Source organism: Stomoxys calcitrans, chromosome 1, assembly GCF_963082655.1.
Source record: "Stomoxys calcitrans chromosome 1, idStoCalc2.1, whole genome shotgun sequence".
NCBI classification, from domain to species: domain Eukaryota; kingdom Metazoa; phylum Arthropoda; class Insecta; order Diptera; family Muscidae; genus Stomoxys; species Stomoxys calcitrans.
This window is the reverse complement of record NC_081552.1, coordinates 235351793-235412740: the sequence shown is the minus strand read 5'-3', so window position 1 is coordinate 235412740 and position 60948 is coordinate 235351793. Positions and strand designations below refer to the sequence as shown.

At 38.8% G+C, this 60948-nt stretch overlaps 1 protein-coding gene across 2 annotated transcripts; it reads right to left on the bottom strand.

Moving 5' to 3' along the window:
• Window positions 1–6228: 6228 nt before the first annotated feature.
• LOC106090461 (isocitrate dehydrogenase [NADP] cytoplasmic) lies at window positions 6229–32150 on the bottom strand. Of its 2 annotated transcripts, none has more exons than XM_013256643.2 (2): window positions 31997–32150; window positions 6229–7700 (listed from the first exon to the last, which is right to left on the bottom strand). In XM_013256643.2, the coding sequence occupies exon 2, from the start codon at window positions 7698–7700 to the stop codon at window positions 6471–6473; it is 1230 nt and encodes a 409-aa protein (XP_013112097.1). In that variant the 5' UTR covers window positions 31997–32150; the 3' UTR covers window positions 6229–6470. The 2 variants fall into 2 exon arrangements, with proteins under 2 accessions (XP_013112097.1, XP_013112096.1); XM_013256642.2 differs by lacking the exon at window positions 31997–32150 and adding an exon at window positions 14986–15385.
• Between the last annotated feature and the right edge of the window lie 28798 nt (window positions 32151–60948).

Here is a 60948-nt window from a genome sequence, read left to right as displayed (position 1 = left end):
GTTGACAAATTTTTTCAGCGGCTTGTGACTCTGTAATTGCATTCTTTCTTCTGTCAGTTATCAGCTGTTACTTTTAGCTTGCTTTAGAAAAAAAGTGTAAAAAAAGTATATTTGATTAAAGTTCATTCTAAGTTTTATTAAAAATGCATTTACTTTCTTTTAAAAAATCCGCAATTACTTTTTGGGCAACCCAATAGTTCTTTCCTTAATGTAACTAGGTATGTATAATGAAAGTGCGATGGATTTGATTAAGCTCTTGTACAGTAAGCTGGGTCGGGGTGGGCAGAGGTTTTACAAATGGCAATAAAAAATAGAAGCGCATTAAGTTAGATCGAATCTTATATGCCAACCACAATAGATCGCATTTGACAATTTCTTTGAAGGACGTTTTAATAAGAACAAGTGAAAGCGTGCTAAATTCGGCCGGGCCGAATCTTATATACTCTCCACCATGGAACGCATTTGTCAAGTTCTTTGAATGACTTTTTCAGGTAGAAAAACACCACCTCCAAAATTTCAGGCAAATCGAGGAATAATAGCTCTCTCCAGAGGCTCAAAAGGTCAAACTGGGAAGTCGGTTTATATGGCAGCTATATCAGGTTATATACCGATTTAGACCAAACTTGAAACCGTTGTTGGAAGTCATACCATATTGGATAATATTTGCGTCCTCTAGAAGCTCAAGAAGTCTAATCTGGAGTCGGTTTGCATTGCGGCTATATCAGAATATCGACTTATTTACACCATACTCGACACAGTTGCCGGAAATCAAAATAAAACATTTCAAAGTAAATTCGGCCAAATCGGATAAGAATTGCGCCCTCTAGAAGCTCAAGAAGTCAAGACCCAAGATCAATTTATATAGCAGCTATATCAGGTTATCAACCGATTTCAACCATACTTGGCACAGTTGTTAGAAGTCATAACGAAACAAATCATGGGAAATTTCAGCCAAATCCGATAGGAATTACGCCCTCTAGAGGCTCAACAAGTCTTATCGGGAGATCGGTTTCTATGGTGGCTATATCATGTAATGGACCGTATTGGATAATAATTGCGCCCTCTAGAAGCTCAAGAAGTCTAATCTGGAGTCGGTGGCTATATCAGAATATCGACTGATTTACACCATACTCGACACAGTTGCCGGAAATAAAAAAAAAAACACTTCATGCTAAATTCGGCCAAATCGGATAAGAATTGCGCCCTCTAGAAGCTCAAGAAGTCAAGACCCAAGATCGATTTATATGGCGGCTACATCAGATTATCAACCGATTTCAACCATACTTAGCACAGTTGTTAGAAGTCATAACGAAATAAATCCTGGGAAATTTCAGCCAAATCCGGTAGGAATTACGCCCTCTAGAGGCTCAGCAAGTCTTATCGGGATATCGGTTTCTATGGTCGCTATATCATGTAATGGACCGTATTGGATAATAATTGCGCCCTCTAGAAGCTCAAGAAGTCTAATCTGGGATCGGTTTGCATGCCGGCTATATCAGAATATCGACTGATTTACACCATACTCGACACAGTTGCCGGAAATAAAAAAAAACACTTCATGCAAAATTTCGACCAAATCGGATAAGAATTGCGCCAGCTCAAGAAGTCAAGATCCAAGATCGATTTATATGGCGGCTACATCAGGTTATCAATCGATTTCAACCATACTTAGCACAGTTGTTAGAAGTCATAACGAAACAAATCCTGGGAAATTTCAGCCAAATTCGGTAGGAATTACGCCCTCTAGAGGCTCAAAAAGTCTTATCGGGAGATTGGTTTCTATGGTGGCTATATCATGTTATGGACTGATTCAGACTATACTTGGCACAGTCGTTGGGAGTCATACTAGAACACTTCATACAAAATTGAAGCCAATTCGAATAATAATTGCGCCCTCTAGAAGCTCTAGAGGTCAAGACCCAAGGTCGGTTTATATGGCAGCTGTATCAACCTGATCAACCGATTTGGACCATACAGTTGTCGGAAGTGATACCAAAACATTGCTTGCAAAATTTCAGCCAAATCGGATAAGAATTATGCCCTCAAGTGACTCAAGAAGTTAAGATCCCAGATCGGTTTATAGGGCAGCTATATTAAAACATGGACCGATATGGCCCATTTACAATCCCAACCGACCTACACTAATAAGAAGTATTCGTGCCAGATTTCAAGCGGCTAGCTTTACTCGTTCGAAAGTAAGCGTGCTTTCGATAGACAGACGGACGGACATCGCTAGATCAACTTAAAATGACATGACGATCAAGAATGTATATACGTTATGGGGTCTTAGAGGAATATTTCGAGGAGTTACAAACAGAATGACGAAATTAGTATACCTCCATCCATTGGTGGAGGGTATAAAAATAGTTTATATAGGAGCTATATCAAGTTATATATCGGTGTATGGATAGTAACCTAACCACCTTAGATTGGAGGGTACACTTTCTCGGTTACTAACCACTTCAATCGGAGACCTTAGGTCCATCCCGGCATGGGATGACTAGGAGTAACACACGGGTTGGCATCGTCAATATGAGAAGCTCACCTGGTAGCTACCGTGCGCGTGTTACGGAGTAGCTGCAATTGGAGTTGCGAACCATAAGTCATATCGAGTGGGGAGTCTCAGTGCGAAGCCGGGCGGCACCGACTCTTACTCAAATACTGGGTACCTATGATATTCGATATGACAAGGCGAGTTATTGGCGTCTTTAAATAACCAACGCCGCCAAGATGAAAAAGTTTCTCTCAAGAACCCATGCCCAAACTGGAACGTTAGTAGACGACAAGGGAGTGAGAGCAGAAACAACAGAGGACAGGTTGAGGCTTTTGATGAAAACGCATTTTCCACATGATACGATGGCACTAACGAAGGCACCGGAATCTTGGAATAGTGAGGTTGATCGAAAGTTTATCATAACGGAATTTATGGTCAAGGAAGCCTTGAGAAGCTTCAAACCATTTAAGTCACCCGGACCTGATGGAATATTTCCGGCGCTACTACTAAAGGAGGCCGACTATCTGGCGCCTCGTCTGGCCAAAATTTTCAGAGCGTGCCTGGGACTTGCATATACTTCGAAAGCCTGGCAGAAGGCAAGGGTGGTGTTTATAACCAAGCCCGGCAAGGCAAGTTATGCGACACCAAAGGCCTACAGGTCTATAAACCTTTCTATTCAAAACCATGGAACGCATTGAGGATACCATGATAAAGAGTATGACATCCAGCGAACTATAATGTGCGGACCGAAACATTGATCCAATCCTTAGACCAGCACCGAGTGGACCGGGTGCTTAGAGACTGGATAAACACATAATTTGTGGGTCCCATGACATAAATATAAGGGAGAAGATGGCATAGGGCACGTCACAGTGGGGCATTTTATCGCCACTCCTTTGGGTGACCACCATAAATAATCTATTACAGATGCTGACTGAGGAAGGATTTGAACCCGCTGCCATGCAGACGATGTTATAGTACTTCTTAGGGGTAAGGATCTGAACCAGTTATGCAGAAGGGCCGAAAGGGTCTTGCACATGGCATATGACTGGGCTAAACCCAGAGGTCTCAATGTTAACCCAGAGAAGGGTGAAATATGCCTGTTTACGAGGAAGACGACGCGCCACGTTTCCTCAATAAAACGATTTCGATATCTGACAAGGTCAAATACTTAGGAGTGATCTTGGAAAGGAAACTGAATTGGAAGTGTCACATTCAGGAACGTACTGAGAAGGCTCACAGATGTTGGGCACTATGTAGACGGACCTTAGGCTCGAAATAGGGCCTGAAGCCGAGGATAGTCCACTGACTCTACAGAAGCGTGATCAGATCAATACTTACTTACGCCTCAGTAGTTTGGTTAACTGCTATAGAGAAAAAGTGCAACGTTAGGACCATACAACAGGTTCAGAGAACATCTTGGCATAGGCGATGAGGACCACGCGCTCTAGGGCACGAGAGACTATTCTAGATATCCGACCCATTGACCTACAGATTAAATGTGAGGCAGCCACCGCGGCTATAAGACTTAAGGCGATGGGAGAATGGATTGAGGATGGGAGCAGCTCATACCATCGCGGTATAATCGAGACGACGATAGGAAAACTGGAAGGAAGGGATCGGATACCTGAGACGACACTTGAAGTCGAGTGCGAGGTACTGTCTTTGACTGACGGAACCCTTGTACTGCCGTCTGATCGGATACCGGCACTTGAGGTCGAGTGCGAGGCACTGCTGCCTGCGACACAGTCTTTGACTGACGGAACCCTAGTACTGTCGACTGCATGATCATGTTACACGGATGGATCAAAGCTAGGGGTCAGAGTGGGTCTGGAAGTTTACATTGAGAACCCAGGGATTGAGATCTGCTTTAGACTGCGTGACCACAATACGGTCCTGCAGAAAGAGATCCGGCGATGACGGAATGCGTGAGGTGGTGTGGTACTTACGCGAGGACGTCGAGGGGTGAACTTCTTAACGGACAGTAAAATGGCCATAACAACCAGGACGGTAAGGTCACGAACTGTCTTGGAGTATTAAAATCAGATTAATGCCTTCTCTGAGGATGGCACAATCCGCATCGTTTGGGTGCCGGGCCACAACGGAGTAAGGGGGAATGAACGATTTGGCAATAAATTTGGTCAGAGAACTGCTGTCGATAAACTTGGTTAACCCGAAGCCTTTCGGGTCGACGCAATCCGATTTAAGGGCGTGGGCGACATGTAACACTGTGGAACAGCGTCGGTAGGACGGCGAAAATCCTATGGGGAGTTCCGGATCCTGAGAGGACGAGGCTATTACTGAAAGCAAGTAAGAAGGAGGTCAGTATAGCTTTTGATGTCATGGCGGGACACACAGGACTGCGAGCTCACTTATGCAAAATCGGAGCGGCAAGTGATGGCATGTGTAGGGCATGTGGGAAAGATGATGAGACGTTGGAGCATTTTCTATGTCATTGCCCGGCTAACGATCCTATGGACCGGAACGAGCTTACTCTCCTAGTGGAGCAGTGGCAATACATGGAAAATGACTCGAAATCCGTACTTGGGTACCAGAAGCCTCCGCCAAGAAACACATCGTACGACCAGGTGTGTCGAGATGCTACTAAAGCCAAAAATGCGGCAAACAGAACAATCATGCTTCGTATGCCTGCGCAGAAAGAAGAAGGAACTCAAAAGACGTGAGTGTGAGCGAATTGAGATGTTCAGGAATCAAAATGAAGTCCGGAAATTCTGTCAAAGAATCAAACCGATGGCTTTGCTACAGGCAAATCCTCCTACAGAGACAAAGAAGGAAATCTGGTAACTGATACTGGTAGTGTGTTGAGGATATCGAAAGAACATTTTAACAATCTGCTAGTGTCCAACGATGGCGGCGAAGAGGATAGCGCAGAACCCATCCCTGATAATGGTATAGAATGTTTACCTCCTAGTCAGAATGAGGTCCAAGTAGCAGTAACCCGACTAAAGAACAACAAGGCAGTAGAAGCCGATGGGTTGCCTGCTGAACTATTTAAGGCCGAAGGCGACACGCTTATAAAGCATTTGCATCAGCTTGTATGCGCGATCTGGCTAGAAGAACGCATATTGGACACTAGGGGCCACATCTTTTTGGGATTTTGTTTTACTAACCTAGTACTTTCAACCTCATTTCGAATCTCCCACCCCCTCACATCATGACCTTACAATTCTTCCACAGTGTATGCAGCATAACCTTTGACAAATATCTTCGGCCGGAAATTCTGTCAAAGAATCAAACCTCCTGCAGAGACAAAGAAGGAAATCTGGTAATTGATACAGGTAGTGTGTTGAGGATATGGAAAGGTCATTTTACCAATTTGCTAGTGTCCCACGATGGCGGCGAAGAGGATAGCGCAGACCCCATCCCTGATGATGGTATAGAATGTTAACCTACTAGTCAGAATGAGGTCTAAGTAACTGTGACCCGACTGAAGAACAACAAGGCAGTAGAAGCCGATGGGTTGCCTGCTGAACTATTTAAGACTGAAGGCGATACGCTTATAAAGCGTTTGCATCAGCTGGTCTGCGCGATCTGGCTAGAAGAACACATATTGGCCACTAGGGGCCACATTTTTGGGATTTGGGATTTTGCTTTACTGTCCTAGTACTTTCAACCCAATTTCGAATCTCCCACCCCTCGAATCATGACCTTACAATTCTTCCACAGTGTATGCAGCACAACCTTTGAAAAATATCTTAAAAATACACACTGTATATATTTTTTAAAGGTATAAAAAATGAATTTATTTTCTTTATTCTTGTTTTTTTCGGTATCGGCTCGTTCCTTTTTCTTTGTTACCGCCAATATGGTGTAAAAGAAAAATGATTGGTGTCGAACAAATGCGCAGCAATGTGGTTGTTTTAAATAATAAATTTAATTTATGTATGTATGCGTAGATGGAAAACCAGCTAGACCATACCATCTAGAGATGAGACTTCTTATCTTCGCCATCTAGTCAGGCAAGGGCTTTCTTCAAGTTATCGGCTAATTTGTCCATGAACTCAAAGGTTTCCATGTAGTCGGTGCGCTTTACGTTGTTCATGCCCTTGATGCAAATGGCCAAATCCTTGGTCATGGAACCCGATTCGATGGTGTCAATGCAAACCTTCTCCAAGGTTTCGGCGAATTTCTGCAAATCAGCATTGTTGTCGAGCTTGGCACGGTGCAACAAACCACGGGTCCAGGCAAAGATCGAGGCAATGGGATTGGTGGAGGTTTCTTTGCCTTGTTGGTGCATGCGATAATGGCGGGTTACGGTGCCGTGGGCAGCTTCGGACTCAACGGTTTTGCCATCGGGACACAGCAATACAGAGGTCATAAGGCCCAAAGAGCCATAACCTTGAGCTACGGAATCGGACTGCACATCACCATCGTAGTTCTTGCAAGCCCAGACAAAACCACCTTCGGATTTCATGGCATAGGCAACCATATCGTCGATCAAGCGATGTTCGTACCAGATACCGGCAGCCTCGTAGTCCTTCTTGTATTCCTTTTGGTAGATTTCCTCAAAGATATCCTTGAAGCGACCATCGTACTTCTTCAAGATGGTGTTCTTGGTACTCAAATACAAAGGCATTTTGCGGGAGAGGGCAAATTTGAAAGAGGCATGGGCGAAGTCAACAATTGAGGCATCAGTGTTGAACATGCCCATGGCTACACCAGCACCCTTGTATTGATAGACTTCATGGGTGATGGGTTCACCGCCAGCGGCAGGCTTGAAGGTCATTGTCAAGGTACCAGCACCAGGAACAACGAAATCCGTTGCCTTATATTGATCGGCATGGGCATGACGGCCAATGACAATGGGCTTATCCCAGCCGCTCACCAAACGAGGAATGTTTTTGCAGATAATAGCTTCACGGAATACAGTACCGCCGAGAATGTTACGAATGGTACCATTGGGACTCTTCCACATCTTCTTCAGCTTGAATTCTTCGACGCGCTTCTCATCGGGAGTGATGGTGGCACACTTAATGCCAACATTGTACTTCTTAATGGCCTCAGCACAATCGATGGTGACTTGATCGTCGGTCTGGTCACGATATTCCATGCCCAAATCATAGGTGTGCAATTCAATGTCCAAGAAGGGCAAAATCAATTTGTCCTTAATGGATGACCAGATAATGCGGGTCATTTCATCGCCCAAAATGTCAACGACGGGACCAGCTTTGATTTTAGTAGCCATCTGAAATGAGACATGAAGGATAAGGAAATTAATTAAAAATTTGGAATAATAAAAAATGGAATAACTCAATCAATAATCTTTTAAATTTGGCCTCTACAAAAGTAGGGTATAATTCGAAATAAGTTATTTTCCGATTCGAAACATAATTGAACTGAATGTTGGAGAAGTCGTTGTGCCCCTAAAGGGGCTCAAAAAGAAGAAAAAGGCAGATCGGTTTATAGGGGAGCTGTATCAGGGTAAAGACCGATTCATACCACATTTGACAAGTATGTTGGAGGTCATGGAAGAAGCCGTTGTACAAAATTTCAAATCGGATAATAATTAGGCCTTTTTAAGGCTCAAGAAGTCAAAATCCCAGATCGGTTTAAATGGCACCTATAACAGGTTATAGACTGATTTGAACCATATTTGGCATAGCTGTTGGAAGTCATAACAAAACAACGCATGTAAAATTTCAGCCAAATCGGATAGGAATTGCGACCTCTAGTGGGTAAAGAAGTCAAAACCCCAGATCGGTTTATATGAAAGCTATATCAGGTTATGGCCGATTTGAACCATACTCAGCACAGTTATTGGAAGTCATAACGAAACAGGTCATGCAAAATTTCAGCCAAATCGGATAGGAATTGCGCCCCCTAGAGGCTCAAGAAGTCAAGACCCCAAATCGGTTTATATGACAGCTATATCAGGTTATGGACCGATTTGAACCATACTCAACACAGATGTTGGAAATCATAACAAAACAACTCATCCAAAATTTCAGCCAAATCGGATAGGAATTGCGCCCTCTAAAGGCTCAAGAAGTCAAGACCCCAAATCGGTTTATATGACAGCTATATCAGGTTATGGACCGATTTGAACCATACTCAAAACAGATGTTGGAAATCATAACAAAACACCTCGTGCAAAATTTCAGCCAAATCGGATAGGAATTGCGCCCTCTAGAGGCTCAAGAAGTCAAGACCCCAGATCGGTTTATATGACAGCTATATCAGGTTATGGACCGATTTGAACCATACTCAACACACTAATGAGAAGTATTTGAGAGTTAGCGTGCTTTCGACAGACAGACGGACGGACATGGCAAGATCGGTTTATATGGCAGCTATGTTTAAACATGGACCGATTTGGTCCATTTACAATCCCAACCGACCTGCTAACACGACGATCAAGAATATATATACTTTATGGGGTCTCAGAGAAATATTTCGAGGAGTTACAAACAGAAAGACGAAATTAGTGTTCCCCCATCCTGAATGAAACTCCTATCTACAAATTAAATCGCACTGCTACGAAGAAGCCCAAATCTCCGGTTCTTATCCTCAATATTCGATAGGAAATAGGGAGTTAAACAATTATAAGACCAATACTGACATATGGGACAGTGGGTAAGACTAGCCCCTTGTTCATGGAATCATGCAGTCGTGATTGCAGGCCATGTTGAATATAAGGCCATTAGTAGAGATGGACGATGGATAAATGTCCAAAAGGTATTTACCCGGTAAATTGGGTAAATACCCCGGTATTTACCCATTTATACCCAAAAGTTGGGTATTTGTAATTTTGCAGATATCATGGGTATAAAAAAATTTTCCCCTGTGAAGTGCGATTCAGATCGGACTATATGTGGATATGGCTGCTCTATATACCGACCACTCGATCTCCCGATATAGGATATTAAGGCCATAATAGATCCATTTATTACCCGAATTCGATGAAATTTGGCACAGTGTGTTCTGTTAGACCCCTATCTATTCCTGTTACATGTGGTACAGATCGGACCATATTTGGATATAGCTGCCATATATACTGATCACCCGATATTGTTGTTGTTGTTGTTGTAGTAGCAGTGTGTGGTACACTGAGGTGGCAACCGTTGCCGATGAAGGAATTCGTCGGGTCAATCCGGTACGTACAACCGGCTGCCATGGGATTGTCCCGATATTGTGTAATGAGTGAGTGGGTAAAAGGAGCATTTTTTTACCCACCACCGTAGGATAGGGGATATATTCATTTAGTCATTCCGTTTGCAACACATCGAAATATCATTTTCCGACCCTACAAAGTATATATATTTCGGATCGTCGTAAAATTCTAAGACGATTTAACGATGTCCGTGTGTCTGTTCGTATATCCGTCTGTCCGTCCTTCCATCTGTCCGTCCGTCTGTTGTTATCACTCGTAAAGCCGTCAAAAATTGAGATATTGAGCTGAAATTTGGCACAGCTACGTCTTTTTGATGAACGCTAGTTAAGTTCTTGAACGGGTCAAATCGGACCATATTTGGACATAGCTGCTATATAGACCGATCTGCCGATAAAGGGTGTAATGGCCCTAAATACTTTATTTTTCATCCGATTTCGCTGAAATTTGAAACAGTGAGTAGTTTTAGGCTTCTCGAGAACTGACCCAAATATTATTCAGATTGGACTATATTTAGATATAGATTCCATACAGATCGATCGTCCGATAAAGGGTCTGAAGACCACGAAAGCTTTTTTTGTTAACCGATTTCGCTGAAATTTAAAACAGTAAGTAGTTTTACGTCTCTCAAAATAGAACCCAAAAATGGTTCAGATCGGACTATATTTAGATACAGCTGCCATATAGACCGATCTCTCGAATAAGGGTCTGAAGCCCATAAAAGCTTTATTTTTGAATCGATTTCGCTGAAATTTGAAACAGTTAGTAGTTTTACACCTGCCAACACAGGACCCAAATATGGTTCAGATCGAACTATATTTAGATATAGCTGCCATATAGACCGATCTCCCGATTAAGGGTCTGAAGCCCATAAAAGCTTTATTTTTAAACCCATTTCGCTGAAATTTGAAACAGAGAGTTATCTTAAGCCTCCTGATATCTGACCTAAATGTGGATCAAATCGGACTATATGTAGGTATAGCTGCCATATAGACCGATCTCCTGATAGAGGGTCTGGAGCCCATAAAAGCTGTATTTTTGAATCGATTTCGCTGAAATTTGAAACCTTGAGTAGTTTTGCGCCTCCTAACATAGGACCCAAATGTGGTTCAGATCGGACTATATTTAGATATAGCTGCCATAATGGCCGATCTGCTGATAAAGGGCCTGAAGCCCATAAAAGTTCTATTTATTACCCGATTTCGCTGAAGTTTGAAACAGTGTGTAGTCTAAGTTCTCCCGACATCCGTCCCAAATATGGGTGCATAAGTTATCCAATTTTCGCCGGATTGTGACGAAAGGGGTTTTTCATATATACCCTAGGTGGTGGGTATCCAAAGTTCGACCCGGCCGAACTTAATGCCTTTTTACCTGTTCGTCCTATTTCGATGAAATTTGGCACAGCGAGTTTCGACCTCACTGTGCCCCTCTAAACCTTTTTTTTGAATATCGTCCAGATCGGACCATATTTGGATATAGCTGCCATATAGGCCGATCTCTCAATATAGAGTATTGAGCACATAAATGGAGCTTTTTTCATCCGATTGTGATGAAATTTGATCTGAACCGCACTTCACAGAAATGCATAGGGGTCTACCAGAACTCACTGTGCCAAATTTCATCGAAATCGGATGAAAAATTACCAATTTATTGCCTCAAGACATTAAGTCTGGAGGTCGGTCTATGCCGTCTGGGTATTTACCCATCGCCCATCTCTTCACGGGTTATGTGGCTTTTCATGTGGCGTTTTGGATATATGTATGATTTGAGAAAAAAATAAAAAACATACATTTTTTCCACAAATATAATTTATAAGTGATTTGTGGGTGACCTTTTCTATTTTACCCATTAATAGGCAAAAGCTCATTCATTCGTGCAACAGGAAATAATTTTAGAAAATAAAAATCAAATAGTTAGCACCCTTATACATACAAACATAATATTTAATTCTAATCTCATTACAAGCAATATAACCGAATGACTGGCTATAAGTGGACAGACAACTTGAGTCTTCCTGAAGAGATAGCGTTTGTTTTTATTAAAATCTACCTTTGCCTTTCCATTTTTAAATGTTATAAAATATGTTTACTAATTCAGTAAACATATTTTCAAAGTAAAAACAAGCCAATAGGCTTCAACTATGGACGAACTGAATTTTATAGGATCACGTTTGGCAATTTGGACGTAGAAATTCGTTCTGCATTAACTTATTAATGACGACATTATTGGAACAAACCAAACTTCTGAGCCTTCTTTAACTCTCTAATATCTTTTTAGGGTGGAGACACTTCGCCCTGAATGCGGATATCGAATTCGTGCTTTTGTAGCCCATGACGCTGAAAGCGTTCGAATCCTGGCGAGAATATCGGACAAAGCGGTGCTTATCCCCTCTTAATGTTGGCGACATTTGAGAGGTGCAATGCCATGCATGGTCATTTAAAAAATTTTCCCCTAAGATGTATCACACTGCGGGATGACGTTCGGACTCGGCTATAAAAAAGGTACCTTATCATTGAGTTTAAACTTGAATCGGAAAGCGCTCATTGATGTGTGAGAATTTGCCCCTTGGTTCCTGGCGGTAATGTTCTTCCTTAAGGTAATGTTCTCATTAGGGGAGGGATGACACCTCAGACCTTTCGACTCAAATATGGATATTAAATTCGTGCTGCACTTCCAAATCCCTTTAATTTCAATCCCATATTGCCATGACCGGTAAATATGAACCGTTTGGAGGGTGTTTTGGGGTTGGAGCGGCCACCAGCACTTTGCACTGAATTAAGATATCAAATTCGTTCTTTATTCCCAACGGAAATGAAGTTCAGTTTAGGGGGTGCTTTAGGGCGTACCCGAAGACACTTGGCTCCAAAATTGGATATCAAACTCGTTTTCTACTCTCAAATACCTTTTATTTGAGTCCCATATTGTCATAATGGGTTAAATACTCCATGTGACGTATGTGACGTTGAACGCAAATTTTAATGTCATATTCGTAATCTACTCCCTAATACTTTTCATTAGAGTCCCATATACCCATGGTCGGCTAATATGCCCATTGGGGGGTAGGCAACCTCCCATTACTTGGACCTACTGTTTTATGCCATATTCGTAATCTTCTCCCGAATACCTTTCATTTGAGTCCCATATTGACATGAACTTCGTATATAAAGGGTGATTTTTTTGAGGTTAGGATTTTCATGCATTAGTATTTGACAGATCACGTGGGATTTCAGACATGGTGTCAAAGAGAAAGATGCTCAGTATGCTTTGACATTTCATCATGAATAGACTTACTAACGAGCAACGCTTGCAAATCATTGAATTTTATTACCAAAATCAGTGTTCGGTTCGAAATGTGTTCATTCACCGTAACGTTGCGTCCAACAGCATCTTTGAAAAAATACGGTCCAATGATTCCACCAGCGTACAAACCACACCAAACAGTGCATTTTTCGGGATGCATGGGCAGTTCTTGAACGGCTTCTGGTTGCTCTTCACTCCAAATGCGGCAATTTTGCTTATTTACGTAGCCATTCAACCAGAAATGAGCTTCATCGCTGAACAAAATTTGTCAAAATTTGAACACATTTCGAACCGAACACTGATTTTGGTAATAAAATTCAATGATTTGCAAGCGTTGCTCGTTAGTAAGTCTATTCATGATGAAATGTCAAAGCATACTGAGCATCTTTCTCTTTGACACCATGTCTGAAATCCCACGTGATCTGTCAAATACTAATGCATGAAAATCCTAACCTCAAAAAAATCACCCTTTATCTGTTTAGAGGAGTTATGGGGTTGGGGGACCTTTATTAAATTTTAATACCATATTCGTTTTTTGGTCTCCAATACCTTTCATTTGATACCCTTATTGTGCCCATCGGACCACTTTCGGATATGGGTGGCGCTTTTTGGGTAAGGGGGAGGGTCCGCCTCCAACCGATATCTAAAAATTATATGGCCTATGTTTCCTTCCAGACAAAGGTACACAATCTATGAAAGTTTTAAGAAAATCGTGACCCCCTATACTTCGATCTGATTTTGTATGCCAGATTCGAAATCTACTCCCGAATACCATTAATTTGGGCCCCATATTGAAATTAACGTCTGTTTGGGGGAGTTTTGGGACTGGGGCGGCCCGATGGGTACATAGACTCAAATTTAAATACTAAATTCATATTCTACTCTCCAATACTTTTCATTTGATACCTATATTGTCCCAATCGGTCCACTTTTGAATTTGGGTTGTGTTTTTGGCAAAGGGGGAGGGTCCGCCCCCTTCCGATACCGAAAAATTATATAACCTATGTTTCCTTCCAGACCAACCTACACAATATGCCAACTTTTCGAAAAAATCGGTTCTGCCGTTTTTCAGTCTATACGGAACAAACAAACCGAGTCCCATATATGCGTGGTAGACTAATGTGTCCATTTTGGCCGTTTTTGTGGGGGTGAGGTAACCCCCTATACTTCACATGAATTTGCATGCTATATTCGTTATATACTCCCGCATACTTTTCATTTTATACACATATTGTCCTTATTGGTCCACTTTTAATTCTGGGTGGTGTTTTTTAGGTAACAGTGGAGGGTTCGCCTCATTCCGTTATCATTAAATTATAAAGCCTACTCCTACTTCCTGACCATATTCGTAATCTACTCCCGAATACCTTTCATTTGGGTCCCATATTGTCATGATAGTCAAATAAACCTATTTTAAGGGTTTTTGGGGCTGGGGCGGCCCCCCAGGTACTTGGACTCTACTTTTATTATGAAATTCGTATTCTACTTTTGAATACCTTTCATTTGAATCCCATATTGTCCCTATCGGTCCATTTTTACTTTTGGGGTAAGGGGAAGGGTCTATCCCCTTCCGATATCAAAAAATTATAAAACCTTTGTTTCCTTCCAGACCAACCTACACAATCTGTGAAAATTTCAAGGTAATCGGTTCAGCCGTTTTTGAGTCTATACGGAACAAACTAGCACAAATTGAATTTTATATATAAGAAGATTTCAAGAAAACAAATCATTGCTAAATCAGGTTATGGACCGATTCAGAGCTACTGAAAGTCATAAAACAACATCACATGTGAATTTTCAGCCGAATCGGTTAAACAGGTGTCCTGCAGGAGTGAAGTCGGGAGTTCTACATAGAGAAAGGGTTCTGCAATGTCTTAACAATTTCCCATTCTTATTTCATATTCCCTCGTTTTTGAATTTCACCGGCCCAAATGTATTTATGTCCATAGTTTCACAAAAACAAGAACTGTCTGCAAAATTTGCTCTTGCTCTTTCTTTTTGAATGTTTTTTGGGTGAGTTCATATGTTGTGCATTTTTTTTCTCAGTCTTTTATTCTCTTACCCCGGCATAAGACATCATAAAGGCCGTATGTTCAACGGATGTTTTCAGCAAAGTAGGTGCTGAGTACAAGCAACGTGTAGCCAAACGTAAAGAGAACATATTTGCGGTATATTTGAGTATGCTAATGTGATGTGATGCGATGTGTCGGTGTATGTGTTAAAGAGTTCAACTTAAAACTTTATTTTATGCACTAATTAATAGACTATTCATAAAATATATTTAACACTAAATATAGTCTTCGTCTTTTATTTTCTTTTTTGGGATGGATTCTATAGAAATCAGAATACTGTTGACTTTAACGATTAAACGAAGACTGATGCCTGATAATGGGCAAAAGAAAAGAAAAACTAACTGAATTAAATAGACTTTAGACGTCGGAGAACGTTGTTGCTTTTGTTGTTGTTTAACGTTGAGGGGCTGCCTACTTTTGAGTTGATTTAGGTTATGCAATGCAATGTTTATTTTATTTTTCCATTTTATTTTCGTTCTTAAACACTATGTGTAGCCAGCCACACGATGTCCAACAACCAGAATTGATAACAGGTTTAGGGAGCGAGCAATAAAACTGATAACAATTGGATTTGCTATATGTAATTGTTCTGTTTAACACGAACACAAACAAATAAAATATCTACTCTCACAGCCATACAAAAACACTTCAAAAATTTTTAAAATAATTATAAACAAAACCAAAATAATTATAATCTTTCTATAGATAGTAGAAAGAGGAACACGCGTAGCGCTCAATTGTCTCGTCCGGCTTTATCAATCGACCGTTGCGTTTCTTTGTGAAGACTGAGTTCTTTTTGGCATTTGATGGGTTTCTCTTTCGCGAAAGAAAAATCCATTTGACACATTTTGCCAGAAGTTCTCTTCTCTTTCGACTATAAAGTCTCTTTAGTGTCGGGTAAGTGTGTCGTAAACTACCAATACAAGTATGGTTGGCCAACAATTTCAATGTTAAAGTTTTTTTTTCGAGGGCTATATGATAAGTTTTGGTTTGCTGTCAAATAAAAGAATTTTATATGTAGATCACACCGGACAAAGTTGTTGGCAGCCAGAACAGAAGACTTTCTTTAAATTTTGATAAGAATTTAGCTCTGAAGCTGTTAAAAAAGTCAAAATCTGGAAATGAGAGCTGTGCAAGAAAAAGAGTGAGGGAGAGAGCTATAAAACTTACGCTGATGGCAGATTACGAGTGGGAAGCAATGCAATAATATTGGGTTGCCCAAAAAGTAATTGCGGATTTTTTAAAAGAAAGTAAATGCATTTTTAATAAAACTTAGAATAAACTTTAATCAAATATACTTTTTTTACACTTTTTTTCTAAAGCAAGCTAAAAGTAACAGCTGATAACTGACAGAAGAAAGATTGCAATTACAGAGTCACAAGCTGTGAAAAAAAATATGAATAATCCGCAATTACTTTTTGGGCAACCCAATATATGCTATAATAGTTTACGCTCAGGATTCACTGAATAAGGTTAAGCCAAGCGATCAGCCGATATACTTTTTTTTTAATATTTGGCAGTACTTGGCATTGAGGATGTCAACTTGTTCTCTTTTTACATTCATTCTTTGTTTACGTTTTCTCCTATATGATGACATTTTCAATCGTCAGATTTGACATCCTTAATGATGTTTATGGGGCCTATCCACTTTGTGTTTTTGCATGTGACCTAACCTTCTATTAGTGAATCCTGGTTTACGCTATTTCAATGCTATAATATGGCAGAGTGAGTGCGATAGAGAGCAAAGCATGTTGTTTGTTCACATCAGCTGTTAACACAAACTAGAGACAAAGTGGTAAAACTCCATAAAACCCCCAATACTGTTATAAACCTCTACTTTTGTTATTAATGATTCTCTGTCGATTTTCATTTTGAATTAATTCTTTTATATAAAATTCAATTTGTGTTTGTTTGTTCCGTATAGACTCAAAAACGGCTGAACTGATTAACTTGAAATTTTCACAGATTGTGTAGGTTGGAAGGAAACATAGGCTATATAAATTTTTTGATATCGGGAGGGGGGCGGACCTTCCCCCTTATCTCAAAAGTACTACCCAAAAATGAAAGTGGACCGATTGGGACAATATGGGATTCAAATGAAAGTTATTCAAGAGTAGATTACGAATTTCATAATAAAAGTAGGGTCCAAGCATATGGGGGGCCGTCTACAGCCCCAAACCCCTTAAAATAGGTTTATTTAACGATCATGACAATATGGGACTCAAATGAAAGATATTCGGGAGAAGATTACGAATATGGTCAGGAAGTAGGAATAGGCTTTATAATTTATTGATAACGAAAGGGGGCGGACCCTCCATCGTTATCCCAAAAACACCACCCAAAATGAAAAGTGAACCAATAAAGACAATAGGGGTGTATGAAAAGTATGCAGGAGTAGATAACCAATCTGGCATACAAATTTATGTCGAAGTATAGGGTATAGGTTACCCCACCTCCACGAAAACGCCCAAAATGGGCACATTAGCCAATCACGGATATATGGGACTTGGTTTGTTTGTCTCGTATAGACTGAAAAACGGTAGAATCGATTTTCTCGAAATTTTCGCATATTGTGTAGGATGGTTTGGAAGGAAACATAAAATTGCAAACTTTGCCAATGAACATTCCACTAAGGAACAGGGGCAAACTTCTCACATATCAATGAGGGCAGTCCGATTTAAGTTTAAGCTCAATGATAAGGGGCCTCCTTTTTATAGCCGAGTCCGAACGGCGTGCCGCAGTGCGACACCTCTTTTTTACATGGCATAGTACCTCACAAATGTTGCCAGCATTGGGAGGGGAAAACCACCGGTGAAAATTTTTTTCTGATGGTCTCGCCAAGATTCAGCGTCATATGCGGACATGCTAGGAAACATAGGCTATATAATATTTCGGTATCGGAAGGGGGACGGACCCTCCCCCTAATGCCAAAAACACAACCCAAAATCTAAAGTGGACCGATCGGGACAATATAGGTATCAAATGAAAGGTATTGGAGAGTAGATTTCCAATCTGGCATACAAAATCGAAGTCCTCAAAAACGTCATTAGACCCATTATGACTATATGATACTTGGCTGAACAGATTTTTTTTTTAAATTTTCATAGATTGTGTACGTTTGTCTGGAAGGAAACATAGGCTATATAATTTTTAGATATCGGGTAGAGGCGGACCCTCTCCTTTACCGCAAAAACGCCACCCACATCCGAAAGTGGTCCGATGGGCACTATAAGAGTATTAAATGAAAGGTATTGAAGACCAGAAAACAAATATGGTATTAAAATTTGGGTTCAAGTACCCAGCAGTTACTTTGAGTCGAAATGTCTGAGGTGCCATCCCTCCCCTAACGCGTTGCCAACATTAAGAGGGGATGAACACCCCTTTGTCCGATGTTCTCGCCAGGATTCGAACGCGTTCAGCGTCATAGGCTACAATGACACTAATTTGATATCCGCATTCAGGGCGAAGTGTCCCTACCCCAAAAAGATATTAGAGAGTTAAAGAAGGCGCAGCGGAGCGGACCCGGTTTGGCTAGTGTATTTATAAATTCGGCTTAAATATTTAATAATTTCAATTAGAAATTGTCAGATGTTTTGAAAAAGTGCTGTCGAAAATACCGATAAAAATCGGTATATATTTGAAACCTCGTTGCAAAACATGAGATTTCCGAAATCTCTTCGCAAATCTAGGCGATTATTAACTTTTTACAAAATACAAAATATTCCTAAGCTCTCTTACTTCCGACCTCGTTTGTAATATACCAAAGGTAAAATTGTCTTGATTGCTTTTCAACCTGGACTCTGGTCATTATATTAAAGTTTAGTGAATAGGTTCATAAATAGGTTATATGCTTATCAAAACTGATTGAAAATTATTAAATAGTTTCAACTAACAGCTGGTAAATAATGATAACATAGAATAGTTTAAATGAATTTACTAGCAAATGCATCTATGAGCTCGGTGAGTTCAGTCGATAGCGGAAATAATTAAGTTTTAGAGAAATTAAACATGTTATAGGTTAAGTAAAGTAACAGGGGTAGTCCGTTCCTTTCTGCTTGCTAGCCAATGTTCTAAAGTTTCTACTTCCTGAGAGTTTGTGCAGAAATCATAACTTTCTACTTTAAGTCTATTAGGAAAGCCTATCGGAAAGTGACCTGTCCTGACCGACATGAAGGAAGTTTCACTCGTTGTGTTCGTCATGATGGTTCCCTTACTGAAATAAACTTAGGGTTACAATTAACGATTTCTGAAGAAGCAGTGAGAACATCGTGTAAAGTATAGAACATTTGTTCTTTTCAACATGTAATGTTCGTTCACAAGACCGTATGACAGTTGAATGTGTATCGTGTAACACAATGACCCGGTATACAATAGGGTACTGTGAACTGTTCAGCATATTGTATTCTCTTTTTCTTGTTCCGGTTAATTTTTTGTGGTATCTTCTCTGCTCAGTAGACCTTAGTTTAATAAATTAGGTTAGGTTAGGTTTAAGTGGCAGCCTGCCATCAGACTCACTAAGACGTTTTCGTCTATTGTGATATCACAGGAACAGAAGAAGACTTCTAGTTCCTATCGTTGAACCATCCAGATCGCTTTAAAAAGCCCAATAACTTGCGAATGTTCACATCCGTGAAATCAGAAGGTTCTCAAAGAAATGAGACCTAAAGTGGAACACCATGTGACCGCCAGTATGGGACACACACACAGAAGGCGTTGTATAGTCTCTTCTTCTTACAGCTTCTGCAAGTCATTGCTGGCAAACTTTAGTCTGTCAGCATGTTTTCCGTTTAGACAGTGACCTGTCATGACGGACACAACGTCTGTTCTAGCCAATGTCAGCAAAGCGGTAGACCTCTTCAAGTCTAGATTAGGCCACATAGTTTTCGAATGCTCGCAGCCCCTTCTTTGTGAGCATCTATCATTCGTTATCCTGGTCCTGAAAACTTTCCAGTTTCCTAGGAATGTGTAAGGTAGTTCCTAGTCTCGCAAACTTGTCCGCTTTACAATTCCCTGGGATATCTCTGTGGCCCAGCACCCAGGTGAATTTTGAACCGTTCAGCCATCTCATTGAGAAATCTGCAACAGTCGAGGGCGTTTTTTTGGGTTCAGAAATACGTTCTCCAGGGATTCAATGGCTGCCTGGCTGTCTGAGAAGAAATTTATGCTCATCGTCGTTATAACATTATATCTTAGCCTTTCCACAACTTCCTTAAATGCAAGGATCTCCGCTTGATGCGCACTGCAGTGGTCGGGTAACCTTTTCAATATTATGTAATATTAGGTCTATGAAGTCTATGTAACTTCTGTTACCAGGGATATCGTAGTTCCAATCGGTTCTATCAGGAATAGTGGTACAGTAATTTTTATCAAAAAGCGGCTCAGGTAGGGTGTAATCCACACTGCCAGGAACTTCGGATATTGTATCAAGAAAAACACAGTGTCCGTAGCCGTCATATGGCCAATGAGAAAGCTTCCTTAACCTCACGGCAATGGCAGCTGCAATTTGGGTAACCATAATGTCCAGAGGCATAAGATGTATAATTAAGTTGAGTGCACCAAATTGTGTCGTCCTCAGTGCGACTGTGATGCACAAACAATCCATCCTTTGGATCCGGTTGAGTATTGGACAGTAGGTGGACTTTTGAAGCGCCATCCAACAGACCACAACACAATATAGCATTATAGGTCTGACAACTGAAGTATATACCCAATGCACGACGCACGGTCTATATCCCCAAATTTTGCCAATGGCTCTCTTGCAGGTGTATAAGGCAAGTGTGGCCTTTCTTGCCCTTTCCAAAATGTTGGATTTGAAGTTCAGTTTCCTGTACAGCAAAACACCCAGGTATTTTGCGCTTCCTGTAAATGGAACATTCTCTCCACCCAAGGGGACAGATTCCATTGTAGACAACTTGTATCTCCTGCTGAAAAGAACTACTTCTGTCTTGCACGGATTTATACCCAGACCACTTTCGGTAGCCCATTTTGCTGTTGCACATAGGTCTTCCTAAGCACTCCCAGCACTCTAAGAGAATCTTTCCCCTAACCGCAATTGCCACGTCATCAGCATACGCAACCAGTTTTACGCCTTTTTCTTCCAGAGACAATAATATATGTTTAATGTCTACATTCCAAAGTAGAGGAGACATTACACCACCTTGAGGTGTTCCTCTGCTGACCCATCTTTTTAGATCCACAGATTCCAAACCTGCCGTAATGCATCTTTTAGTAAGTAAGAGATTATTAAACTTTCTTACGGTAGAGTTGATGCCTAGAAACTCCAACTCCTTCATGATTGACGTCGATTTTACATTGTCGAAAGCACTTTCAATGTCAAGAAATGCTACCATTGCATATTCCTTGACAGCGAGGGAACCCTCTATGTAGCTGACTAGGTTGTGAAGAGCTGTTTCAGTGGAATTGCCTTTACTATATGCAAGCTGCTACCGGGACAGGCGATCTCTAGGGATCTTTGCCCTAAGATATGTTTCTATCAACCTCTCATATCTTCAGCATAAAGGATGACAGACTAATAGGATGAAAATATTTTGCCTTCGTGTTGTAGGGTTTTTCCTGCTTTCGGAATGAAAATGACCTTCGTGTCCCTTCATCCCACAGGTATATATGACATTCTGATACAATCAGAGTATATCTCCCTAAGCCAGGGAACCAGTCTATCAGACACAGCTTGTAATTCAACCGGCGATACATCATCAGGGCCTGGCGAAAGCAGTCGAAACTTCTTATCGCCCAAAAGGATTTTCGGCTCAGACCCAATTTCCCTAATAGCCTCCGACGAATGAATATCAGTGGCAACCTCTTCTGGCGCCACGTTGTCCGTTGGAGAATTTCCCGGGAAATGTGTATCAATGAGTAGTTCTAGTGTTTCCTCACTAGCCATTGTCCATACATTCTCTGACTTCTGGATATAACCCACTGTAATAGGTCTCGAGGACAGAATCTTCCTTAGCCTAGAGACAGAATTCTATTCAGGATTTGTTCTTAGTTCGCCCTTATATTTTCTTAGTTCAGCCTTATAGATGTCCCAATCGTGTTGTGGTCTTGTGGCTTTTGCTCTGTTGAAGAGTTTTCTGCAGTCCTTCCTTAGACCAACCAGCTCTGGAGTTCACCATGGCGGTCGCTGTTTGCACCTTGGCTTGGCACTAGAACATGCTGACACAAGAGGGTCATTCAGGGCCTTCGTGATCCGCTTGACCAATATGTCTATATCCTTCGTAGTTTCCACTTCCTTTTCTAGTCTAGAAGGCATAGTGGTGCAGAATTTGTGTCTGTCTTCTGTTTAGCCGAGGGACCACTACTCCAGTATTTTCTCCAAGGCTTATACTAATATGACGATGATCAGAAAAGCTGTGGTTATCCAACACTTCCCAGTCGCACATTCTTCCACTTGTATCTTCCGATACAAAGGTAATATCTAGTACCTCCTGCCTGTTCCTGGTAATAAAGGTTGGTTTATCTTCTTTATTACAAATCGTCAGATTGCAACTTATAATATATTTAATAAGCAGCTCACCCCTTTCGTTGACATCCGAATTTGCCCATATCTGGTGATGTGCATCACTTCCAACAATGAGGCTTTTCTTACCTACAGAAGCAGCTTCAACCGGCGACTTAAGGTTTGAAGGCGGCATCTCTGAATCATGTGTCATATATAGGGAAACCAGCCAGTAATGAGACTTGTTTATTTCAAGGCTGGCTACTACTAAATCTCTAGTGCTTAGCGACGGAAGAAGAAAAACATTAAGACTACCCTTTGCAAGAATACAGGCTCTGTTTCTCCCATTTTCCGTACCCTTGAGATGTTTAAATCCCGGAATTCTTAGTGCACGTACCATTCCTCCACACACCCATGGTTCCTGGATGAGAACCACGTCAAATCCCCCAGCCTTCAGGAGGACCTTTAGGGCCGCCGAATCGACCTTATAATGGTGGAGATTTATCTGTAGAAACCGGACCATAGTCAGGATACAGAACTTCCATAGTCAGGATACAGAACTGTTAGCCTCGTCTTCTGACTCCACCAGGAGTTCATCCTCACAAAATTCGTTTGTACTTGTCATGATGAGCTTCCGTAGGCATCCAGGGGCAGGTGTGAAAGCTGTGGAAAGACGCTTCCTCAGGACACTGGGCACTTGCGTTATGGACGATTTCTCCTTAGATTATTCACTAAATGCTGCTGTCGAAGTACTTTCTGAGCTACGTGCTTCCCCGCTGGCGCGCACTTTGAGCCCAGTCCGACTTTGTGACCCACCCACCCACACAGGGCTTGTCGGGTACCGTTTCGATGCCATCCCCTCCTGTCTCGATTGTGGCAGGGGGTTTTTCAGTCTGCAGCAATTCGCCAGACTTTAGCGATGTGCTCGATAGTTCCTCAGGCTAGTGTTCAGCAACAACTGCTGAGTCGTCTCCTGATTCCCCAACCCCACCGCTTCTATGGATCTTATGTTTCAACTTATAGAATCCGTAGGATACATCCCCTTCATACTTGTTGAGGTCTGCGAATGGTTACTTCCCATCCGAATGGTTATTTCTCATCATAATGGTTACGAACGTGCTCCCATTATCAGTATTATTTCTTCATGATTGTGTACTCGTATTTCAATTATAAATGTATGTTATTACTAGTTATCTAAATTTGTTCATTTTCATGTACAACGTTATTGACGGTCTGATTTTATTCCCAATTAAGTTTTTTCAAGTTTGCTCTCCGTGGAGAGTTGGTAGAAAACCTTCGTCATAGTCTTCAGAACTATTTGATTTTTTGCCTCAAAAAGTTTTGTTCTACAATGTATAATTTTTTATTGTGTCTTGCATATTTTATTGTACATTTTTATATTCTCCCAACGTAAGTTCTTTATTTTTCTTGAAGAGAATGCTCAAAGTTTTGCATATTCATAATTTGTTTTGTGTAACTAATATTTTTTTTTAAATTTTTGAATATCTAAATAATAAATCATTACTCGGATTTTAGTCTCATATTCTTATTCAATAGGAAATTTTAAGCCATTTGTTTAGCTTTTTTGTTTCTTGAATGTCAAGAATTTTGTCATACCAAAATTCTTCAACTACACTTCGTATATTATATCTGTTTCATATTCATTCGTATCGTAATCTCTGTTCTCTTGTGCAAGCTCTTAATGGCAACAACAACTAACACAGCATTTCAAGTTTTTGCAAATTCATATTTTCTCTGTCTAAAGCATTATATTGTTGTTGTTGCTTCACTTGGCAAATAACATCACGCCAGCCGGTATTTTATCTTTTATTTTTTATATACATTTTTGGTTTTTTAGCTACTTTTCATTGTTGTTTTTCTATTCCCTCCCTTTTGTTCGACAATCAAAGCAAAGAACAATGACCAGCAAAAAATATGAAATATTGGAGATTAAATGCGGGAAGAGAGCTTCGTTTGGAATTCTTGTGTGTGTGTGAGAACATCGATGCCCCATTATACATGACGAAGACTACGGTCATTCGTGACAAGCGGCATACAATTTACATAAAAATCAAATTGAAAGCCAGCCGGCGAGAGTAGATAAATGGGGGCAAAAGAGCATAGTAACAATGAAGTTAATCAGCTGATATTCATGCGGACACGTTTAATTTTTTGGAAGTCAAGTGATTTTTTTTTTGAATAGACAAGTGTTTTAGTTTAATTAATTCTTAAATAGACATGCAGCTATTATTCTGAAGCTAAAACAAGAGTACAAAGCAAAGCTGCTGAAACAAGTTTAATTTAAGATTATTGTAAATATATACCTAAATACCCTAATTAAAGTTCAAAATATAATTAAAAGTTGGAAAGAGAATTCCCCAAAGATACCAATTAACGTCAATAATGAAGGAGTTGGAATTTCTAGGCATCAACTCTACCGTAAGAAAGTTTATTAATAACTTACTTACTAAAAGATGCATTACGGCAGGTTTGGGATCTGTAGATATAAAAAGATGGATAGGCAGAGGAACACCTCAAGGAGGTGTACTGTCTCCTCTACTTTGGAATATAGCCATTAAAAATATATATTTTTGTCTCTGGAAGAAAAATGCGTAAAAGTGGTCGCGTATGCTAATGACGTGGCAATTGCGATTAGGGGAAAGTTTCCCAGCGCTCTAAGAGATAGACATCAGGAAGACCTACGTGCAACAGCAAAGTGGGCTACCGAAAGTGGTCTGGGTATAAATCCTTGCAAGACAGAAGTAATTCTTATCAGCAGGAGATACAAGCTGCCTACAGTGAAACCTGTCTCCTTGGGTGGAGAGAATGTTCAATGTACAGAAAGCGCAAAATACCTGGGTGTGTTGCTGGACAGGAAATTGAACTTCAAATCCAACATTTTGGAAAGGGCAAGAAAGGCCACTCTTGTCTTATATACCTGCAAGAGAGCCATTGGCAAAATTTGGGGATTTAGACCGCATGACAGGGTATATACTGCAGTTGTCAGACCTATAATGCTATATGGTGTTGTGGTCTGGTGGACGGCGCTACAAAAATCCACCTACTGCTCAATACTTAACCGGATCCAAAGGATGGCTTGTTTGTGCATCACCGCCGCACTGAGGACGACACCATCTGATGCACTGAATTTTAAGCTACATCTTATGCCTCTGGATATTGTGGCTACCTAAATTGCAGCGAACACTGCCGTGAGGTTAAGGGAGCTTTCTCATTAGCCATGTGGCGACTACGGACACTGTGTCATCCTTGATACAATATCCGATCTTACAGGCAGTGTGGATTACACCCTACCTGAGCCGCTTTTTGATAAAAGTTACTGTATCACTATTCTTGATAGAACCGATTGGAACTACCACATCCCTGGTAACAGAAGTTACAAAGACTTCTATACGGATGGTTCCAAACTAAACGACCAGGTGGGCTTTGGGGTGTACTCTAAAGATCTAGAAGTGGTAATATCGAAGAGGTTACCCGACTACTGCAGTATGTATCAAGCAGAGATCCTTGCATTTAAGAAAGTTGTGGAATGGCTAAGATATAATGTCATAACGACGATTGGCATAAATATCTTCTCACACAGCCAGGCAGCCATTAAATCTCTGGAGAATGTATTTCTGAACACAAAAACCGCCCTAGACTGTCGCAGATCTCACAACGAGATGGCTGAACAGTTAAAAATTCACCTGTTCTGGGTGCCGGTTCACAGAGATATCCCAGGGAATTCTAGAGCAGACGAGCTTGCGAGACTAGGAACAACCCTTCACATTCCAGAAATACTGGGATCTGTGGGAATGCCTTTAGCGACATGTAAGCTAAGTTTTCAGGGCCAGGCCCGAAGGGCAACGAATGATAGATGGTCACAAAAAGAGGGCTGTATGTGGCCAAATCTAGACTTGAAGAGGTCTACTGCTTTGCTGTCATTGGCTAGAACAGACTTCTCAGTCATTGTGTCCGTCATGACAGGTCACTTTCTAATTGGAAAACAGACTGACAAACTGAAGATTGTCAGCAACGACTTTTGCAGAAGCTGTGAGGACATCGAAGAAGAAGAGACTATAGAACACCTTCTGTGTGTGTCCAGCACAAACAGTAAGAAGGAGTTCCACTTTAGGTTCTCATTTCTTTGAGAAGCTGTCTGATTTAGCTGATGTGAACATTCGCAAATTATTGGGCTTTTTATAGCGATCTGAATGGTTCAACGGTAGGAACTAGAAGGCATCTTCCTTCTTCTGTTCCTGTGATATCACAATGTACGAAAGCGTCTAAGTGAGTCTGATGGCAGACTGCCACTTAAACACAACCTAACCTGCCAAATAATAGAAGTTTTAATTGGCATGTAGAAAATTCTATAATCCTGGGGTTTGTAAAAGGTATCTTAGGGAGGTCTCTATACAAACTCAGGATCTATTTGAAGGAATTGAGGAATTCTAAAAGGGAGACTTTTGTTAAGTATATTCAGGACCTGTCGAGCGTATCCTTGCCTCGAAATTAAGAAGTTTGATGGCTAAAGCACATCTCATGTATGAGTAAATTGCAAATGCCAGGTGGAGATTGGCTCGAGTCAGCCGAAGATACGCTGGATCATCTGTTGGTAACATGCCACTCAAGAAAATTATTTCCAACCAAAATTTAAGAAAAATCCTACCAGACGAGATCAAAACCTACCCAATCTTCTACAAGCCAGGAATGTGGTATATGCTTTTATATCCACCAACGTAGAGTTAGCCATTTCGTCGTTCCATTTCGAACACATCAAGTATGCATTTTAAACCACATAAAGTATATATCGATGGTTTAATACAAAAAGGATCCAAATCAATATCTTTCAAATTGACGTTCTTTTTGTTTATTCCGGAAGACAAATGTCGAATGCACCTGCCCTCAAAAATTCAGGTGGTTACAGATACAAATAACGTCCTGAGAGGCGTCGATCTCTTGGCACCACCGACAGATGTCATCATTATGCCCTGTTATAATTCCGATAACCATATTCAGATGTGCCTTTTCCATTGAAAACGGACTATTTATGTTCGATTTCGAGCGTTCGTCCCACAAAAGCTTTGTTTCTTCACATTCGGCTGTTGAATTTCAGTGATTTAACCACGTATTCTTATGACGCTCCTTAATTCCATGGAAAATGGAATTGACTATTGACACAAGAGCAAGGCTTGCACCTCATCTCGCAAGCATGCCCACCTTCTCATTTCCTATGATATCCCTATGTCGGGGGACCCAGCATAAAGCCAGATTATGATTCCTCTGAAGATAATTTAAGATCTCTTGACAACGAACTTTAGATCTTATACTCGTGCCAACTAAAGCCTTCAAGGCTTCTTGACTATCGCTGTAGATAATACAGATGTTCGATTGATCAATACGTCTGGATAGCACAATCTCTGCCGCCCTAGTTATCGCAACGACCTCTGCCGGGAAAATGCTAAAGTCATACGCATTCCGTTATCCTAATATTGGGTTGCCGAAAAAGTAATTGCGGATTTTTTAAAAGAAAGTAAATGCATTTTTAATAAAACTTAGAATGAACTTTAATCAAATATTTTTTTACACTTTTTTTCTAAGCAATGCAATTACAGAGTCACAAGCTGTGAAAAAATTTGTCAACGCCGACTATATGAAAAATCCGCAATTACTTTTTGGGCAATCCAATATATAGTCGGCGCTATACTATTTCCGTCCCTACTTGTAAGTCCGTCTGCGGTTCTTTCAATGTGCTGTCCAGTATACGGGTATGGGTAACTGGAGTCCTCTCTGAAGACTCCTTTTTAAACAAATTGATCGGCTGAATTCCCATTAGAACCTCTACGCACCTTGACACTCACACGTGTCCCTTTATCCGTCATCGGCCATCCAACATGACAGCCATACGTCAGAACTGGCCTTATCACCGCCGAGTACAGCCAGTGCATCAACCTAGGTCGTAGACCCCACTTACCGTCTGTAAGCTTCTGGCAGGAGTAAAGAGCCGAAAGGCCATGTAAGCGCTAATCCGTCGTTAAATATGTATGTATGGGTGCTACATCCAAATTTGAACCGATTTTTATGAAATCTCGCAGATATGTTAAGATCAGTAACAAAACATTCCGAGCCAAATTTTGTGCAGATCGTTTACAAATTTTGTTTATTACAGCCTTATAACTGTAAATCAGGCGATACATATATATTAGAGCTATATCCAAAGCCGAACCGATTTGGTGAAATCTCTCAGATATGTTAAGATCAGTAGCAAAACAACCCGTGCCAAATTTTGTGCAGATCGGTTGAAAACTGTACTTACTACGGCTATTTAAGTGCAAATCGGGTGATACATATATTTGGGAGCTATATCTAAATCTGAAACGATTTTGATGAAATTTTGCACAAATGTTAGGATCAGAAAAAAAACAATCCCTGCCAAATTTTGTGGAGATCGGTTGAAAATTGTAGTTACTACGGCCATTTAAGTGCAAATCGGGCGATATATATGTATGGGAGATATATCTAAATCTGAACCGATTTTGATGAAATTTTACACAAATGTTAGGATCAGAAAAAAAAACAATCCGTGCCCAATTTTGTGCAAATCGGTTGAAAATTGTAGCTACTACGACCATTTAAGTGCAAATCGGGCGATATATATGTATGGGAGCAATATCTAAATCTGAACCGATTTTGATGAAATCTTGCGGGGATGTTAAGATCAGTAACAAAATAGTCCGAGCCAAATTTTATGCAGATCGGTTGAAAATTATAGCTACTACGGCTATTTAAGTGCAAATCGGGCGATACATATATAAGGGAGCAATATTTAAATCTGATCCGATTTTGATAAAATTTTGCAGATATGTTAAAATCAGCAACAAAACATTCCGAGCCAAATTTAGTGCAAAAAATGAAGTTACTACGGCCATTTAAGTTCAAATCGGGCGATACATATATATGGGAGCTATATCTAAATCTGAACCGATTTTGATGAAATCTTGCAGGGATGTTAAGAGCAGTTACAAAACAATCCATGCCACATTTTGTGCAGATCGGTTGAAAATTGTACTTACTACGGCCATTTAAGTGCAAAACGGGCGATATATATGTATGGGAGCAATATCTAAATCTGAACCGATTTTGATGAAATCTTGCGGGCATGTTAAGATCAGTAACAAAATAGACCGAGCCAAATTTTCTGCAGATCGGTTGAAAACTGTACTTACTACGGCCGTTTAAGTGCAAATCGGATGATACATCTATTTGGAAGTTATATCTAAATCTGAACAGATTTTGATGAAATCTTGCAGGTATGTTAAGATCAGTAACAAAATAGTCCGAGCGAAATTTTATGCAGATCGGTTGAAAATTATAGCTACTACGGCTATTTAAGTGCAAATCGGGCGATACACATATAAGGGAGCAATATCTTAGTCTGAACCGATTTTGATAAAAATTTGCAGATATGTTAAAATCAGCAACAAAACATTCCAAGCCAAATTTAGTGTAAAAAATGAGGTTACTACGGCCATTTAAGTTCAAATCGGGCGATACATATATATATGAGAGCTATATCTGAATCTGAACAGATTTTGCAGATATGTTTAAATCAGCAACAAAACATTCCGAGCCAAATTTTGTACAGATCGGTTGAAAATTATAGCTACTACGGCCATTTAAGTGCAAATAGGGCGATATATATATTGGGTTGCCCAAAAAGTAATTGCGGATTTTTCATATAGTCGGCGTTGACAAATTTTTTCACAGCTTGTGACTCTGTAATTGCATTCTTTCTTCTGTCAGTTATCAGCTGTTACTTTTAGCTTGCTTTAGAAAAAAGTGTAAAGAAGTATATTTGATTAAAGTTCATTCAAAGTTTTATTAAAAATGCATTTACTTTCTTTTAAAAAATCCGCAATTACTTTTTGGGCAACCCAATATATATTGGATCTATACCTAAATCTGAACCGATTTTTACCAAAATCAACAGCGTTCGTCCTTGGGCTAAAAAAGTCATATGTGCAAAATTTCTTGATTATTGGACAACAAATACGACCTGCACTTTGATTACAAGAATACATTAACTCACAGACTGACAGACGAACATGGCTAAATCGAATCAGAAAGTGATTCTGAGTCGATCGGTATACTTGTCAATCTAGGTCTAGGTCTAGCTCTTCTTCTCCGTAGCGTTGCAAACAAATGCACCAACTTATATTACCCTGTACCACAGTGGTGGTGTAGGGTATAAAGATAATATTCTCATTTATGTTTTACATTTTGAGTTTGAGATTAAACCAGCCGTAAGCAGATGATTGTAATTATTTTAGTGTAAATAAATACCAAATCTTAGGTGTATTTTGTTATTGTTATATATTCTCACCGATGAATGTTTTCGTTTAACGCCTAATTGTGGTCATTCGGAAGCCGGTGTCAGATATCAACAATTAGCAAATCAATGTGTTCATGTTTATCTAAGGCGTATTCATGGAAATATTTAGAATTTCATAGCAATAATAGATAAATACAACAACAAAAACATAAGCTTGAGCCGCAACACAATACAACAATTAACCACAAAAACAAATACTATGCATGTACTTGTTTACCTTATACCAGGTAATGGAATATGAATGTCAGATTAGATTGCGTGTCGATTGATTGATTGAGAGAGACCGAGAGAGAGAGAGGTTATTGTGGTGAATTGATTTTTTTTTGTATTTGCGCTGGCCAGGCTTAAGGTCCCGGCATCAAACACTTGTTCTATACACTCTACACACGCTTAGCTGGTGTAAAATGAATTCGTTTAAACTTTTTTTTTCATTATAGGTATTTTTTCAATGAATATTCATTAACTAAATTTAATACAATTAAAATGACTGTTCGTTCTTCAACCTAGGAATGGCTTTGGTTTGAAACATTTAAGGTTTATATGTATGCATGTACATACACATTAAAATGCATGATACGAGGAATATTGTGAAAAACAAAATGAAACCAATTTGCATTTCACCTTTGTTAACCTCTTCAACTCAAATCGAAACGTTCTGCCAATTTCACCAAAATGAAAACTAAAAAAAAAATCCAAAAATTTTGAAGAGCCGAGTTGTATTAAAAGACATATGGATGGGGAGAGAATAGTCACAAAAGAAGCGAAACTAATTGGATATATGAATACGAAAAGAAATTCAAAGAAATATGAATTATCAAAACGATATAGCCGCAAATATTCAATAAGAGTTGCCATTACATTGTGCTGTCTAATATGCGGGGCTAAGGTACAACTGCAAGAAATGCTCTTTGGACTTCTCTTTAATGTGGCCAAAGAGTTGAAGAAACAAACAACAATGCACAATGACTATAGGATAAAACAAAAAAAAGAAGAAAAACTGCACATAATGACCGTGAGTTTCCCCTTTTTCCTACCACCAAGTTTTATAAAAGAGAAAGTTTTCTTTTTTTATCCAAATTTCACTAGAATTTTTGTTTTGTTTTTTAAGAATTGAAACCTTTAAATCAATTCACATGTTTTTTAAACCTTTACTTACCTTTTTTCTAAAAAAAGTTTTTACACTAACTGGGGTTAAAGTTTAGAATTTAAAACGTAAAAAGTTTTCTCAAAGAAAAAAAAGCACAACCACTCCCAACGACACACGACCGAAGACTGGCTGATTGAAACTTGTTTAGGAGAAAACTAAAGAACAACGAGTTTACAGATACTGACTGGCCGGCAGGCACTCAACTAAGCAGCTATCGCCAACGTTGCCGCCTAAAAAATAAGAGAAAAAACCATAAAAACAGCTTTGATGACAACAACAAGTATATATGTATTTATTTAATTTTGGTATTCACACACAAGCATACAAACACAGCTATTCTTTTACTATTGAACGAACGCATACGATGGCGCAAACATCTGAAGGTGACCATATCTTGAGTTTTTGTTTCACGACCAGAAACTATGTTTTTGTAGAGGCAGTGCTTTTAAGTGAAGAAAAAAAAAATATTCAAATGGCAACACTGTAACACAACCTATACTGACAAATGTATATCCAACTTGTTAATTTTCTTGAGCGATCATTCCCTGCTCTTGGAGAGTGGAGAGACTATCTACACACACTGCTCACTTTGACAGCCAATGTAGAAAAGATTGCTCCATTCGATGACTTAGCCGTTATAGGGGTAGATACGCTACAATGTAAAAACTCTGGCGACAAATTTCTTTTGACAACCGCTTCGATTGCAATTTTTTTTTGTTTACGTATTGTCCCGGTGGTGATTGTCAAGACAAATTTGTTTTTATACACACCACCACCATAGGGTAGGGGGTAAATTCATTCAGTCATTTGGTTTGTAACACATCGGTCCAACCATTTCCGACCCTACAAATATGTATAGGTATTATGGTTCGTTGTAAAATTCTAAGGCGATTTAATCATGTCCGTGTGACCGCTACAGTCTTTCAGTTGCAATCACGCTACAGTCTTTTACAAGTAAAAAGGCATTAAGTTCGGCCAGGTCGAACTTTGGATGCCCACCACCTGGGGTATATATGTAAACCACCTTTTATCATAAACCGGGGAAAAATGCATACTCATAGCAGCTTTATCGAAATATGGTCCGATTTGGACCAAATTCGACACGGATATTGAGAGGTCTGATAAGTACAAGTCATTGTTTAATTTTGTGGAATAAAATATTGGTCTTTTTGGTAGCCATATCCCAATATAGACCGATCTGAACCATATATGACACGGATGTCGAAAAGCCTAACATAAGTCACTGTGCCAAATTTCGGCGAATTGGAACAATAAATGTGCCTTTTAAGAGGCCAAACACTTTAAATCGAGAGATCGGTCTACATGGTAGGTATATTCAAATCTGAACCGATCTGGGCCAAATTGCCTAGATGCCACTCACTGTCCCAAATTTCGACGAAAGCGGATCATAAATGCGCCTTTTATGGGCCAAAAACCTTTTTTCGAGAGAAAGGTCTATATGGCAGCTCTATCCAAATCTGGACCGATGTGGGCCAAAATGAAAAAAGATGTCTAATGGCCTAACACAACTCACTGTTCCAAATTTCGGCGAAATTAAACAAAAAATAATTTGATGTGTTGCAAATGAAATAACAAAATGGTAAAATCTTCAGTGGTGTTTATGGAAACATATACCGCAATTGCTGTAGAATATTTGGTAGGTTTTGGTCGGGTTTGGTAGGATTTTTCTTAAATTTTGGTAGGAAATAATTTTCTGGAGTGGCAACACTGGTTTCCGGTCGTGATTCACGCTCACGCACGGAGAATTTGGTTTCAATCCCGCTCACGCATGATCACGTGGTTAGATTTGGATCTCACTCACGAGTCACGTATCTCACACGTGACACGACTACTCACGACTCATAAGCACACCACTAGTTGCTACTATAACTTGTCGTGCCATTTTCCTTACTATAAGCTGAGTACTATTTTTCGTCTATTTTCTCCTACTTTTCTCCGACGTTTCAAAAAAAAAAACAAACAAATTATTTCTTCGATTCAGGGAAAAATTTTTTTCAACCGTGATTCATCCCTTGAGTGGTGCGTGAGTAAAATTTTTGTCTCGTGAGCGTGCTTCAACGTTATTGGACATAAAAAGTCGTGCGTGAATCTGCGTGAATATTTTTTTTTTTTGGCTCGTGAGAGTGAGTAAAAAGTCACTCACGCGCACATCTCTAATACATACACCCATAGAAAAAATCAAGTAAGGAGTGCTCGTTATAAACAACTCCTTCCCCACACAAAAAATGAAATGAAAAAAACAAATTTACAGCAAAAATAAAAGAGGTTTGAAATAACAGAGAAATTTTATTTTTCTCCTCTCAATATTTTACAACAAATTCCAGGCTTACATGTGTTGGTAATTATTTAATTTTAATTCAAAGCAAGCAGCTCCGCCGAAAAAATTAAAAAAAAATCAATTTTAGAGCAAAAAGAAAATATATAAAAGAAAGAAAGATGCACACATTGGAAGCTACGACTGTCAAAGCTCTAAATACATGCTTTACGCCTCAGTTTCCTTCACGGGAAAGGAAATAATGCGTATTTAGAAAATGCAAACTACGCAAACTGCATGCCATGACAGCGGAATTCTGCTTGCGTCATGTTCTTAGATTATCTATATTCATTAGCGCCACCAACCAGTCTGTGTGCGAACTTAAAATTCTTTATCTATACATACAATTGGCAAGGTTTTTGGTTACAGCCTAAAAGTATGCATTGTAAAATGTTGAAATACATTAGTTGTCTCATTTTATGAATTATATTTGTCGTTCAACAGGTCTCAAGAACTCGTTCTCTCTTTGTCATAAACTAAAGCATATATGTAGGCGCATGAAAAAGAATTCATTGTTTGTGGGGTGTTCTAAATAAGGTAGTGGTAGTTATTCAATATTATAATTGGAATGCTGTGACATAATCTTAAATTTGTTGACATTAAAAAATTGTACGAATATTTTAATATTTGTAGAAATTTTAAAAAATTAAACACATAACAAAAACTAATGCTTTTAAAAATGTCTATAAAGATATGATTCCGTTTTATGGGTTCTACAACAAAACATGGACTTATAGTAACAATTCGCGATAAGGTTCTCCATCTATTGAGAAAACGAAATCCTAAACTACAGCCAATTTGGTTTGAAGAAAACAAATTTTTTTTTGTAAAGAGGGGTTTTATCTCCTAAGTTTGGTGGCATAGACTAACAACCCCACAATAAATAGTCAAAAGGCGTCAAATCACATGATTTAGGTGGGTAACTCATAAGGATAGGGTACTATAACTACACTTTCTCCAAAGGAAGGATACTAAAACTTTCCGTTTTCAAAGAAGTTCTGCTATTATAGCAAAATGTTTTCAATTTCGGACCAGCAGGCTGATTGATAAAAACTCTGTTGCACAGATTCGTTTGTTTTTGTGCTTAAGCAGGTTAAGTTCGAAGATGGGCTAAATCGGACTATATCTTGATATAGCCCCCATATAGACCGATCCGCCGATTTAGGGACTAAGGCCCATAAAAGCCACATTTATCATCCAATTTTGGGATAGTGTGTTGTGTTAGGCCCTTCGACATTCTTCTTCAATTTGACCCAGATCGGCTCAGATTATGATATAGCTGTCATATAAACCGATCCGCCAATTTAGGGTCTTAGGCCCATAAAAGCCACATTTATTATCCGATTTTGCTGAAATTAGAGACAGTGAGTTGTGTTAAGCTACTCGTGTTAAGCCCAGATCGGTCCTGATTTGGATATATGTAGCTGCCATATAGACCGATCTCTCGATTTAAGGTCTTGTGCCCATAAAAGGTGCATTTATTGCCCGATTTGGCCAAAATTGGGGACAGTGAGTTAAGTTAAGCCCCTCGATATACTTCTGCAATATGGCACAGATCCGTTCAGATTTGTATGTAGCTGTCATATAGATCGATCTCTCGTTTAAGGGTTTTCGGCCAATAAAAGGAGCATTTATTGTTCGATGTTGCAGAAATTTGGGACAGTGAGTTGTGTTAGGCTCTTCAACATTCGTCTTTAATTTGGCCCAGATCGGTCCAGATTTGGATCTAGCCATATAAAACTATCTCTCGATTTAAGGTCTTAGGCCCATAAAAGGCGCATTTATTATCCGATTTTGCCAAAATTTGGAACAGTGAGTTGTGTTAGACTAGTCGATATCATCCTTCATTTTGGCCCAGATCGGCCCAGATTTAGATATAGCTGCCATATAGACCGATCTCTAGGTTAAGGGTTTTGGGCCCATAGAATGCGCATTTATTGCCCGAAGTCGCCTAAATTTGGGACGGTGAGTTGTGTTATGCCCTTCGACATCTTTCTGGAATATGGCACAGATCGGTCCAAATTTGGATATAGCTGCCATATTGATCTTTCTCTCGATTTAAGGTCTTGGACCCATAAAAGGCGTATTTGTTGTTCGATTTAGCCAAAATTTGGGACAGTGAGATGTGTTAGGCCCTTCGATACCCTTTTTCAATTTGGCCCCGATCGGTCCAGATTTGGATATAGCTGTCATATAGACCGATCTCTCGACTTAAGGCTTTGGGCCCATAAAAGGCGCATTTATTGTCCGATGTCGCCGAAATTTGGGACAGTGAGATGTGTTAGGCCCTTCGACATCTTTCTGCAATATGACACAGATCGGTCCAGATTTGAATATAGCTGCCATATAGAACGATCTCTCGATTAATGGTCTTAGGCCTATAAAAGGCGCATTTATTGTCCGATTTCGCCGAAATTTGGGAAAGTGAGTTGTGTTAGGCCCTTCAACATTCGTCTTTAATTTGGCCCAGATCGGTCCAGATTTAGATATAGCTGTCATATAGACCGATCTCTTGATTTAAGGTTTTGGCCCCATAAAAGGCACATTTATAATCCGACTTCGGTGAAATTTGACACATCCGTGTCGTATATGGTTCAGATCGGTCTATATTTGAATTTGGTTACCAAAAAGACCAATATTTTGTCCTACAAAATTGAATAATGACTTGTACTTATTAGACCACTCAATGTCCGTATCGAATTTGTTCTAAATCGGACCATTTTTCGGTATAGCTGCTATGGGGGCATAAATTATAAATTTTTCACCGGATTATGACGAAAGGTGGTTTACATATATACCCGAGGTGATGGGTATCAAAAGTAACGCCTTTTTACTTGTTATATATAAGAAGGTATCTAAACCTGAATCTATATGACCCATTTGGAATCCCCATCGATCTGCCTATTGAGCCACAGGCACCAGTGTCTTGCACTCCATCACAAGTGCTGTCTTTGGAATTCAATACAAAACCTCTCTCAATCCAGTCAGGTTTCCTATGGGCACCTGGATAACCTTACGATAGTATGACCTGCTCCTCTATCCACTCTCCCATCTCCTTATGTGTCATAGGCGCAGTGGCAGTCTGATACTTAATTCGTATGTCTATGGGTCGGACATCTAGGATCATCTCCAGCAACCTAGTAAGCCAGGTTCTCATCGCCCTGTCAATGCCAAGACAACAGCAACATTCTCTGAACCTATTGCAATATCATTAGGTCTGTTCGCAAACTTTTTCATCAAAAATTTGAAGTCAGCACAGCCTTTACTCTCGTTTGCTATTTGTGTGAATAAATCAGCTGGTTTTCATAAAACACCTTATCAATGCTCAAATTTCAGCAGGAACAAAAAAAAACTACCAGTAGAAATTTGCAAACTCTCAACATTTTGCTTGCTCTCATGAACTCCTCTCTCTCTCTCTTCTATTGGCAAATAAAGCACGCGAACGACTTCCAGTAACATTTTGTGCAAATTTTCCCAAATTTTTGAGTACGCAAACAAATTTTATGTAACACTTCCTCTCTATCGCCTTCTATTATACTACCAATGCGTATGTTAGAAAAGGTCTTATCACGCTCCTGTAGAGTAAGTGTCATGCCTCATTTGGTGTTATGTCCCATTTCGAGCCTACGGGCCCAACATATCTGAGTCTTTGTATTACACCCTTGCATGTGACACTTATAGTACAGTTTCCCATCCCAAATCTCTCACAATTACATTCGACTTGGTCAGGAAAACGTCTGTTAAGGAAACTTGGTTTCTGGATAAGCAATCAGGTTACAGTCTTCTCTGGTTTAACGTTCAAACCTCTAGGTCTAATCTAGTCATATGCTATTTTTGAACACACTTTCGGCCTCTTTGCAGAGCTGAGTTGCCCCACAGGGGTGCCACTATGTTCAACTTACAAATCATGTTAACTTATTTCTGTTTGTTAGTAAAATAATCGTAACCCTGCGGGTAAAATTATGTGCCATCTATGACAGCATTTTGCGTTACCATCCAATCAATTTCACTTTCAATTCGAATGCAAAATCACAAGCGCCGTCAAATTCCCCCTTCAGCATTTGCTCTGTGCTGGTTGCTATTCATTCCAATCTTTCTCTTTCAACAAAGAATCGCAAAGAAAACGTTTTTCACATCCATCGATTTGAATATTCACTCACTTTGTTATGGATTTAATTGAAAAAAAAAACAAAAAAACAGTTTCTTTGTGGTCATCTTTCTCTTTCGACGGAAATTTCAATTTTCTGACATCTAACAGACAAAAAAGAAGAAGAAAAGAAAGACACGCAAATACACAAAATGAGAAATAACACCTCTGAGGCTGATAACTTAGAAATTCCATCAAAATGGACAAATAAATCGTTAAATGTCCATAAAATTTGACTTTCATCATTAATCACTGTAATTAAGTCAAAAAAGTGTTAGTAGCGATCAATATAATACACCATCATCGACAATGAAGTGAGAGCAAGTGCAAAAGTAGAGGGAGAGAAAGAGTGAGAGAACATCCGTTTTATAATAACACCAACCACAAACAGCTGAAACTGCTCAAGAAGCCCCCACAACTTGTCTGAGTGTTGAGTAGTAATGTTGACGTTTGGTTTGCTCATCTCCAACTGCAAATGCCATTCAAAGAAATAGAACTGTTGGCAATCCATACAAAATTGGTCTATTAAGATCTATTAACTGTAAATTGAATCTTTAAACAATGGTTTTTTGACATACGATTGACAAGAAAAATTAAAATAAGGCTAACGAATGGAAACTACTAAGAAAGTAAAAGAGAATGGTTACGACACAAAGAAAGAGAACAAGCAAAAACGTGTTTAGTTTGGCCGGGCCGAACTTTGAATACCCACCGACTCGGGTATATACGTAAACCACCTTTCTTCAAAATCCAGTGAAAAATGCATACCTTATGCCGCATAGCAGCTATATCGAAATATCGGTCCGATTTGGACCGAATACTAATAAGTACAGGTTATTGATCTTTTTAGCGGCTATATCTAAAAATAAAACGATCTGATCCATATAAGACACGGATGTCGAAAAGCCTAACATAAGTCACTGTGTCAAATTTCAGTGAAATCGGATTAAAAATGCGCCTTTTATGGGGCCACGACTTTAAATCGAGATATCGGTCTATATGACAACTATGTCCAAATCTGGACCGATTTGGGCCAAGTTGCAGAAAAATGTCGAAGAGTCTAACACAACTCACGGTCCCAAATTTTAGCAAAATCGGACCATAAATGCGCCTTTTATGACCCCAAAACCCTAAATCCAGGGACCGGTCTATATGGCAGCTATATCCAAATCGGACTATAAATGCTCCTTTTATGGGTCCAAAACCCTAAATCGAGAGATTGGTTTATATGGCAGCTATATTCAAATCTAGACCGATCTGGGCCAAATTGAAAAAGGATGTCGAAGGGCCTATCACAACCCACTGACCCAAATTTCGGCGACATCGGACAATAAATGCACCTATTATGGGTTCTAAACCTTGAATTAAGAGATCAGTCTAAATGGCAGCTATTTCCAAATCTGGACCGATCAGTGCCATATTGCAGAAGTATGTCGAGGGGCTTAACCTAACTCACTGTCTCAAATTTCGGCAAAATCGGACAATAAATGCGCCTTTTATGGGCCCAAAATCTTAAATAGAGAGATCAATCTACATGGCAGCTATATCCAATTCTGCACCGATTTGGGCCAAGTTGCAGAAAATGCCGAAGAGTCTAACACAACGCACTGTTTGAATTTGGCCCTAAGACCCTAATTCGGAGGATCGGTCTATATGACAGCTATATTCAAATCTGGACCGATCTGTACCATATTGTAGAAGTGGGTCAAGGGGCACAACGCAACTCACTGTCCCAAATTTCGGCGACATCGGACAATAAATGCGCCTTTCATGGACCCAAAACCTTAAATCGACAGTTCGGTCTATATGGCAGCTGTACCCAAATCTGAACCGATCAGGGTCAAATTGAAGAAAAATGTCGAAGGGCCTAACACCACTCACTGTCCCAAGTTTCAGCAAAATCGAATAATAAATGTGGCTTTTATGGGCCTAAGCCCCTTAATCGGCGTATCGGTCTATATGGCAGCTATATTCAAATCTCCACCGATCTGGGCCTAACACAACTCACTGTCTTAAATTTCAGCAAAATCGGACAATAAATGTGGCTTTTATGGGCCTAAGACCCTAAAGCGGAGGATCGGTCTATATGGCAGCTATATCCAAATCTTAACCGATCTGGTCCAAATTGACGAAGGATGTCGAAGGGCCTAACACAACTCACTGTCCCAATTTTCAGCAAAATCGAATAATAAATGTGGCTTTTATGGGCCTAAGCCCCTTAATCGGCGTATCGGTCTATATGGCAGCTATATCCAAATCTCCACCGATCTGGGCCTAACACAACTCACTGTCTTAAATTTCAGCAAAATCGAATAATAAATGTGGCTTTTATGGGCCTAAAGCCGCCGATCGGTCTATATGGGGACTATATCAAGATATAGTTCGATATAGCCCATCTTCGAACTTAACCTGCTTATGGACAAAAAAAAGAACCTGTGCAAAATTTCAGCTCAATATCTCTATTTGTAAAGACTGTAGCGTGATTTTAGATCGTCTTAGATTTTTACGCTGATCAAGAATATATATACTATATAGGGTCGGAAATGGATATTTCGATGTGTTGCAAACGGAATGACAAAATTAATATACCCCCATCCTTCGGTGGTGGGTATAAAAATTCAAAATTTCATCAAAAATCGATTTAAAATCCAAATTTCAGTTGGAGAACTTAAAAATGGTTATATCTCATATACGTCCTAGAGGGAAATGGGCCTTAATTGGGGACATCATTGAAATTCCATTATATAGAAATTTCAAATGGAAACCTTAAAATGGCTATATCTCCTAAACTATGCTAGAGGGAAATTGGCCTTAATTCGTGACTCCATCAAAAAATTTCAGATTTCATTGAAAATCCATTAGAAATCGAAGTTTCTGTAGGAAAACTTAAAATGGAAGTATCTCCATAACTGTGCGTCCTAGAGGGAAATGGGCCCTAATTCAGGACACCATCCAAAAATTCAAAATTTCATTGAAAATCCATTAGAAATCGAAATTTCAGTTGGAAAACTTAAAATGGCTGTATCTCCCACACCATGCGTCTTTGAGGGTAATGGGAAATTAATTCGTAACTTTATAAAAATTTCAAATTTCATTGAAAAACCTTTAGAAACCGAAATTTAAATTGGCTGTATCTTCTAAACTATGCGTCCTAGAGGGAAATTTGGGTTTATTCGTGACTCCATCAAAAAATTCAAAATTTCATTGAAAATCCATTAGAAATCGAAATTTTAAATGGAAAACTTAAAATGGCTGTATCTCATAAAGTAGGTGTCTTAGAGGAAAATTGGCCTTAATTCGTAACACCATCAATAATTTAAAAATTTCTTTGAAAATCCATTAGAAATCGAAGTTTCTATGGGAAAACTTAAAATGGCTGTAACTCTTCAAATATGCGTCCTAGAGGGAAATGGGCCTTAATTCGTGACACCATCAATAAATTCAAAATTTCATTGAAAATCCATTAGAAATCGAAATTTCAGTTGGAAAACTTAAAATGGCTGTACCTCCTAAACTATGCGTCCTAGAGCGAAATTTCATTGAAAATCCATTAGAAATCGAAATTTTAAACGGAAAACTTGAAATGGCTGTAGCTCCTAAACTATGCGTCCTCGAGCGAAATTTCATTGAAAATCCATTTTAAATCGAAATTTTAAATGGAAAACTTCCTAGAGGGAATGGGCCTTAATTCGGTACTCCATCAAAAAATTTAAAATTTCATTGAAAATCCATTAAAAATCGAAATTTCAGTTGGAAAACATAAAATTGCTATATCTCCTAAACTATGCGTCCCAGAGGGAACTGCCGGGACGATAGTGCACTTAAAATTTTTTGTTGGGCAACTGCTCCTTCCTGTGAATGAATATTTCTTGGTTTGAACACATCTACTATAGTTGCAGTTTAAATTTAGTTGCATAATGTTTCACCAAACTGTATCTTATACAGTACAAATGCTTTTTTTCATATATCTGTTTGTTTCGTTTTTCTGAATTAATGTTGTTGTTTGTTAAGATTATAACATAATTTTGCTTTGAACGGTTGATAAAAACAAGGGAATAGTCAAATTTAAATGACTATAAAAACATGAAGAGAAGAGAAAACGTTCACTCAATCACAATACCGAATAAAACTAAAATGAGCGAGCTGTCATGAATCCAATTTGTTTTTCAAATTGGCAAATATATTAATTTATGATTAATTAATTTATTCAACAATTAGCAAATATGTTTTGATAACGTGATTAGTTTCCATTTTGTGTAGCATAACTGATGGAAAAACAATAACAAAAAAAATTGACAGATATAATCCCATGAAAATTGATGACAAAAAAACAAAAACAATTTGGTGATACCGTTCATCACTTTAAGAAGCAACAGAAAAAATTTGTAGGTTAAAGAGATGCTTAGTTGCTAATGAGTGTTAAATATCATGGCTGAATAATAAAAGGTTAAGTCACTTGACGAAAACAAAAAGTGGAAAGGCCCCATGAACATTGAGGAAGTCAAAATGTGGCATATGAAAATGCCAAGAATGAATGTAAAACAAACGGAATGACTAGAATAGTATACCACCATCCTATGGTGGTGGGTATAAAAAGGAACAAGTTGAAATCTTGATTGACAAGTACTGTCAAAAATTAACAGGTAAAAAGGCGTTAAGTTCGGCCGGGCCGAACTTTGGAAACCCACTACCTCGGGTATATATGTAAACCACCTTTCGTAAAAATCTGGTGAAAAATTCATACTTTATGCCCAATAGCAGCTATATCGAAATATGTTCCGATTTGGATCAAATACTAATAAGTACAAGTCATTGTTCAATTGTGTATAATAAAATGTTGGTCTTTTTAGTAGCTATATCTCAAAATTAAACCGATCTGAACTATATGCGACACGGATGTCGAAAAGGCTAACATAAGTCACTGTGTTAAATTTCAATGAAATCGGATTATAAAAGTGCCTTTTATGGGGCTAAGACTTTGAATCGAGATGTCGGTCTATATGGTAGCTATATCCAAGTCTGGACCGATTTTGGGCGAAGTTTCAGAAAAATGTCGAAGAGCCTAACACAACTCACCGTCCCAAGTTTCGGCGAAATTGGACAATAAATGCGCCTTTTATGGCCCCAAAACCTTAAATCGAGAGATCGATCTATATGGCAGCTATATCCAAATCTAGACCGATCTGAGGCAAATTGAAGAAGGATATCGAAGGGCCTAACACAACTCACTGTCCCAAATTCAGGCAAAATGGGACAACACATGCGCCTTTTATGGGCCAAAAGCCTTGAATCGAGAGATCGGTCTATATGGGAGCTAAAGGGTGATTTTTTTGAGGTTAGGATTTTCATGCATTAGTATTTGACAGATCACGTGGGATTTCAGACATGGTGTCAAAGAGAAAGATGCTCAGTATGCTTTGACATTTCATCATGAATAGACTTACTAACGAGCAACGCTTGCAAATCATTGAATTTTATTACCAAAATCAGTGTTCGGTTCGAAATGTGTTCAAATTTTGACAAATTTTTTTCAGCGATGAGGCTCATTTCTGGTTGAATGGCTACGTAAATAAGCAAAATTGCCGCATTTGGAGTGAAGAGCAACCAGAAGCCGTTCAAGAACTGCCCATGCATCCCGGAAAATGCACTGTTTGGTGTGGTTTGTACGCTGGTGGAATCATTGGACCGTATTTTTTCAAAGATGCTGTTGGACGCAACGTTACGGTGAATGAACACATTTCGAACCGAACACTGATTTTGGTAATAAAATTCAATGATTTGCAAGCGTTGCTCGTTAGTAAGTCTATTCATGATGAAATGTCAAAGCATACTGAGCATCTTTCTCTTTGACACCATGTCTGAAATCCCACGTGATCTGTCAAATACTAATGCATGAAAATCCTAACCTCAAAAAAATCACCCTTTATATTCAAATCTGGACCGATCTGGGCCAAGTTGAAGAAGAATATTAAAGGGCCTAACACAACTCACTGTCCCAAATTTCAGCAAAATCGGATAATAAATGTGGCTTTTATTGGCCCGAAATCTTTAATCGACGGATCCGTCTATATGGGGGCTATATCTTGATATATATCTTGGAACTTAACCTGCTTATGGTCAAAAAAAAGAATCTGTGCGAATCTTCAGCTCAATATCTCAGCTCAATTTTTAAAGACTGCTGAGTAATTTTAACAGACTGACGGCCAGACGGACGGAAATGGCTAGATCGTCTTAGATTTTTACGTTGATCAAGAATATATATATATATATACTTTAAAGGGTCGGAAATGGATATTTTGATGAGTTGCAAACGGAATGACAAAATGAATACACCTCCATCCTTCGGTGGTTGGTATAAAAACATGGTATATTGGCTGGTCTCTTGATGTAACCTTATTAAGTGAATCCTGGGTATATATCATAGCTGAATTATTTAAAGGTTATCTCATTTGTAGGACAACATTAAAACCATATAGTAAAATCGCCATTAAGCTGATCTACGTTTTGCCAACACACACAATGAAATTTGTGTGTGTGTGTGTGTGTATACGTACGCGTAAGATAACAACAAAGAGAATGCAAACAAAAATCTGACATCTTAATACCGTCAAACCTGGCCGGCTGTTAACAGCTGTTCGTGTGAGACCAACTTTTTAAATACCCTGATCTACGTTTTGTCAACACACACAATGAAATTTGTGTGCGTGCGTGTATACGTGTGCACAAGATAACAACAAAGAAAATGCAAACGAAAATCTGATATCTTAATACCGTCAAACCTGGCCGGCTGTCAGCTGTTCGCGTGAGACCAACTTTTTAAATACCCTGATCTACGTTTTGTCAACACACACAATGAAATTTGTGTGCGTGCGTGTATACGTGTGCATAAGATAACAACAAAGAGAATGCAAACAAAAATCTGACATCTTAATACCGTCAAACCTGGCCGGCTGTTAACAGCTGTTCGTGTGAGACCACCTTTTTAAATACGCCTTGGGTAAATATGTAAATACTAGAAAGAGGTGGGAGGGTATTCACGATTAGTTGAGTGAAACGCATTAAAGTGGTCTTAATCCGTGTATAGGTTGAGCGCCTGGTAGTTGGGAAAACTTTCTTCGAAGATTTTCCCAATGATCTAGAGTAATCAAATCGATTTGCTTATAGGCAAGGGAGATCTGTACATGCCCTATCTTAAAATCGTGGCTAAACGTACACTACTTACCTTATAATTCTCAGTATTAAGAAGTTTATTATAAATCCCACCTAGACTATGAGTTTATTAAAACAATCTAAGCTGTTGCCAATTTCCTTTCAAATATTTTTGCTAAACGAATCTTCTATGATCTAATTTGGTGACCATGTCAAATTCCCATATGGCAACTAACAGAAGCATTTTGTGAAATTGCCAACAGCGGGTTTTGGTATATACGTTCACTAATGGCCCTATTCAAAAAAATATATATCTTTTCACATTTGCCTCTCAAGCTAAGCCAAGCCGCCCCATGAAGGAAATTCAGATAAATAGGCGATGAAAGATCTACAAAGATATGGCAAGACAAACTCAGGCAGCGAATGCATATTTTTTTTAACGAATCCATTCAGAGAAAAGAAAAGTGATGGATTAGCTAGCTGGAGGTATGAACAAAACAACAGCAAAAAAAGTAACAACGAGGAAAGAAGATTTCTTGATTACAAAATACCAACAGTCTGCATAGAATGCTAATACCACCAGCCAGTCGGGCAGACTCAGCTGGCTGGCTGACTGAAAGTCTCTTGGTACTAAGTCTGGGAACAAATGAAATTAAATGAACAAAACCAAGCAACAAAAAACGCGAATAAGAAAATACTCAGAATGATAGATAAGAATTTAAGTAAGAATAAATGTAATAATGAATCTGATGAGACAGAATAAAAACGAAAAAACTAAATAGCATCTATCTCGGTAAATGGCTGCTGCTGCAGGTTAATCCCATCTGGCCTCTGACAATCGTATATCGATAACAATAACAGCTATGATAAATCGATTCATGGTCATGCAAGTTCAATGAAAGTGAATTTGATTTGAGCTGTACCTGGAACACCTCTGATAAATGTAACGAAGAGCCATGTATCACAGGGGTGAGTAGAGTGATGCTCCCAAAAATTCACCATTCACTGTTCATCCCCAAACCGCATAGTGTATGTAGTGCTAATGCTTTTTTGACCATTGCGCGTTGATAATCGAAAAATCTCTGAGAAAGAAATTTCTCAACATTATCGATAGATCGAGAAAGACATTGGCACACCATCGACACCATCCGGAGGTATAATAAAACTTAGCCAACAACATTGCCGACAATAAAATAAAAGCAACAACTTCAATTGTTGTTAGCAGCATTTGAAATGTAACGAATTTTACAGAGGAACTCTAAAATGATATGGACTTTCTCTCAATAAACAATATTAATGTTTTCATTCTGCCGTTTTTGACTATGCTTTTGACCAGGGTCTTGGCACTTTTTTTTTTGGTCATTTGCTATTGGCATATGAGTCAATCAATGATTCGTTGGGAACTTTAACAAGTAAAAGCGTGTTAAGTTTGGCCGGGCCGAATCTTATATACCCTCCACCATGGATCGCATATGTCGAGTTATTTTCCTGGCATCTCTTCTTAGGAAAAAAAAAGGATATAAGAAAAGATTTGCTCTGCTATTAGAGCGATATCAAGATATGGCCCGGTTTGGTCCACAATTAAATTATATGTTGGAGACCTGTGTAAAATGTCAGCCAATTCGAATAAGAATTGCGCCCTTTGGTGGTTCAAATAAATAAGTAAAATCGGGAGATCGATTTATATGGGAGCTGTATCAGGCTATAGACCGATTCAGACCATAATGAACACGTATATTGATGGTCAAGAGAGGATCCTTCGTACAAAATTTCAGGCAAATCGGATAATAATTGTGACCTCTAAAGGCTTAAGAAGTCAAGATCCCAGATCGGTTTATATGGCAGCTATATCAGGTTATGAACCTATTTGAACCTTATATGACACAGTTGTTGAAGGTAAAAATAAAATACGTCATGTAAAATTTCAGCCGAATCAGATAGGACTTGCGCCCTCTGGAAGCTCAAGAAGTCAAGTCCCCAGATCTGTTTATATATGACAGCTGTATCAGGTTATGAACCGATTTGAACCATACTTGGCACAGTTGTTGGATATCATAACAAAACACGTTGTGCAAAATTTCATTCCAATCGGATAAGAATTGCGCGCTCTAGAGGCTCAAGAAGTCAAGACCCAAGATCGGTTTATATGGCAGCTATATCAGGTTATGGACCGATTTGAACCATACTTGGCACAGTTGTTAGATATCATAACAAAACACGTCGTGCAAAATTTCATTCCAATCGGATAAGAATTGCGCCCTCTAGAGGCTCAAGAAGTCTGGCAGCTATATCAAAACATAGACCGATATGGCCCATTTACAACACCAACCGACCTACACTAATAAGAAGTATTTGTGCAAAATTTCAAGGGGCTAGCTTTACTTCTTCGGTAGTTAGCGTACTTTCGACAGACAGACGGACGGACGGACATGGCTAGATCGGCATAAAATGTCGCGACGATCAAGAATATATATACTTTATGGGGTCTCAGGCGAGTATTTCGAGTAGTTACAAACAGAATGACGAAATTAGTATACCCCTCATCCTATGGTGGAGGGTATAAAAAGTAAATTTTTGATTGGGAACAATAGTGGAAGTGTCACATTTAGAGAAGACCCAAAGATCTTGGGAATTATGTGGACGACCCAAAGGCTAAAAATGGATCCTGATTCCAAAAGTAGCCCACGGGCTCTAGAGGAGCTTATTAAAACCATTGCAAACTTACGGCTCTGTAGTTTCATGGACGGTAATAGAGAAAAAGGGATATTTCAATGGGTTTAGATAACATGTTATCTTGGATGGAAGGGGCGAAGAGAACCACGTTTACTAGGGCACTGGAGTCAAAGTATGAGGCATTGACGCAATGAGATTTAAAGGGATAGTTGACAAGACCATAGGATAATTGGAACGACCATAGAAATCCAGGATGGATCATAAGTAGAATTGGTAAACTATGGATAATCGAAACTTTCGATATTTCTAATAATAAATATCGATAGTATACACTCGTTTATTAGTATCGATAGTGCCATCGATATGGAGGCCACCACTGCGCAGAGGTTAGCATGTCCGCCTATGACGCTGAACGCCTGAGTTCGAATCCTGGCGAGACCATCAGAAAAAATTTTCAGCTGTGGTTTTCCCGTCCTAATGCTGGTAATGTAACGTAAAACTTCTCTTCAAAGAGATGTCGCACTGCGGCAGGCCGTTCGGACTCAGCTATAAAAAGGAGGACCTTATCATTGAGCTTAAACTTGTGTCGGACTGCACTCATTGATATGTGAGAAGTTTGCCCCCATTCCTTAGTGGAATGTTTATGGGCAAAATTTGTAATAGGAATCCAGGATGGATCATAAGTAGAGTTGGATAATCGAAACTTTCGATATTTCTAAAAGTAAACGCCTGGGTTCGAATCCTGGCGAGACCATCAGAAAAAATTTTCAGCTGTGGTTTTCCCCTCCTAATGCTGGCAATGTAATGTAAAACTTCTCTCCAAAGAGATGTCGGCACGCCGTTCGGACTCGGCTATAAAAAGGAGGACCCTTTTCATTGAGCTTAAACTTGAATCGGACTGCACTCATTGATATGTGAGAAGTTTGCCCCTGTTTCTAGTGGAATGTTTATGGGCAAAATTTGCAATAGGAATCCAGGATGGATCATTTGTATAGTTTGATAATCGAAACCTTCGATATTTTCGATATTTCTAATAATAAATAACGATAGTATCGATATACTCGTTAATTAGTATCTGTCCAGATTTGGATATAGCTGCCATATATACTGATTTCCCCATGTAAGGTTTTAGGCCCATAAAAGGTAAATTCGACATTAAGATCGGTATCTATTTCGATATAGCTGTCTTATAGACCGATCTCTCAATTTAGGGACATGGGACCATAACAGCCGTATTTGCTGTCCGATTTGGTTGAAATTTTACAGAGTGAGATGTGTTGGGCCCTTCCTTCGATTTTCGTGTTGAATATGGGACAAAACGGTCTATATTTAGGTATATCTGCAATATAGACCGATTTCCCGATTTGAGGTCTTGGAAGGCGAATTTTTTGTCCGATTCCTCTAAAATTGGCCCAGTGAGCCCATTTCGAAATTCATTGTCCTATATGGTTTAAATGGGTATATATTTGGATACAGTCTTTTTACTTGTCTTTTGTCGTTTTAGGCTTTGTCTTTCATAGAATGTCTCATATTGTAGATTTTGTTGTTGTTATTTGTTACTGCCTATTTCGCAGCATTCGCTGTTGGTCCATTGATGATATGTGAGCTGTTTGTTGTTCGTTTCTATGGCATTACAATTATGTGTTTGTGTGTGTGTGTCTGTTCGAAATCAAGAGAAAGATTATTTCCATTAAGATATTTTTGCATCTGTACCGGCAAATCAACAACAAACAATAATAATAAAAAATAATCATAAAAAATTAACTGCCTACACACACAAGACGACATACAAAACGAAGAAAAAAATCTCATGCGAGTAAAGGATACTTCAGCCACACACACACACACACACACACAAATAAACGATAGAAACCAACATACAATTATAATTGTCGGTCAGTGGGGAATTGGGCATGCAATGAATGGCAGCATGCATGTGGTCAATGGGAGTGACTGCCACATAAAAAAAGTTTCCTTTTCGGCAGGGAAACACATTTATAATACAATTTTTTTCGAATGGAATGCCACAGATTATGGCAAATGCAAGGTGAAGGAAATTAATTGGAGCTTTGGAATTTTCTCAAGAGTTTTAAATATTGAAAAAAAATGTTAATGGTATCATAAAGAAAAATAGAGAAATAGGTGTATACCAAATTGAAAAGATAATTCAAAAATAGAATTTTTATACCCACCACCGTAGGATAGGGGGTATATTCATTTAGTCATTCCGTTTGCAACACCTCGAAATATCAATTTCCAACCCTACCAAGTATATATATTTCGGAACATCGTAAAATTCTAAGACGATGGAACGATGTATGTGTGTCTATCCGTCTGCCCATCCGTCTGTTGTAATCACTCTACAGCCTTGAAAAATGGAGATATTGAGCTGAAGTTTGACACAGATACGTCTTTTTGATGCACGCTGGTTAAGTTCTTGAACAGGCCAAATCGGACCATATTTGGTTATAGCTGCTATATAGACCGATCTGTCGATAAAGGGTCTGAAGCCCATAATTGCTTTATTTGTTATCCGATTTCGCTGAAATTTGAAATGGTGAGTAGCTTAAGGCTTCCCGACATCTGACCCAAATATGGTTGAGATCAGACTATATTTAGATATAGCTGCCATATTGACCGATCTCCCGATTAAGGGTCTGAAGCAGATAAAACCTTCATTTATTACCCGATTTTGCTTTAATTTGAAACAGTGGGTTATTATAAGCCTCCCGACATCTGATCTATATAGGGATTAAATCGGACTATATTTAGATATAGCTGCCATATAGACTGATCTCCCGATTAAGGGTCTAAAGCCTATAACAGCTTTATTTTTTTTTACCGATTTCGCTGAAATTTGAAACAGTGAGTAGTTTTAGGCCTCACAACATAGGACTCAAATATGGTTCAGATCGCACTATATTTAGATATAGCCGTCATATAGACCGATCTCACGATAAAGGTTCTGAAGCCCATAAAACCTCTATTTTTTAACCGATTTCGCTGAAATTTGAAATAGTGGATTATTTTAAGCCTCCCTACATCTAACCTAAATATGGATTAAATCGGACTATATATAGATATAGCTGCCATATACACCGATCTCCAAATAAAGGGTCTGAAGCCCATAAATGCATTATTTTTTAACCGATTTCGCTAAAATTTGAAACAGTGGGATATTTTTAGCCTCCCGACATCTGATCCATATATGGATTAAATCGGACTATATTTAGATGCAGCTGTCATATAGACCGATCTCCCGATAAAGGGTCTGAAGCCCATAAAAACTTTATTTATTACCCTATTTTGCTGAAATTGGAAACACTGAGTAGGTTAAGACCTCCCAACATAGGACCCAAATATGGTTCAGATCGGACTATATTTAGATATAGCCGTCATATAGACCGATCTCCCGTTTAAGGGTCTGAAGCCCATAAAAGCTTTATTTTTTAACTGATTTCGCTGAAATTTGAAACAGTGAGTAGTTTTACGCCTCCCAATATAGGACCCAAATATGATTCAGTTTGGACTATATCTAGATATAGCTGCCATATAGACCGATCTTCCGATAAAGGGTCTGAAGCCTATAAAACCTTTATTTATTACCCGATTTCACTAAAATTTGAAACAGTGTGTTATTTTGAGCCTCCCGATATCCGAGTTTAATATGGTTGAGGTCGGACTATATTCAGATATAGCTGCCATATAGACCGATCTGCCGATAAAGGGTCTGAAGCCCGTAAAAGCTTTGTTTTTTATCCGATTTCGCCGAATTTTGAAACAGTGTGAAGTTTTATGTCTCCCGACATTTGTCCCAAATATGGTTCGAATCGGACTATGTTTCCATATAGCTGCCATACAGATCGACCCTCTGATAAAGAGTATGAATCCCACTAAAGCTTTATTTTTTATCCGATTTCGCTGATGAATTTGAAACAGTAAGTGGTTTTAGGCCACCCGCCGTCTGACCCAAATATGGTAAAGATCGCACTGTTTTTAGATATAGCTGTCATATAGACCGATATGCCGATTAAGGATCTGAATCTCATAGAAGCTTTATTTATTACCCGATTTTGGTGAAATTTTAAATACAAAATTCAACAGTGACTTATATTTATTAGACCACTCAATGTCCGTGCCGAATTTGGGTACATAAGGTACCCAATATTCACCGGATTGTGACGAAGGGGGGTTTACATATATACCCAAGTTCGGCCTGGCCGATTTTAATACCTTTTTATTGTTTTTTTATACCCTCCACCATAGGATGGGGGGTATATTAATTTCGTCATTCTGTTTGTAACTACTCGAAATATTTGTCTGAGACCCCATAAAGTATATATATTCTTGATCGTCGCGACATTTTATGTCGCGATCTAGCCATGTCCGTCCGTCTGTCCGTCCGTGCGTCTGTCTGTCGAAAGCACGCTAACTTCCGAAGGAGTACAGCTACGCGCTTGAAATTTTGCACAAATACTTCTTATTGGTGTAGATCGGTTGGTATTGTAAATGGGCTATATCGGTCCATGTTTTGATATAGCTGCCATATAAACCGATCTTGGGTCTTGACTTCTTGAGCCTCTAGAGTGCACAATTCTTATCCGATTGGAATGAAATTTGCACGACGTGTTTTGTTATGATATCCAACAACTTTGCCAAGTATGGTTCAAATCGGTCCATGTTTTGATATAGTTGCCATATAAACCGATCTTGGGTCTTGACTTCGTGAGCCTCTAGAGTGCGCAATTCTTATCCGATAGGAATGAAATTTTGCACGACGTGTTTTGTTATGATATCCAACAACTGTGCCAAGTATGGTTCAAATCGCTCCATAACCTGATATAGCTGTCATATAAACCGATCTTGGGTCTTGACTTCTTGAGCCTCTAGAGTGCGCAATTATTATCCGATTTCCCTGAAATTATGTACTACGGATCCTCTCATGACCATCAACATACGTGTTTATTATGATCTGAATCGGTTTATAGCCCGATACAGCTCCCATATAAATCAATCTCTCTATTTTACTTCTTGAGCCCCCAAAGGGCGCAATGCTTATTCGAATTGGCTGACATTTTACACAGGTCTCCAACATATAATTTAATTGTGGTCCAAACCGGACCATATATTGATATCGCTCTAATAGCAGAGCAAATCTTTTCTTATATCCTGTTTTGCCTAAGAGATGCCGGGAGATGAACTCGGCAAATGCGATCCATGGTGGAGGGTACGTATGATTCGGCCCGGCCTATCTTAGCACGCTTTTACTTGTTTTTTTTCAAGTTTTCCCATCAGAGACTTTTTTGGTTTTTTTTATATGGTGAGTACATGAAATTCAATTGTTTCTAATTCTAAAGAATGAGTTGCATTTATGAATTCTAAAGTCTACTGAAAATACTCTGGAGTTGATGTTCTAGGTGTCCTAATCGAATGGATCGGTCATGAAGACAATATGCTTAACTAGGGTGTTTACCTATCTGACTAAGTGGTCAACGTACTGGTCTCAGGATTCGACCTACTTTACAACGAAGTCGAATTACTAGGCTGAACTCGATATATTTGGCTATTGACGTGAAGGAGTAGTAAAGTAAGGAACATGTTGAAAAATGGTCTAAGGTTATTAAATAGAAAATCGTCCGTCCGTCCGCATAAAACATAGCAAAGAGATTTTATATGGATTTCATAGTTTTAATCACCTCTAACAAACTGCTTTCTGTAAACATTTAAACACTCTTTTGAAATGGGTGTTTAAAACTAATTTTAATTATTTTCTAGGAAATATGGAAAACAGAAGTAAAAAATTAATTTTCCCCTTTATTTGAAAATGAGGATTGGTTTCTTAACGAAAGAATGAAGTCTGCGTGACAAGCTAGTCAAGAACAAATTGGAAAATAATTCAATGATAATAATTCTCTAATTTGATTTCATTTACAAAAGAAAACATGTCCAACTGACAAAGATCAAAGACTGAATTGAAGCTCAGGCTAGCCAACAAGCTGGTCTATGGATGTAGAAGAAGGTAGCAAATAACGCTTAAGTGTTACACCTGATGTGCTTAACTTTTGCTAGCTGTCGATGTGGGGTGGCAGTGTTGGTGCCAAAACAGACCAAAAAAAAAAAAAAAAAACCAAACTAGGCTACTAGGGAAACTGAAGGAAGGAGAATGACCGAAAGACAGACAGACAGATACGGAAGGACGGACAGAAATTGAATAAATACATATGAATGTATTTTAATAGGCGCATTTGGCCCCATGATGAAGTAGAGGAGAGAGACAGAAGACAAAGAAAAGAACACTAAATGGGCAACATCCATTGAACGAATCTATGAATGGGTAGGTGATGACGAACGTAACGAACGGGCGATTGAACGTCAAAAGTTTGAAAAGAATGCCTTCAAAATTGTATTGACCACATGTCGTTGTCCGTCTGTCTGCCCATACCAGCTGCTGATGAGGCTGCCTTTTTAGTACTGGTGACGCTGTTGCTACTGCTTGCCCTGGGTGGCTACCGAAGACAATGATCGTCAGCATCTTCATTATCAACATCATGGCGATGATGTTGATGATATCTGGAGCAAATAACGTTTTTTTCGGTTTTTCAAACTGAATAGAAAAGGTGTGGAACACGTGGAGAGAGGTGTTGGGAGCGACCGAAAAGTAACATTTTGTAGCATTTAGATTGGAATCCAATAATACGCTTTGATGCCACATTAATCGCGTTTAGTGTAAAATGGAAAAAAAGAAACAATTCAAAGAACAAAACGAAATTATTTTCGAAAATCAAATCGAAGTCTGCCAAAGCTTGTGATAGGGTATTCAGTTTTTGTTTTCTTAAATCTCTTCATTGTTGTCATCGATTCTGTTTGGTTTGGTATTTTGTTTTTTTTTTTTTTTTTTGTCTTAGCTTTAGCTTGTTGTCTTCGGCAACAGAAAGTTGTTTAAAAACAATTTTTCACCCTTCTAATATATGGGGTATGGGAAGCAAATATGCCACACACTCCGAGCACAACATTTAGTTAGCAAAATGAAAATGAAAGCCCTTAATTTGGTATTAATTAAGTCAAACATGCAGCATTTTAAACATAGCCAAAAATTTTAAAGAACTTCGATTCATTGAAATATTGTGATAGAAGAAAATAAAACAAAATTTTGCCTTTAGACAAATGTTGCCAGCATTAGGAGGGGTAAACCACCGCTAAAAATTTTTTCTGATGGTCTCGCCAGGTTTCGAACCCAGGCGTTCAGCCTCATAGGCTAACGTCTGCGCTACAGTGGCCTCGTTGTGAGGTACTATGCCATGTTAAAACTTCTCCCAAAGAAGTGTCGCGCTGCTGCATGCCGTTCGAACTCGGCTATAAAAATGGGAACCCTTATCAATGAACTTAAAATTTGAATCGTAGAATTTTGCACCAGTCGAATGTTCATGAGCAAATTTGCATTTGAAAATTTCATGGCAATTTTGTATTTCAATAAAATTTTGTTTTAAGAGAACATTTCTTTAAAATTCTGTCTTTAGAGAAATTTTGTTTAAGAGAAATTTTTTTTTTAAAATTACGTCTTTAGAAAGATTTTCAACAAAATTATGTCTATTGAAAAATTCCAAAAAACTTTCTTGTTTAAGAAATTTTTATTATTATTTCGAAAAATGTTCTCTTAAGAAAATTTTATTAAAAATTTGCTTTTAACAACATTTCATTGGAATTTCGCCGCTATCGAAAATTTTGCATAAAATTTTTGTGCTTGGAGAAAATTTTATTTTTTAGTTTTTTGATTTGTCCCTCCAGAAAATTTCATTGAAATTTTGTCTCAAAAAATATTTGTAATGAAAATTTTGCATAGTTCTAAGAGAAAAGGGTAGTTTTAGTACCATTTTTCAAGGAAAAGGGCAGTTTTAGTAACGTTTTTCAAGAAAACGGGTAGTTTTATTAGTCTATTCCAAGGGAATGGGTAGTTTTAGTACCCTTTTTCAAGGAAAAGGGCAGTTTTAGTAACGTTTTCAAGAAAACGGGTAGTTTTATTGGTCTATTCCAAGGGAATAGGTAGTTTTAGTACGCTTTTGCAAGGGCAAGGTAGTTGAAGTACGCTTTTCGAAGCGAAGTGTTGTTTTTATCCTTTTCCAAGGGAAAGGGTAGTTTTAGTACCCTTTTCAAGATAGTGCGTAGTTGTTTAACCCTCTTCCAAGGGAAAGGGTAGTTTTAGACCCTTAATACTAAAAATTAGTATACATTTTTAGTAGTTTTGGTATCCATTTCCAAGGGAAAGGGTAGTTTAAGTACCCTTTTTCAAGGGAAAGGGTAGTTAAAGTACCCTTTTCCAGGCGAAAGGGTAGTTTTAGTATCCTTTTCAAAGCAAAGGGGTAGTTTTAGTACATTTTTCCAAGAAAAAGGGAACTTTGGTACGCTTTTCCAAGGAAAAGGGAACTTTTAGTATAATTCTGGTATCCTTTTCCAAGGGAGAGGGTAGTTTTAGTACACTTTTTCAAGGGAAAGGGTAGTTAAAGTACCATTTTCCAGGCGAAAGGGTAGTTAGTACCTTTTTCCAAGGCAAAGGGTAGTTTTAGTACACTTTTCCAAGAAAAAGGGAACTTTGGTACGCTTTTCCAAGGAAAAGGGAACTTTTAGTATAATTGTGGTATCCTTTTCCAAGGGAAAGGATAGTTTAAGTACCCTTTTTCAAGGGAGAGGGTAGTTAAAGTACCATTTTCCAGGCGAAAGGGTAGTTAGTACCTTTTTCCAAGGCAAAGGGTAGTTTTAGTACACTTTTCCAAGAAAAAGGGAACTTTGGTACGCTTTTCCAAGGAAAAGGGAACTTTTAGTATAATTCTGGTATCCTTTTCCAAGTGAAAGGGTAGTTTTAGTACCCTTTTTCAAGGGAAAGGGTAGTAAAAGTACCATTTTCCAGGCGAAAGGGTAGTTAGTACCTTTTTCCAAGGCAAAGGGTTGTTTTAGTACCCTTTTCCAAGCAAAGGGGTAGTTTTCGTACACTTTTCCAAGAAAAAGTGAACTTTGGTATGCATTTCCAAGGAAAAGGGAACTTTTAGTATAATTCTGGTATCCTTTTCCAAGGGAGAGGATAGTTTAAGTACCATTTTTCAAGGGAAAGGGTAGTTAAAGTACCCTTTTCCAGGCGAAAGGGTAGTTCGTACCTTTTTCCAAGGCAAAGGGTAGTTTTAGTACACTTTTCCAAGAAGAAGTGAACTTTGGCACACTTTTCCAAGGAAACGGGAACTTTTAGTATAATTTTTCAAAGGAAAGCGTAGTTTTAATACACATTTCCAAGCAAAGGAGTAGTTTTAATACACTTTTCTAAAGAAAAGTAAAGGTTTAGTACACTTTTCCAACGCAAAGTGTAGTTTTAGCACACTTTCCAAGTGAAAGGGTAGCTTTAGTAACATTTTCGAAGGGAAAAGGTAGTATTAGAAACTTAAATGCATTTACTTTCTTTTAAAAAATCTGCAATTACAAAAGGCGTTAAGTTCGGTCGGGCCGAACTTTGGATACCCACCACCTCGTGTATATATGTAAACCACCTTTCATCAAAATTCGGTGAAAATTTCATACCGTATACTCATATACCTCATACCGATCTGAACTATATACGACATGGATGTCGAAAAGCCGAACAAAAGTCGCTGTGTCAAATTTCAGTGAAATCGGATTATAAATGCGCCTTTTATGGGGCCAAGACTTTAAATCGAGATATCGGTCTACATGGCAGCTATATCCAAATCTGGACCGATTTGGGCCATTTGCATAAACATGTCGAAAAGCCTAACCACAAAGCACTGTCCCAAATTTCGCGAAATCGGACAATAAATGCCTCTTTTATGGGCCCTAAACCTAAATCGAGAGATCTGTCTATATGGCAGCTATATGCAAATCTGGACCGATCTAGGCAAAATTGAAGAAGGACGTCGAAGAGCCTAACCAAACTCACTGTGTCAAATTTCAGCGACATCGGACAATAAATCCGTCTTTTATGGCCCCAAAAACCTAAAACCTAGATATCGGTCTATATGCAGCTATATCCAAATCTGGACCCGATTTGTACAATATTGCAGAAATATGTCAAGAGGCTTAACTTAACTCACTGTTCCAAATTTCGGCGACATCGGACAATAAATGAGCATTTTATGGGCCCAAAACCATAAATCAAGAAATCGGTCTATATGGCAGCTATATCTAAATCTGAGCCGATCTGGACCAAATTGAAGAAATATGTCAAAGGGCCTAACACAACTTACTGTCCCAAATTTTAGCAAAATCGGATAATGAATGTGGCTTTTATGGGCCTTACACCATAAATCGGAGGATCGATCTATATGGCAGATATATCCAAATCTGGACCGATCTGAGCCAAATTAACGAAGGATGTCGATGGGCCTTATACAATTCACTGTCCCGAATTTCATCAAAATCGGATAATAAATGTGACTTTTGTGGGCCTAAGACCCTTAACCGGAGGATCGGTCTATATGGCAGCTATATCCAAATCTCAACCAATCTAGGCCAATTTACCGAAGGAAGTCGAAGGGCCTAAGACAACTCACTGTCCCAAATTTCAGCGAAATCGGATAATAAATGTGGCTTTTATGGGCCTGAGACCCTAAATCGGAGGATCGGTCTATATGGCAGCTATATCCAAATCTGGACCGATCTTAGCCAAATCGACGAAGAATGTCGAAGGGCCTAACACAACTCACTGCCCCAAATTTCAACAAAATCGGATAATAAATGTGGCTTTTATGGGCCTAAGACCCTAAATCGGCGGATCGGTCTATATGGGGGCTATATCAAGGTATAGTCCGATATAGCCCATCTTCGAACTTAACCAGCTTATGGACAAAAAAAGAATCTGTGCAAAATTTCAGCTCAATATCTCTATTTTTAAAGACTGTAGCGTGATTTCAACAGACAGACGGACAGACGGACAGACATGTCTAGATCGTCTTAGATTTTTACGCTGATCAAGAATATATATACTTTATAGGGTCGGAAATGGATATTTCGATGTGTTGCAAACGGAATGACAAAATGAATATACCCCCATCCTTCGGTGGTGGGTATAAAAAGAAAGGGAAGTTTAAGAACCCCTTTCTAATGAAGGGGTAGCTTAATTACTCTTTACCAAGAGAAAGGATAGTTTTTCTACCCTTTTCCAAGAGAAAGGGTAGTTTTAGTACCATTTTCCAAGAGCAAGGGTAGTTTACGTTCGTTTTCACAAGAAAAAGGGTTGTTTTAGTATACTTTTCAAGAGAAAGGGTAATTTAAGAAACCCCTTTTCAAGAGCAATGGTAGTTTAAGTACCCTTTTCCAAGACAGAGGACAGTTTAAGCAGGGTAATAAAAGTATCCTTTCTCTTATCTTTCCTTCGTTTCTCTCTTGAAAAAGGGTACCAAAACTACTCTTTCTCTTATAAAAGTGTACTTAAATTATCCTTTCTCTTAGAAAGGGGTACTAAAACCGAAGGTAAAGGGTATTTGCAGTATATTTTTCCCTGTAGGAAACTGTAGTTTTAGTATCCTTTTCCAAGGGAGATGGTAGTTTTAGTACCATTTTTCAAAAGAAAAGAAGTTTTCCAAGAGAAAGGCCAGTTTACGTTCGATTTTCTAAGAGAGAGGTTAGTTAAGAGCACCCTTTTCCAAGAGAGAGGGTAGTTTTAGCAGCATTTTCTAAGAGAAGATGCAGTTTTAGTGGCCTTTTCTAAGAAAAAGAGAAGTTGAAGTACCCTTTTTCGAGAGAAAGGTTAGTTTTAAAACATTTTTTCAAGGAAAAAGGTAGTTTCAGTAAATTTTTTCAAGGAAAAGCGTAGTTTCAGTACACTTTTTCAAGAGAAAGGGCTTTTTTAAGAGAAAGGGGCGTTTTAGTACCCTTTTATAAGAGAAAAGGTAGTTTAAGTACTCTTTTCTAAGAGGAGGTTTAGCTTAAGTACTCTTTTCTAAGAGAAAGTTTAGTTTTAGTACTAAAACTACGCTTTAGTTTTAGTACTAAAACTACGCTTTAGTTTTAGTACTAAAACTACCCTTTCTCTTAGCTAAGGGTACTAAAACTAAACTTCCTCTTAGAAAAGAGTACTAAAACTACCTTTTCTCTTATAAAAGGGTGCTTAAAGTACCTTTTTCCTTAGAAAGGAAAAAAACTACCTTTTCCAAGAGAAAGTGTTGTTTTAGTACCCTTTTATAAGAGAAATTGCAGTTTATGTTCGATTTTCCAAGAGAAGGGTAGTTTTAGTATCCTTTCTAAGAGAAAGGGTAGTTTTAGTACCCTTTCTAAGAAAAAGGGTACTTTTAGTACCCTTTTATAAGAGAAAAGGTAGTTTTATTTAGTTGTCATTAGAGAACATCTCAATTTGTCTTTTGAAAAAACTTCGTTGAAATTTTGTCTTTTGAAAAAATTTCGTTGAAATTTCGTCTTTACAGAAAATGATTGAAAATATGAAAATTATTCAGAATATGAATATGAAATACATACATGGGAGCTATATCTGAATCTGAACCCATTTCTATGAAATTCAACAGCAAATGCCGGAATCATTTTATCTAAATTTCATGTCAGTAGGTTGCAGACCACATTACTGCAATTTTAGTACAAATCGGGAGATACACCCAAATATCCAAATTTGAACTGATTTTGGCCAAAATACTCACGTTTTGTGGT

Bases quoted from the DNA above. Each gene is read 5' to 3' on its own strand.
- LOC106090461 (XM_013256642.2), bottom strand. From the start codon at position 15,084: ATGTTCTCTTTACGTTTGGCTACACGTTGCTTGTACTCAGCACCTACT. The intron at 7,701-14,985 runs GTAAGAGAATAA...GTCTCATTTCAG, and splicing joins TTATGATGTCTTATGCCGGG to ATGGCTACTAAAATCAAAGC.